General features: G+C 38.3%; 3 protein-coding genes, 1 long non-coding RNA gene and 1 other non-coding gene across 7 annotated transcripts; 3 read left to right on the top strand and 2 right to left on the bottom strand.

Moving 5' to 3' along the window:
- Positions 1 to 11,498: 11,498 nt before the first annotated feature.
- hcar1-3 (hydroxycarboxylic acid receptor 1-3) lies at positions 11,499 to 14,444 on the bottom strand. Its single transcript, XM_058386464.1, has 2 exons — positions 14,390 to 14,444; positions 11,499 to 13,876 (listed from the first exon to the last, which is right to left on the bottom strand). Exon 2 carries the CDS (start codon positions 13,775 to 13,777, stop codon positions 12,797 to 12,799), a length of 981 nt encoding a protein of 326 aa, XP_058242447.1. The 5' UTR covers positions 13,778 to 13,876; positions 14,390 to 14,444; the 3' UTR covers positions 11,499 to 12,796.
- Positions 14,445 to 18,634: 4,190 nt separating this feature from the next.
- LOC131350923 (transmembrane protein 229B-like) lies at positions 18,635 to 21,760 on the top strand. Its single transcript, XM_058385936.1, has 2 exons — positions 18,635 to 19,591; positions 21,270 to 21,760. Exons 1-2 carry the CDS (start codon positions 19,438 to 19,440, stop codon positions 21,758 to 21,760), a joined length of 645 nt encoding a protein of 214 aa, XP_058241919.1. The 5' UTR covers positions 18,635 to 19,437.
- Positions 19,790 to 36,612, bottom strand: haao (3-hydroxyanthranilate 3,4-dioxygenase). Of its 3 annotated transcripts, none has more exons than XM_058385933.1 (10): positions 36,434 to 36,612; positions 36,264 to 36,342; positions 34,826 to 34,909; positions 34,549 to 34,655; positions 33,307 to 33,396; positions 33,187 to 33,230; positions 30,452 to 30,597; positions 26,803 to 26,871; positions 26,630 to 26,712; positions 19,790 to 23,750 (listed from the first exon to the last, which is right to left on the bottom strand). In XM_058385933.1, the coding sequence occupies exons 1-10, from the start codon at positions 36,520 to 36,522 to the stop codon at positions 23,672 to 23,674; spliced, it is 870 nt and encodes a 289-aa protein (XP_058241916.1). In that variant the 5' UTR covers positions 36,523 to 36,612; the 3' UTR covers positions 19,790 to 23,671. The 3 variants fall into 3 exon arrangements, 2 of the variants coding, with proteins under 2 accessions (XP_058241916.1, XP_058241917.1); XM_058385934.1 differs by having other exon boundaries at positions 23,737 to 26,498; XR_009204318.1 differs by lacking the exons at positions 19,790 to 23,750; positions 26,630 to 26,712; positions 26,803 to 26,871; ... (4 more) ...; positions 36,264 to 36,342; positions 36,434 to 36,612 and adding an exon at positions 30,678 to 33,180 and having other exon boundaries at positions 30,463 to 30,597.
- A 1,558-nt stretch (positions 36,613 to 38,170) lies between these two features.
- Positions 38,171 to 38,264, top strand: trnai-uau (transfer RNA isoleucine (anticodon UAU)). The gene is made up of 2 exons: positions 38,171 to 38,208; positions 38,229 to 38,264. It is a non-coding gene; the product is annotated as a tRNA-Ile (tRNA).
- A 2,291-nt stretch (positions 38,265 to 40,555) lies between these two features.
- On the top strand, positions 40,556 to 46,084 carry LOC131347308 (uncharacterized). Its single transcript, XR_009203748.1, has 3 exons — positions 40,556 to 40,654; positions 41,442 to 41,527; positions 41,771 to 46,084. It is a non-coding gene; the product is annotated as an uncharacterized LOC131347308 (long non-coding RNA).
- Positions 46,085 to 72,089: the final 26,005 nt, after the last annotated feature.

Genomic DNA, 72,089 nt, shown 5'->3' with positions numbered 1-72,089 from the left:
ACCGACCTAGAAGTATATGAGAAGTAAATCTATTCATCTATTAGCAATATTGTCAAATGCAATATAACATACATGGTGGCTATTTGAATTCATTTGACTTGACTTGGTCTATGCAGCCAAGTGTAAACACACTCTACTGAATAAGGTTATAAAGGCAGAATGTCCAACTCAGATCTAACAAACAAAGACAAAATTAACACACAATGAGGAAATACAAATACAAATGATCTATAAAAACCACATACTTAAATTTGAAAATATTTTATAGACATTTTTTATCCCATCATTTGTCAGGGTAATGGTTTTACCTTCTGTCATTTATTTTAGCTGAAGATATATGCAAAAGATGAAGATCTCATTGAGAAATTAAGAAAGGATTGAGCATGTGGCTGGCAGATTTTTGCGCCACAGACTGAACACAGAGCCTCTCAATTTCCAATATGCCAATGCCAGTGCTAAATAAATCCTTTCCACATGAAGGACATTGAGCTCACTAATATGACAGATTCACAAAGATATCCCTTGGGAGATCCAGATATATTTAAACAGGTGAGAAAGTGAAAAAACAGCAAAAAGATTTTAAAAAGTTGTCAGACCAGTATGTGCCACTTGAATAGCTTTAATATACACTATATGGCCAAAAATATGTGGACACCTGAACATCAAATTATTATATTTATAAACATTTGAGCACTGGTGAGGTCAGACACTGGTGTTAGATGAGGATGGCTGACTTACAATTGATGTTCTAATTATTTTCAAAAGTGTTCAGTGGGGTGGAGAGGTCATGGCATTGTGCTGACCACTGGAGTTCCTCTACACCAAACCATGTTTTTTTTTTTTATGGACCTTGAATTTTTAACAGAATAAGGGCCTTCCTCAAACTGTATAAAGCTTGGAGCAAATGATTGTCTAAAATGTCTTTGTATGTTGTAGCATTAACAGTACACCTCAATGGAACTAAGAGAACAAGCCCGAACCCTGAAAACATCCCAGGTCATTATCCCTCTTCCACCAAAATGTTTTGTTGGCTCTGTGCATTCTGCTTGGTATCCACAAAGCTCAGATTCACCTGCCAGCTAGTGAAGCATGATTCATTAGTCCAGAGCAGACATTTTCACTGCTCTAGAGTCCAGTGGTGATATGCTTTATATAACAATGCATAGCATTGCACATATTACTTTAGGCTTGTGTGCAGCAGCTTGGACATGAAAATCACATAGTTGTTCGGTTGATGTTGCTTCCAGAGGCAGTTTGGAACTGCATAGCAATTGATGCAACAGAGGATATGTAATTTTTTACATGATACATGCCTTAGCACTTGGCAGCTCAACTCTGTGAGTTTGCATAGTTTTCCTGGTGACTGGGGCAAATCTAGCAGGGCTCTCACTTCATGAACTGCAAAATGTGGCATCCTATGACAGTGCCACATTTAAAGTCACTGAGCTCTTTGGTAAATGCATGGCTATATGCTTGATAGAATGTACCGGTTAGCAATGAGTGTGGCTGACACAACTGAACTCATGAACTTAGAAGGGGGTTGAACATAATTTTAGTCAGATAATGTACCTTGGCATAGATACTACAAGGTCTGTATACAGAGTTGATGACTTAAAGTCATCATTATATAAAGTAATAAATGAAAGTAACTATTTATGTGGGAGAACTTGCACATATCTTTGTTTAAGCAAGTTTTTTCTTTCTATTTAGATTATTACCTGCACGTAGTTCATGCATCTGGAATCTTTTAAACAAACAAATAAAGAAAGAAATAATAAACTGTGATATGATGATAGATAAATGAGAATTGTGTGACATTAATCAATGCAAATTTGGGTTAATTTCACAATAGGGCTTCCACCTTTATTATTTACAGCTTATGAAATAGCACTAGCTCACCTCCTATTATTTTGCTTTTTTTTTTTTAGATTACACTCTGACAGTTAATTATGGTGTCAGGAACTGGTAGAGAAGGCTGATGCAAATGCAGGTAATTTATTGGAAAATATAAAGCCAAAACAAAGAAAAAATGTGCTGGGGCTGATGGGTAGTGCAGTTCTGCAGCCTTTGGCACTACCATGATATGAAGCTACAAGATACTAAACAGAGATCAGGAGATTGTGCTGTGGGCATGATGGGAAATAATTATTATCTTCCTTTCATTTCTATTTCTAATGAATAAAATGCTAATGTTTCTAATCATTAAAAAAAACCCAGCCCAAATATGTATTTTTCAATATTATCTTTTAAAAAAATCATTCCTGAACATAAGTAATGCCCTCTGCATAGAGACATACTTTTAGCTAATTGTGCTATTTATATATATATATATTACAGTGAGGGAAAAAATTATTTGATCGCCTGCTGATTTTGTACGTTTGCCCACTGCCAAAGAAATGATCAGTCTGTAATTTTAATGGTAGGTTTATCTGAACAGTGAGAGACAGAATAACAAAAAAAAAATCCAGAAAAACACATTTCAAAAACGTTATACATTGATTTGCATTTTATTGAGTGAAATAAGCATTTGACCCCTTTGCAAAACGACTTAGTACTTGGTGGCAAACTCTTGTTGGAAATCACAGACGTCAGACATTTCTTTTAGTTGGCCACCAGGTTTGCACACATCTCACATCTCAAGGAATTTGGAATTTGCCCACTCCTCTTTGCAGATCCTCTCCAAGTCATTAAGGTTTTGTGGCTGACCCTTCAGCTCCCTCCACAGATTTTCTATGGGATTAAGGTCTGGAGACTGGCTAGGCCACTACAGGACCTTATTGTGCTTCTTTTTGGACCACTCCTTTGTTGCCTTGGCTGTGTGTTTTGGGTCATTGTCAGGCTGGAATATTAATCCACGACCCATTTTCAATGCCCTGGCTGAGGGAAGGAGGTTCTCACTCAAGATTTGACGGTACATGGCTCCATCGTCCCTTTGATGCAGTGTGGTTGTCCTGTCCCTTTAGCAGAAAAACACCCCCAAAGCATAATGCTTCCACCTCCATGTTTGACGGTGGGGATGGTCTTCTTGGAGTCATAGGCAGCATTCCTCCTCCTCCAAACATGGCGAGTTGAGTTGATGCCATAGAGCTGGATTTTGGTCTCATTTGACCACAACACTTTCACCCAGTTCTCCTCTGAATCATTCAGATGTTCACTGGCAAACTTCAGATGAGCCTGTACATGTGCTTTCTTTAGCAGGGGGACCTTGCGGGCGCTACTGGATTTCAGTTTTTCACAGAGTAGTGTGTTAACAATTGTTTTCTTAGTGACTATGGTCCCAGCTGCCTTGAGATCAATGACAAAATCCTCCAGTGTAATTCTGGGCTGATTCCTCGCCGTTCTCATGATCATTGAAACTCCATGAGGTGAGATCTTGCATGGAGCCCCAGACCGAGGAAGATTGACAGTCCTTTTGTGTTTCTTCCATTTGGGAATAATCATACCAACTGTTGTCACCTTCTCACCAAGCTGCCTGGCAATGGTCTTGTAGCTCATTCCAGCCTTGTGTAGGTCTACAATCTTGTCCCTGACATCCATGGGCAGCTCTTTGGTCTTGGCCATGATGGAGAGTTTGGAATCTGATTGATTGCTTCCTTCTGTGGACAGGTGTCTTTCACACAGTTAACGAGCTGAGATTAAGAGCACTCCCCGAGAGTGCTCCTACTGTAATCTCAGCTCCTTACCTGTATAAAAGACACCTGGGAGCCAGAAATCTTTCTGATTGATTGGGGATCAAATACTTATTTCACTCATTAACATGCAAATCAATGTAGAACTTTTTGTTGTTGAAGATTTTTTTGTTGTTATTCTGTCTCTCACTGTTCAAATGCACCTACCATTAAAATTACAGAATTACAGACTGATCATTTATTTGTCAGTGGGCAAACATACAGAATCAGCAGGGAATCAAATAATTTTTTCCCTCACTGTAATATATATATATATATGTATATATATATATATATATATATATATATATATATATATATAGCACAATTAGCTAAAAGTATGTATAAATATATATATATGTATATATATATATATACACTATATTGCCAAAAGTATTCGCTCACCCATCCAAATAATCAGAATCAGGTGTTCCAATCACTTCCATGGCCACAGGTGTATAAAATCAAGCACCTAGGCATGCAGACTGTTTTTACAAACATTTGTGAAAGAATGGGTCGCTCTCAGGAGCTCAGTGAATTCCAGCGTGGAACTGTGATAGGATGCCACCTGTGCAACAAATCCAGTCGTGAAATTTCCTCGCTCCTAAATATTCCACAGTCAACTGTCAGCTGTATTATAAGAACGTGGAAGTGTTTGGGAACGACAGCAACTCAGCCACGAAGTGGTAGGCCACGTAAACTGACGGAGCGGGGTCAACGGATGCTGAGGCGCATAGTGCGAAGAGGTCGTCAACTTTCTGCAGAGTCAATCGCTACAGACCTCCAAACTTCATGTGGCCTTCAGATTAGCTCAAGAACAGTGTGCAGAGAGCCTCATGGAATGGGTTTCCATGGCCGAGCAGCTGCATCCAAGCCATACATCACCAAGTGCAATGCAAAGCGTCGGATGCAGTGGTGTAAAGCACGCCGCCACTGGACTCTAGAGCAGTGGAGACGCGTTCTCTGGAGTGACGAATCGCGCTTCTCCATCTGGCAATCTGATGGACGAGTCTGGGTTTGGCGGTTGCCAGGAGAACGGTACTTGTCTGACTGCATTGTGCCAAGTGTAAAGTTTGGTGGGGGGGGATTATGGTGTGGGGTTGTTTTTCAGGAGCTGGGCTTGGCCCCTTAGTTCCAGTGAAAGGAACTCTGAATGCTTCAGCATACCAAGACATTTTGGACAATTCCATGCTCCCAACTTTGTGGGAACAGTTTGGAGCTGGCCCCTTCCTCTTCCAACATGACTGTGCACCAGTGCACAAAACAAGGTCCATAAAGACATGGATGACAGAGTCTGGTGTGGATGAACTTGACTGGCCTGCACAGAGTCCTGACCTCAACCCGATAGAACACCTTTGGGATGAATTAGAGCGGAGACTGAGAGCCAGGCCTTCTCGTCCAACATCAGTGTGTGACCTCACAAATGCGCTTCTGGAAGAATGGTCAAAAATTCCCATAAACACACTCCTAAACCTTGTGGACAGCCTTCCCAGAAGAGTTGAAGCTGTTATAGCTGCAAAGGATGGACCGACGTCATATTGAACCCTATGGATTAGGAATGGGATGTCACTTAAGTTCATATGCAAGTCAAGGCAGGTGAGCGAATACTTTTGGCAATATAGTGTATATATATATATAAATAAATGGCCTTCAGTCACCATTTTCTAAGTGTATTTACAGCCCAAATGAAAATGTTCTGCATAACATATGTTTCTTACATCAAACTTTCCAGCAAACCATGCATGCAGGAAAGCAGATCAGAATCACAAGTAACTGAGACATGAACCTTGGTTTTATTTTAAGACCACATGTGTAACTGTAACACAACTTCTGTTTAGTGTCTTTGTCTAGTTACATCTGAGGTCTGAATATACACTGTGCAAAACGTCAGTACTAAATCCTCATTATGCATGCTCAACTGAAATCTCAGTATGCCCCCAAGTCTCTAGAGCTGTATTTGAAAGAACAACAACATTCTTTTTTCCCTTCCATTGGTATTTTGATTATGATGGTAAAGACTGCTGTCTAAAATGTTACTCCAAAATCTCCAATAGCTGCTCAGTTGGGTTGAGAGCTAGTGACTGCAAAATGGTTTATATACAATATACAGAAATGTATGCAAAAAGTCTTTTTTTTTCTTAAATGGAGACGGGATTTAAGACTCTCCCCGAAACAACTGATCAGTTTCTGGGATCAGAATTTGCAGGGCTGTGACACTACAGGACTAGAGGCTGATGATCTACCAGAAACCTTTTGTCATGTCACCATGTTACTTACCATATGCTCAACTACTGCCTCCACCCACCGTTTTTTTTCCACCAGAGTAAGAAATTATGCTAATAGGGAGACAACACACCATTAATGAGTACTCCCACACTTAATGGACATAAAATTGACACTTTCATCAAGTGCTGTTGGATAGAGCAGCACTCTGGGCCATGCACTGTGCTGTTATAGTTGTAACTTTCTTGTCATTTAGGAGCAGTGGAGCCACGTGTATGCATGTGAACATGTATGTATTGTAAGCTTGAATATTTTATACAGATACAATCAAAAAGAGACAGAGTGTAATATTTTGAGATTGAAAACCCTACAAATACACTGCAGCAATACAGCAGATGAGCAGGCTGTCCAAAAGTGTGTGGGAGCTTTTGAAGTGCAATCATCCCCAAAGACGGTTCAGAGAATCCTCCTCGACTCTCACTGCTGTTTGTTCTTACAGCAATGACAGCATGATTGGAGCCCAATTGTCTACAGTCTGGGCTCATAGCTGCTAGTGTGAAATCAACCATTTGTGCGTATGTGTGAGAGAGTGAGACAGTTATGCAAAGTACACAGAGCAAATAAACGTCAATCTTCATGTTGAGATAAAAATCATTAAATATGTATGACAACATATGAGCTATTATGAAATTAAATTATATAAAAATAATTGTGCTAAATATTCCAACTATATTGAATAATAATAATAATAATGACAATGGAAATAATAGTTTAGAATATATGAAGATCATCGTCACAGTTTTATGCACTATATGACCAAAGGTATTTGGACACCTGTCCATCAGATTCGTACACTCATACACCTGATTTGGTCCCCTCTTTAGATTGTGTTTATAGGGATTTGTGCTCATTCAGCAAGAAGTGAGGTCATTCCAATTCAGCCTGAAAGTGGTCAGTGGGGCTGAAGTCAGGACACTCGATTTCTTCCACACTGTGTCTTTTGTGGAAATAGGCATTGGCAAGAGACACTTTTGATGGGGTACAGGCTGGCAGTATACAATCACACACACACACACACACACTAACATACCCATGCACACATAACGGGCATTTAAAAGATGCCAATCAGTCTACAGTGCATGTCTTTCAACTGGGGAAGGAAGCCGGAGCAGCTGGAGGAAACCCCTGAAGCACCAGGGGAACGTGCTTACTTTGTACACACAGTGCGGAGGCAAGAATCAAAACCCTCAACCCGAGAAGTACTAGGAAAACATGCAAACCACAAAGCCACTCTGCTATGTTGAGTTAACAGTTTTTGTAAAATTGACTTTTGGCCATATAGTGTAGTTCACATTCCTTTACAGTTTTTCAGTTTTATATGTAGGTAAATATACTAGTAATATATAAACATTATATAACGTAACATATAGACAGGCTGCAATACAAATTTTATCCTTGAAATGCATTCCTATATATTATTATAATATAAGATTTTAATATTACTGTATAGTTATTATTTTATAGCACTAGTTTCCTTGGGTCACAGCAAAAGCAATGCTAGTCCAGTTTTAGCCATTGTACTCCCCAAAAATAAATTTACATTATTAATGTTTTATTGTAAATTCAAATAAGACAAATATAATTCTGCCATAAACTCAGATGGTGTAGCCTGCAAAGTCACTTTGACTAGATACTGGATGCTCACTCTGCAGAAAAATGTGTAACATCAGTCAGCAAGTGTGAAAGTTGTGACAGGATGTTGGCTGAAAGCTTGCTAAGATAAAGATCATGTCCTATTTAAGATACAGTATCATATCATATACAGAGTGAAATAACGTGGTAGGTAGGTGCAAAATGAAGGCACATAGCTAAAATATGAATTTATTGTGAATGTATTTCTACTTTTACTATTTTAAAGTAGAAATTTATTCAATTGTGACCTGCTTGTTAGGCAGCTAACTCAAATATATAAGCTATGAAAAGGTTAAAACTGACTGTCTGTCTGTCTGACCATCTGTCTGTCTGTAGTCTGGCTTTAGAAAATAGGAACATTAAAAAACTCATCATATAATGAGCATGTGAAAGTCACAAAATAAAACTAATGTTTTTGACAAATCTTTATATTATTGGCTTTCACATACATCTTCAGTTACAAATTATTTAATTACCATCAATACTTTACTACTTATTACTAATTACTTATGGCAATAGTAGATAGACTGATAGATTGTTGTGTTCATAACACAATTTTATATCCCTCAAATCCTCAACACTAATATTATTCATCTGTGTTATGGTTTTATGTTAAACTGTATTTTGTATATGTACATTAAGAATTATTAATGAAGCCAGAGGTAAAAATCAGTGTAACATGGCAAGACTTAGACACGTAATGAGGATCCATGTGCAGAAGACCCTCAGGCAAACACAGCCCAAAAACAATCCAATAATGAGGTTTATTGTAGGTCAAAGCACAATATCATCAATAAATCAAGGCCAGAGGGTAATCCAAATAACAAATCCAAAAACACAGTAAGGTCAAAAGACATTAAAGCAAATATATAACAGAGCAAAACTTGCCCTCATGAGAGTTCTAATGTAACCTCTGTACAGTCAAGGAGTAAAAAAAATAAAACCAATTTCAATTACATGTTTTTATTTATCCGGTCCTAAATAACGATTCCTTGGTTCTCATCAATTTTTATAAAGAAACAAATAACCTGAAGCAACAACAACACACATACACATGCACACAACAAATTTCAATATGTAATTTTTTCCCCAAAAGTCAGTCCTTATCTTTTTCCCATGTGGTTCCTGATGTATGGTTTACTTCAAGGAAAAAATGGCTACCCACTGAATGTAGTGGGGGGGTTGTGTTTGTTTGTATGTTTTGTTGTCACATGAGGTTATTTTTTCTATATAGAAGTTATAGATAAGGATATTTAAATAAAAATGCATACTTTCTTTTTCCTATGATTGTATAAACTGTTCATGGACACTGCAATGTTCATGTTAATAATATGTGGTGCCATCCAGGTTCTGTGACTGTGAAAGAGCGTGACACCCTGTATCTCATCTCTGGTGACTTCAATAAAGCGTCCCTCATGAGGACATTTCCCACCTTCATGCAGTATGTTGATTGCCACACCAGAGGTGACAGGACCCTAGACTTGATGTATTCAAATGTCAAAGGGGCCTACAGCTCTTCAGCCCTCCCCCTTCTAGGAAGGTCAAACCATAACCTGATTATTATCTTCTGCCAGAATACACACCACTGGTTAAGCAGCAACCCACTAATGTAAGAAAGGTGAGGGAATGGTCTGATGAAGCCAACGCTGCCCTGCAGGAGTGCTTTGAGGCTACAAACTGGGAGGTACTCTGTGACCCACATGGTGAGGACATTGACAAACTGACAGACTGCACCACGGAATATATCAATTTCTGTGTCAACATCTGCATGCCCCTAAAAACCATCCACTGTTGCCCCAACAACAAACCCTGGGTCACCAAAGACATTAAAGCCACGCTCAATGATGAGCGCGCTTTTAAAAAAGGGGGCTTTTAGGTCTGGAGACAGGGAGGAAGTCAAAAGGGCTCAAAGACTGCTATCTGTCAAAATAAGTGAGGGAAACAAGATGTTTAGGAGGAAACTGGAAAAGAGTTTGCAGCATAATAACACGAGGGAGGTGTGGAGAGACATGAGGACAATCACTGGCTACAAGACCCCTCAAAGGCCGCGGGCCCAGGTGGAATCAGCCGAGAATACTGAAAGCCTGTGCCTTGCAACTTTGTGGAGTACTCCAAAACATCTTCAACCTAAGCCTGCATTTGGGGAGGGTCCCGGTTTTTGGAAAACATCATGCATAGTACAGGTACCAAAGGTAGCTTGGCCATGTATCTCTAATGATTACAGGCCAGAAGTGATTAATCCTTATTTCCCCTCGACCCCTTGTCAAACCCTTCCTTGATCCCCTACAGTTTGCCTACCAGCCTCAACTCGACAACAGTGGACAATGCCATTATCCAACTGCTTCACTGCACCTACATCCACCTAGAGAAACCGGGGAGCTCTGTTAATGCCATCTGGCCCACCCTACTGGGAGAGAAGTTGAAGAACATGAATGTGTACACTCATCTGGTTTCATGGATCATGGACTACCTCATCGGACATCCCCAATATGTCAGAATACAGAACTATGTGTCTGACACTGTGATCTGCAGCACTGGTGCTCCTCAAGGAACAGTTCTTTCTCCCTCCTCTTCACCCTGTATACATCAGATTTCAGATACAACTCAGAATCCTGCCACCTTCAGAAATTCTCTAATGTGATTGTTGGATGTATACAAGGAGGTAACACCTTGGATTATCAGACAGCAGTGGACAACTTTGTCACCTGGGGTGAGCTCAAACACCTACAGCTCAATGTTGGGAAAACAAAGGAACTGGTAGTAGACTTCAGAAAATCAAGGTCCCTAGATCTCTCCTTTGTCTGTCCAAGGTGAGAAAGTTGAGGAAATTGTTGAGGATTACAAATACCTGGGAGTCTATATAGACAATAAACTGGACTGGACACTAAACTCAACAGTGCTCTACAAGAAAGGTCAGAGCAGGTTATACTTTCTGTGGAGGCTCAGATCCTTCAATTTCTGCAACACCATACTGCAGATGTTCTATGAGTCTGTAGTGTCTAGTGTCATTTTCCATGCAGCAGTATGTTGGGGGAAGTAACATGAAGGGGGCAGAGAGAAATAAAATAAACAAACTAATCAGGAGGGCTGGCTCTGTACTTGGCATGGAGCTGGACCCAGTTAACATTGTTGTTGAGAGATTCATTCAATCCTCGACAACCCTTCTCATCCACTACATAGTGTGCTGGTTGATCAGAAGAGCACATTCAGCCAGAGACTGATCACTGCCAAGTGTTGTACTGAGCATTTTAGGAGATCTTTCATCCCTGTGGCAATCAAACTGTACAATTCCTCTCTTTAAGTGTTGGGACATTTTCATGTGCAATTTCTTGTGCAATAATCAATAATGGGTGCAATAGTAATTATCGCCTTTCATGAACATTACAATTTCACCATTATCTTTCATGTATAACTTTACCATTATCATTATCATTTTTCTTTTCAGTTTTCTACTTGTATATAATATTTCTTTCTTTCTTTCTTTCTTTCTTTCTTTCTTTCTTTCTTTCTTTCTTTCTTTCTTTCTTCCACTTTAATTAGAGCAACTGTAACATGAGAAGATTTTGCTAGTTTCCTGAATAATGTTTATCTGATTGAGTTCTTTCTAAACAAGTAGAGCATAACTAAATACAGGTAATTGAGTAACTGAGTTGTTTTAGTAGGCAAGATCTTGGGTTAATTGAAGGACTAAAGCAGACAGATGGGGAAAAAAACCCGAAAATGTGCTAATGGAGTTGCAGTGAAGATTCACACAGGCTAGATGAACTTTTGTGGCAGATTGCCTACTAAGATATCGATGAACTGCCACAGTCATCACAAAGCTGATTATAGCTGAGTGTTTGAAGTCAAGATTCAGAGAAAAGTTGTACACAAACACTTATGATGAAAACAAGGATGAATGAAAATAAAATAAAATTCTACAAAATTGCTTGTGTATTATTTAATGCTTTAGAATATTATGATTTTACTTACATATACGTAATTTTATTGCTACATATCTGTACTAGGCAATGACAATAAAGTTGTATCTATCTATATATCTATCTATCTCTTTGCATTTTTAATGGCTTATAGACCAAGACAATACATATACAAATAATAATAGAATCAAAGCTGATATTCTACATATTAAAATGCATACAACTGAGCTTATATGTTTCTAGTGGCCAGAATTCATTGCTTACCTTCCAAAAATATGCATTATTCTAATTAATAATGCTGCAGAAAATGTTGTACTTTCTTATGAGATCATGTCTTTCAGATATCAGAATACAAAATGTTTATCAGCACTGAAAAAAAATGTTTTAAGTACTAAATCATGTCTGTTTTTAATTTAAAGAAATAGATTCCTCTCCCAATTTTGATACAGCTCTAAATATATAATGTATATGAACATTAATTTATAATAAACTAAAACATATTGAGTGTAATATTAATACTACCTATTAATACCCCTTGTTTCTATCACGTTTATTTATTTATTTGTATTATTTATTTTTTATTTTTTTTGGAAAAGCTTCAAACAGTTCCCTTCAATACAGCTACACAGGTAAGAAACATTAATAATTTAATTTCAGCCTGTGATCAGTCTTTGAACAAGATCAAGCTTGTTCATAATTTTGTTATTCTTAGTGTCAATATTTTTCCCCCAGAGTGGACTGAGATACACTCTCTCAAATATTATTGTTCTTTACATGTAGAAAATAGATATATGTTATTATTAAACTCATACTAAGCTTTATTTATTTCTTGGTATAACTCTCCTCTAGAAATCTCATTCAACATCCAGGTTCAAATGTGTCTAATGAGATATTGTCATGTGCTTTGGGAATGTGCTTTCCTGTGTATTAGGTCTGAATATTCCTTGTATTTGTTAACATTAAACAATGAATTGTATAATAATAGAATCATATTGTATAATTGTATAATGTGTGTATCTTCAATTAGGTCATGCTATATCTAAGCTAGCCATATTAACCCTATTTTCCCATACTGCACACTAGAAATGCAAGACATTCCAGCTTTATCTTATCTGACATGTTACAAATGTTACACAAATTCCATTTACAGTTATATAGAATTCAGGAAGCATTAAAAAAGAAAGCATTTATACTTACATAAATCTATTGTACTAGTCTCATAACATCTAAATTGCTGTGCGCTTTTTAATACTTGGTTACAATTTGTGTTTTCTTTCAGAAACCATCACCTACTTAGCTATCGCTTCCCATCACTGTGCTAGGACGACGGCTTAGCTGTAATTGCACAAGTCCAACTCGATTGATTGAACTTTTTAGTGCGTTTCGGAACAAGGAGCTGGAGAAGCAGTAGATGATGGGATCCAGGGCACTGTTCATGTACGTGAACCCGATGGACAAGACAAACAATAGACTGGACATTTTGTAAGCTTCACAGTATAATTCCGACCTTGTTCTCAAATAGAGTGCAGTCAGTCCTGTGGCAACTCCAGGGAGGAAACAAAAGATGAAAACTCCAACAATCACTAGGACAGTGTGAATAGCCTGTCGCACCTTCTTTTCTTTGTCCAACTGCCGCTGTCGTAATATGCAGGAAATTCGAATGGAGCAAAAGAGTAGTAGCAATAGAGGGAGGAAAAACTCACCAATAAATATCGAATAGTGTAGCTTAAAAGCAGTTGTGACATTTTTGGGGTTAAAGCTCCGGCAGTAAGAACTATTCCCCTCGTTTATAAGCATGTCGCTAGTCAGCAGAGGAAGCCTCATTACGATTACAGTCACCCAGATGAAAGCAGCAATTCCTCCAGCTTGGCGTGAGCTAATGAAGTTGATTTTATTATGTGGATGGACTACTTTAAAATATCGATGCACAGCCACAGTACTCATGAAGGCGATGCTTGCTGACCGATTGACTGCTAGCATGAAGAGGTTGATCCGACACCAAGCATTACCGAATATCCAGTTTTCATTGCGCAGATAGGCATCAATTCGAAATGGCATGCTCACCAAGAGGAGAAAATCAGCCAGGAGTAAGTTAAAGAGATACAGGATATTGGGTCTCCATGAGCGAATGTAGCGACAGAAGATATATAGTGCCATCAAGTTTCCGGGCAGGCCAAACAGGAGCTCAATGATAAGTAAAGGAGAGAGAAAGAAGGGCACCAAATGTTCTTCCGTACTACAAGTAGTATTGGTATTGGACTGCATGGTATTCATAAGATTTCAAAAGCTGAGTTTCTTTACAGCCCCTATTTTTTCACGTGTCTGTAAGTGTGAATTGAGCTTCCTCTTTTGGAACACAGCTTAAGTACAGATCTGTCAAAACACAGAAACAGGAAATTACACAACATTTAAACTGTAAAAATATTAGACAACACAATATTTAGTCTTTTATGCCACCAATGTAATATCCCACAAATGTAATGCAAATTTTTTTTTCTTCTGTGATATCTTATTCATTATTTGTGTCTGTATTTATGCCTATAATTTTGCTGCAAAACCCAAAAATAATTGATTGTTTCAATTATTCAAATTTTACTTTCCGGGGACTATATTAAACATCAATATAATAGCTAGCAACCTACATTAATAATACACAACTAACTTGTATTTCAGCATCATCATACCAACACAAAATCCACTAAAAACAAATGCTTCCTTATGTTGTAATCTAAAAAAAAGATAAAAGATTCAAAAGATTACAGAATTGTTTTTTAGCCTATACACATACAATAAAAATGGAAATTTATATAGTCTGTGTAAAAACCTGTAATGATATGTATGTAAAGATCTCAGTGCATATCTCATAGAAAGGTATCTGTTACTCACCCGAGAAGAATGTTAGTCTTAGTCAGTGCCCTAAGGGTGAGTACAGGCAGGAAACTGCAACTGTGATCACTTATATGCAAGTTTACTCCCCTCTTACACTGTGATAACGTCACTGTAAATTTAGAGAAGTCATTTCAAATCTTGAGTGATTATAAAAACCCTAAATTAATAATTGCAGATAATTAGCCAAGTGCAATATACCTTTCTTTTCATTCATTTCTTTCTCTTCAGGTATTTTTTCACTTTAACTTTTGGGATGCATGCTTCAAAATAGCCTTGTGATGCAGTTAAGGCTAATAATATCTGTCAGTTTTAATTCATGTTTATTTCACTTGTATGTATTTAGCTGTGCTAGTCTGGGCTAAAAATGTAAAGAAGCTCAGGGATCATTACAGGCACATTAACCAAACAAACCTCTTTTTTTACTGTACCCTTTGTTGCCAAATTGGACATATGAGATTGACATGTTTATAGATTGTTTCTTGTAATTATTAACTTTACAAACTGTGAGAAGCAGGTAGGCTAACAACCATGAAGTTCTTCAAGGTTAGAGGGGACAGTAGATTTACTTCATTGTTTCCTGACATACAGAAAGTTACATTTACATTTCACAAGATCTAAACTCTGATATAAACCATGAAAAATTACCCTCTTGTAAAACGTTTCACTACATGAAACCTAAATAGCTAGAAATTCAGGCATAGTGTGGCTTCACAGGAAATAGATGTTGTGACATGGCATGCCCTCGAATGAATAAGGAAGTATTTCAACATACGGCAGAACAAATCACTAAAACATCCTGCCCTGCGAGCTAAAGTGCAAACATATCAAGAATCAAAACAGTCTGTATCAGTGTAAGGAAAAAATTAAAAACTGTAAACCTAAATATCACAACATTAAAGGTGCCATTAAGGGAGAAATCCCTATATGTCTTGTTATAAAGTAAAGCAGGGCTTCATGCTATTGTGCTATCATGCTAGTGGCTTTTGTTCTCCATTCCATTTTAGAACATCTGGAACACAAAAATACATATGCTAGGCTTCTCTTTGTTGATTTTAATTCAGCATTTAATACCATCCTGCCAAACAAGCTCCAAACTAAGCTTTGTAAGCTTGGACTAAGCACTGTATTGTGTAACTGGATTATGGACTTTCTAACGAATCGCATACAGTGTGTGCGAGTAGACAAATACACATCATCCTCAGTGCGTATTAACACCGGGGTCCGCCATAGATGTGTACTAAGTCCTCTACTTTATACACTCTACACACATGACTGCTGTGCCTCCTGTCCTTCTAACTACATCATAAAATTCACTGATGACATTACGGTGGTAGGTCTCATCACTAACAACAATGAGTCCTTATACAGAAGGGAGGTGGAACATCTGGCAGCATTGTGTGATACCCACAATCTGGCCCTCAATATTAGGAAGACCAAGGAGATGATTGTGGATTTTCATAGAGATAAAGGGACTATTCATTTACCACTTATTATTGGCAATGGGATTATAGACAGGGTCACCAGTTTTAAATTTCTCAGCCTAACTGTATCAGAGGATCTAACGTGGGGTAATAATATCACCTCTGCCATAGGAAAGGCCCAGCAGCGCTTCTTCTACTTGAGGAAACTGAAAAGAACCAACCTTTCTTGGCAGCTTTTGGTGAACTTTTACCGTTGTGCTATAGAGAGTGTGCTGACATATGGATTCTTGTTGTGGTTTTCCAGCTGCACTAAGGAGGAACAGCAGGCACTGCACCGGGTGGTGAAAGTGGCGGGGAAAATCATCGGGACTAGTCTCCCGGAGATTAGCACCATCTACACCACACGATGCCTTCATCGAGTGCACAACATCTTGCGTGATCAGCATCACCCTGCACGTCACCTGTTCCAGCTACTGCCCTCGGGTAGAAGGTACAGGTCCATACGCGCTAGAACCACCAGACTGTCCCACAGCCTTTTTCCAACGGCTGTGAGGCTGCTGAACGAGCAATCACCCCCCTCCCTGCCCCCACCTATCATTATATACCACACATCACTATGACAATAACTGTGAACTGGACTTTGCATTGCTGCAGTACACATGATAAACACAATTTCTTGGTTTGACCCTTCCCCCCATATTCTATTTTTTTGACATAACCATTAAGAGTACTGCACTGCTGCACTATGGTTGCACTTTATTATATGCCTAGAAAGATGATGCTTTAATATCTCGTTGTTATTTATACTCTGTTATTTATAACAATGACAATAAAGTGAACTGATTGATTGATTGATTGATTGATTGATTGATTGATTGATTGATTTTGGAGCAGAAGTTAAGCTTTGCCTATAGCCTTTGAGTGTCATAACCCCAGAATTGTGGAATGCCATCCCCATGTCTGATTGCTTAACTCTTACTATTTCATCTCCTATTAGTGGTATACCCTACTCTGTGTGTGTGTGTGTGTGTGTGTGTATGTGTGTGTTGATCTTGAGGCACTGCTTGGGTCATCTGAGAAATGAGGAAGAAGCACTCCTTTAAGATTTCTGCATTTCTACATGCCTTGTTGTGCTCAGCTAAAAGCACTCGCCTCTTCATCATATACACTTTCGATTTTGTTCATTATGAGTGCTTTTATTTTGTTCAATTTCAAATTCATATTCCAATTTTTATATGCCAAATACACAACCATACACAGTACAATATGTAGTGAAAAACTGTCTGTGTCATTAAAGTAGTTCCAATAAAAAATATAAATAGAACTACTATATATGTAAATTTGGATTGGTGGAAGAACAGTATAACTATTGTGAAAGTGCAGATGTGTGCAATATGTAATATGTCGGCAAAATATGATTGAGGGAGTGGGTGTTGTGCAGTGAAGTCCAGGAAAGTCAGATCTCTTGTTCTATGTGTTGTCCTGGTTGATGGTCTGTATGGCCTGTGGGAAGAAGTGCTTCCTCATTCCCTGATTGCAACATAGAGAAGAGACCATTAGCTTCTTAGCCTTGGTCCAGCACTAGATAGAATGTAGATAGAATGTAGCTCAAAGAGCTCAGTGTGGCTGTTATGCTCAGCTGATCACACCACCCTCTGGAGAGTTTGCCTATCCTGCTTGGTGCTGTTACCAAACCAGGCTGGGATGGTTCCTGTCAGGATGCTCTCGATGGTGCAGGTGTAAAAGTTCTCTAGGGCAGTTCAACATCCCTTAATTGTAAGTGGTATAGACACTGACTGGCCTTTCTCACCAAGTTGTTAATGTGACAGAACCACAACAGGTCCTGCATTCTGCATGGTGTGAAAACGGATTAATTTGGAATTTAACAGCAAACAAAAATGGGGCTGATCTGAGTTACACTAAAACACTAAATATTATACTGGTCTCTAGTCACTTGGTGAAATGTCTTCAAGTCAACCTTCTGTCATGGTGTCTGTTATTTTGTGTTTAAATATATTTGTATTGTGATCATACTACTACTACTACTACTACTAGAACTACTACTACTACTACCTTTACTACTACTACTACTACTACTACTACTACTACTACTACTACTACTACTAATAATAATAATAATAATAATAATCGTTTTAATTATTAATGTTGTTGTTGATGTAGATGAAAAAGGGAAAGGGTTTAAATATGACATCACTACCTCCTCAGCCAACAGGAAACAGTACCCAGAACACTAATCTTCCTCCCCACAGTGGATCCTTTGTTTTATACTGTTATACTCATATTAGAGGATATAATTTAGCATTTTCAGATCATAACATATCATTCTCCAGCAACCTGCCCATTCAAATGTATTTGGGACCAGTCACTTACATCATCCAATCAATATGAATAAAATTTTTCTACGCATCAGCAAGCCTCTATCTGTCTGTGTTTTAACCTCTTACTATATATCTACTAATAAACTCATGTTAAGCTTCGTCTTTATATATTAAAAGATATGGTTATAAATAGTTATATATTAGAAAATATACACAGGAAATTCCATTCCATTGTGTGAGCATGGGTGTGAATGTGTGAGTGTTTATTTATGTATGTAAAAGTATTCTGGACTCTGATCACCAGTGACTCAAGTTATTTAACACTTTTATTATAGTGCACAGAAAAACAAACAGAGGAGGTTAATTAATGGTGCTATGAAAGGTTCCCTTATTGAAAGCCGCTGCAAAATGCAACATAATAAGAAAACCTGTCTGTACTCACAGAGAAAATCTGTATGCTTTTAAGAAAAAGCTCTCATGGACTTATGTATCATTTATCTTTATTTTTATGTTTCTTTTTGGAACTCCATGCAATTTTTGTTTGCAATTTTTGTTTGTGTAATTTCATGTGATATCTCTTAGCTTTTTTCGAGAAGCAGAACTTCGCAACCACAGCTCTTTGGTGGTACTCTAATAAGGAACTTGACCAACTAAAGATATGCGCACACACACAAATATGTGGAAATATTGAAAAGCTTGTAATCAACCATTTTGCAGAAACAAGTGTACAACCTGAACTTATTTATAGTCATCTATATCCTTTAATGCTAGCCTGATTTATCACATTTAGATGAGCCCATAAAGGTTGCTTAAGTACACCAGAGGTAGTAAATCTAAGAGTTAATCATTACATGATACACAAAGTAAGCAACTGTTATCTACAAAGTCCATAAAAACATTTATTATAGTTAAAGTATGAGTACATCACTGCACACCAGTAGAATATTTTCAGCGGATAAAACATCAGTGTGTTAACTGAAACATAACCATTTGTTGTGTTGGTTATTATCGGTTGACTTAACTATAAAAATATATTTCTATACAATGGCCTCTAGTGTATATACACACACTCAGCATACAAGCATAAATCTTCTCTGAGTATCAAAAATTTGAAAGAATGACCAAACTTCCAATATATATGCTATATTCATCATGTTTTATTATGCTTATTTACTGTTATTATCTCATGCACACAATGGAAGATGGGACCTAGGCAGCACGTTTTTTGTCTCTCCTTTTGTCTCTAGGTTTAAAAACCTGTCTTAAAAACTAATCTGAGGCAGGGATGTCTCTACCATGCTCTGGTTTAATGTTTAGCTTGGGCGAAATAAAGCCCATAGATGAACAGGAAAATGTGGAAAGCTGTGGCACACTGATGAGCAGTACTGACACAGAGATGGAATCCAAAACCCTGTATCCAAGGAAAGGGCACTCAAAAAGTAAGTAGTAGTAAGTATTAAATGTTCTATACGCATATATATATATATATATATATATATATATATATATATATATATATATATATATATATATATATACATATATTTTCCTATGGAAATTAAACGGCTGTGTTTTTGGCATTTAACTCTTATATGCATGCATGATCATTCATGGGATAATATGTGGTAGCACTGAATATAGATATATTCATATTTCATTTAAAATATAAAAATAATTTTAGTTTTCATTCAGACATTTAGCATACAAGTCGCTATATTTGATGTTACTACCCTGATGCTACTAAAGATACACCAAGACATGCTAAAAGTAGTTAGGAAAATCTTTTCAAATTGGCAGCTATAGAAGTCCAAGTCTGTACATGTCTCACTGGTCAAGAGAAGGATGATGCATCTGATTGTCTAGTTACTGTGAAGGAAAAGGCAAATACATACACAATTAAAACAATGATGTAACATGGCAGTTAATAGGCTTAATAAAAGTGTTTAATAATTAGCTTTAATTAAAACATGCACAATACAGCAGTTCTTTCTTTTATTTTTAATGTTCTTTCCTCACTCAAGCCAATAGATTTTGAGATTATAAATAAGCAGTGATGTCAGTAACCCCGCAGATGAAAATGTAATTCATGTCACTTTAAAGTGGTCAAAAGCCTCGCACGCTCTTCCTGTGGAAGAATACTGACACATAATAAACTCATCGTGTTGAATTTGTGTCAAGTGGCAATTGTTGAAGTGAACTGTGTAACCGGGTAGAGTAATTAGTAAAATAACTGAAAATGTTTGGGTTAAGAATATTATAATGGGATGATATTCTCTTCAATACGTGTCAAAAACCATCGTTATCTAAACATGTATAAATATATCCTTATAACGTTGGCCTGTCATTTTTATTAAGTTATAGGACCTGGTGCTACATAAACATACAACATAAAGTTTAAACACACACACACACAAAAACAGCAACACAGAGCTATTACAGAAGTTTGTCTTAGCCACATAAAGTGCAAAGTGTGCAACTAGGTGCAAACAGTGCAGAAACAATAAGTACAAAAAGACAACACAATGTGCAATGAAATATAAAATGAAATAATATGAAATGAAATAATGTACAACATTTGAACTGTAGGAAAAAACAGGTAACTAATAAGATATATGATTATAACATAATATAATACATTTAAACAAGCCACATTTCAAGGGAGTGTGTTGATTAGATTTTAGAGGGGTTTTTTTCATCTTGACACATGGATATTTGTCACTCAGTGGAACTACAGAAGTCAAGAAACAAAACTTCAAAATAGTCTAAAACATTTACTGGAATGTGGTTTTACTAGTGTGAAGGCTGATGCTGTCTTCACAGAAAATTTATTATGTCGTTTATGGGAGTTATATGCCCAAAAGGTAACCCCATTATTAGATGAACATGAAGACCTTTGTTTTTTTACCAACTTCTGAAATATGCAAAGGCAAAAGCACTGCTGACTATAACTGTGAATCACCAATAGGAATGGAAATGATTAAAACAGAAACGTCATTACTAAGCAATGTTATATATTTGTCCACTAGTTAATAGAGAACAAATTTTAATCAGTAAAGAATGTTTCTGAAAGTAAATCGATTTGTACTAACAATGCACCTCTGTTTCTTCCTGGAACAGATCCTGGTGTTGATGTGGGAGCCTCTGATTATCCTATTGAGCAAGCCTCTCTGATGCTCTCACCCCTCTCTCCTCTCGCTCGCCTCTATGTCTATGCCCTGCATGGATGTGTGTGTGAGGTGGCATTTACTGCTATCTGGAATTGGTATTACACTCATGACCAAAGGCTTCCTGGCAACACCAGCTTGTGGTCGCTCCTTATCTATAGCTTGGCTATGTTCTTCATGGAGAGCTTGAGTGCATGGCTTCAGCAGAGACACTTCCACTTACTGGTCCGACTGACTGTTTACATCTTGTTCATATACCTGTGGGAGTTCAGCTGTGGGGTCTTGCTCAGGCTGTTGGAAGCATGTCCATGGGACTACTCACATTTCAAATATAATCTCATGGGACTCGTGACCTTGGAGTATGCTATACCTTGGGCGGTGGCTGCCCTCCTAGCAGAGAAACATGTCATTAGGTATACACTGAAGATACGATTGAATGGCTAATTAATGCTAAAATTATTAGTTTGGTTAATAAATCTTTTTTTTTGTATAAGGAACATTTATTACTGTTAGAACTACAATAAAATATGTCAGATTCAAATTTAATTGGTCCCATGCAAAGTAAGACATGCAGTGAAATTTTTATGAATACCCATAATTTACTTCCATACAGAGAGGAGGAAAAAATATATAGAATAAGGACCAGTGGCTGAAACAGCATGACTGTATTTTGAATGAAGTGCAGATGTGTAAGCAATATATGTTGAATCAGAGTGAGGCAGTGAGAGCTGTTACAGAAAAGTTCCTCATTTTCTCCGTGTCGGCCTTCAGTGAGAGGAAACACCTGACTTACCACTTCAGAGTGAAGAGATCATTGTTCATGTGGCTTAAATTTCCAATAATGTTTTGAAATTTAGCTTTGAAAGATTATTGTGCATTTGTGGTTTTTGCTGAGATAAGTGAATTCTTCGGTAAATGAGGGCACAGGATGAGGTTTCAAGCTGGTCCCACTTACAGGAAATAATAAAGACATGTAATCAAGTTAAGACATGATTTTCAAATGATAGTAAGCCATAAGTGATAGCTTCATACACTGGAAGCCTGGCTTGCCCTATAAAGTGTATATTATTCATCACTCTTGGTGGCATGCAATATTTTAGTGACCCAAATTATCAGATATCATATTGCCTTATTGTGCTGTCCTTAGAGACTCTGTGCTTCTGAGGACTTCTAAGGCAGGTTCAAGTAAAAAGTGTTTAATAGGAGAAAAGATTAACACTTATTGGACAGCAAGTTTTAACACATTGTAATGCTCTGACCCAGATAACTTGTTATTTCCTTGAAGGCAAATAGTCTGTAATCCACACGTTTAATGGCAGGTGCACAGACAACATACTTCTCTGATACATGAGAATTTAACTCTTTCTTGCATCACAAATAATAAAAATAAAGAACAGGCAGAGCAAACTTATCATCTACCATGGCTTTCATTACACCATCACAAAGTTCTCCTACGTCATCATAACTTAGCGTGTATTACGAGTAGTCAATCTCTTGAAGGGCACATTGCACAATAATGTGATTCATGTTAATGTATAGGTTTGGCCATTATAACATCAGTTAAAGAGTCTTTACTGGAAGCTTTGCATCACTTCTTCATCACTGACAGTTCTCCATATAATGAATGAGAGAAGTGACAGAACCTTATAACCTAATGGCAGTCACTTAAACAGTAATGAACATGACTGACATTGAAACATATGGGCATCAGTCATAATTGCTTGGAGTTGCGGTAGTGGTTAGTTAAAAATCCTAATCCAAATGTCTTACATACTAGTTTGTCTTGTTATTTTATTTTTGCAAATTTATTTGCTATTAAAAAGTAATTTGCTAATTAATAGTAAGTGTAAATGTCTGTTTTTTGCTTTTTGTCTGCATTATTTCTAAAAATTTGTTGTTTCTACGTCTGTAAGACACAGGTCTTGAGTGAAAATTAAGGAAGAAAGCAGACCAATGGCAAAATGTAAAAGTTAGGGAGCAAAAACACAGTTTTTCTTTTTTGTTAAATAAACTGAGTCTTCAGTTGTACTTTTTCAAATATACCTTCAATTGTAAATTTGTTATGGAGAAGTTAAAAAAACACAAAAAAACAAAAACAAAAACAAAAAAAAACAGTATGAGTTAAACCAGTTATTTGTCTTAAATCATGTCATTCAACAACTATAATAAAGTTGGGTGAGTTGGAGTGGTTAAGATCATGAGTATAAAATATGAACACCAAGCATAAGCAGCTTCCAAGTACATTTTAGGGGTTAGGGGTTAAGTGTTCAAGGAAGAGGTGAGTCTTTAAACATTTTATGAAGATTTCTGCTGTCCAGTTTGAGGATGGAAGTTCATTCCCCCAATGAGGGACAGTCAGATTGAATTGCTTCTGTAGCCTGCACAGAAACCTGATCTCAACCTCACTGAACACCTTTGGGATGAACAGGAACACCTGAACACATGAATTAGGACATTGATGGACATTAATCTTTTAGGATCTTGTGGGTAAAAGGACACAACCATGGTCCGAAATCTAATAGAAAGCCTTCTTGGAAGATTAGAGGTTATTATAACAGCAAATGTGGATTAATTCCGTATTATTAACCATTTCTGGAATGGGAAGTTGGTCATGTGTCCACATACTTCTGACCATCATTGTACTGATGCTGTATCATCAAATTATCTATACCATTATAGATTTGAGAATTCAACAGTGATATTTCCATGAAAATATTTATAATAAACTAACAGGCACTTTAATATTTAAATAGGATGGTGTAGTTTTATTCATTTATTATTTATATTTTGTATTTATTTTTTATTTTAACATAATATGTTTCAGACACATTTGTATTTCAGGCAAATGTCATCTTTTTTCCTGCAAAACACTGGTTTAAAATGATTTGATAAAACCTCTCTAGAGAGAATAACAAGAGTCTAATGCCTCTTATGTTCGGAGAATGCTTATAAAGGGATCTTAGACACTCTTCCATGCAGAACATTTCAAGATCCTTCAAATTGTTATTGTTTTGTATGCAAATTGCCACAGGTTCCCAACAGGATTCAGACCTGAAATACTAGCTGCAAAGCAACCTGGAGTTATAGATGATCCACCATATTATTTTACACTAGGGTATCATATGCATTTCCTTGTCTGTAGTTCCCTCATTTGCCAATTATTCTTTTGTGAATGTTTGACTTTTGAGTTTGACTTGAACCAATCATAAAATGATAAACAATTCTAGCTGTAGTTACACTGATGTTTGGTGAAGTTAAGGAGCTGTAATTTGTGGGCTGCTCTCAGGAAGGGCATTTATCCTGCAAACCATCAAGCTTGTTTGTGAGGAAGTGGTTACAGTTAAGCACAAGGCAACCCCAAGAATCAGTTAAACTGAAATTTGTATACGTGATATTTGGTTTTTCTTTTACTTCCCTCACCAGCTTTGTCACTCTGTGGGGGATAGTATAGTATAGTATATATATATATATATATATATATATATATATATATATATATATATATATATGTGTGTGTATATATATTATACTCTGATCAGCCATAACATTAAAAGCACTGAAAGCTGTAACACTGATTATCTCCTTATCATGGCAGCTGTTAGTGGGTGGGATATATTAGGCAGCAAGGGAACATTTTGTCCTCAAAGTTGATGTGTTAGAAGCAGGGAAAATGGGCAAGCGTAAGGATTTTAGCGAGTTTGACAAGGGCCAAATTGTGATGGCTAGACAACTGGATCAGAGCATCTCCAAAACTCTCAGCTCTTCTGGGGTGTTCCCGGTCTGCAGTGGTCAGTATCTATCAAAAGTGGTCCAAGGAAGGAACAGTGGTGAACCGGTGACAGGGTCATGGGCAGCCAAGACTCACTGATGCACGTGGGGAGAGAAGGCTGGGCCGTGTGATCCGATACAACAGACAAGCTACTGTTGCTCAGATTGCTGAAAAAGTTAATGCTGGTTCTGATAGAAAGGTGTCAGAAAACACAATGTATCGCAGTTGCGTATGAGGCTGCATAGCTGCAGAGCAGTCAGGGTGCCCATGATGACCCCTGTGCACTGCTGAAAGCACCAATAATGGGCATGTGAGCATCAGAAATGGACCACAGAACAATGGAAGAAGGTGGCCTGGTCTGGATTGCCAGGTGCGTGTGTGTCACTTACCTGGGGAACACATGACACCAGGATGCACAATGGGAAGAAGGCAAGCCAGCGCAGGCAGTGTCATACTTTGGGCAATGTTCTCTTGGAAAACTTTGGATCCTGCCATCAATGTGGATGTTACTTTGACACGTACCGCCTACCTAAGCATTGTTGCAGACCATGTACACCCTTTCATGGAAACGGTATTCCCTGATGGCTGAGGCCTCTTTCAGCAGGATAATGCGCCATGGCACAAAGCAAAAATGGTTCAGGAATGGTTTGATGAGCACAACAACAAGTTTGAGGTTGACTCCAAATACCACAGCACACCTTCAGGGATCTAGTGGAGTCCATGCCTCGATGGGTCAGGGCTGTTTTGGCAGCAAAATGGGGACCAACACAATATTAAGCAGGTGGTCATAATGTTATGCTTGTCTCCCCTATGTCTCCCCGTGCTTGGTGGGTTTCCTCCGGGTGCTCCGGTTTCCTCCCACAGTCCAAAGACATGCTACTAGGCTGATTGGAGTCTCTAAATTGCCTGTAGTGTGTGTGATTGCGTGAGTGAATGAGAGTGTGCCCTGCGATGGGTTGGCACTCCGTCCAGGGTGTATCCTGCCTTGACGCCCAGTGACGCCTGAGATAGGCACAGGCTCCACTTGACCCGAGGATAAATCAGATAAGTGGTACAGACAATGAAATGAAATGAAAAAACATACTGATAAAGCATAACATTATATATATATATATATATATATATATATATATATATATATATATATATAAATATATTTGACCGTTTCTCTGCATTGTTCTGCATTGTTTATCTGATTGTCTTTTATTAATTTACAATTTATTTTTCTTGAAATTTAATTGTACATTCCTCTAATGTATAAACTGCTAAGCAGCAATGCTTTTATAGTGTAATGTAATGTTAAGGCAGATCACAGACAAACATTTTTCTGCCACTACTTAGAAAGGTCTCTTCCTCTCTGGATTTTGAACAATGTACAAGGCAACACAATTGCTGGCCCTCTGCCAGTGATACCTAAGGAGAACACATGAATACACACACACACACACACACTTGTGTAACAAAACAACCAGTAATGACTGAAACTATGCAATAATTTCCCAAACAAGTGCTATTTCTAACTGCATTTTACAAGTACTACTTACTCTGTTGATTCAAGTACCAAAAGACAGTCGCCCACAGAGAGATTATAGTCTTGGCCATTCATTGTGACATTTGAGGATCCCTCCTAAATTGAATGACAGTAAAAAAAAAAAGACCACTTGAACAATGACCAAGTACATACAACAAATTAAAGAATTAAATTTGAGAAACATACTAGCTGCCAGATCCATCCATCAGTAGGCCTTTTGGATGTCTCTGATTCTCCAGGACCATACAGCATAACCTGAAACATAATCAAATAATCATGGATGAAATAATGATCAGTATTCCTTCATTGATTCTGTCTACTAGACTCTTGATAAAATATCTTTTTAAGTAAATTACTTTGAACTGACAAATCACTTATTTTTAATACCTGAATAACTTTGATCAGTGTAAAAAGAAAAGAGAGAGAGCACCATCTAAACATGCAAATGATGAATATTTTAAAAGCCCACATAAAAAATGGAGTAACTTGTAGATGTATTCCAAAATGCAAATAAATGAAATCATATTTTTATAACAGGAACAGTTAACAAGTTTAGCATCAAACAAATTAGGCATTATGAAAACTGCAGGCCATGTGCCAATCCTGTTTCCTAGAATAACCCAGACAGTCACTGCCACATGTGTCAATACCCACAAATCAGCTCAGTCAGCCAACAGCTTGCACATAGATCTTGTGAATGTTCACTAACATTTGATTTCCCTTGAATGGAAAAGTTAAACTGATTATTTGATCCTCAGATGTATGTCGATTGTGAGTGCCTGTAATAGGGATTCAAGTGTAAACACATTGCATTTCCACAGGCTCCATTTGTGTGGAATTAATGTTCACATGTCCACAGGGACAAACAGGAACCGTGTAAGTATCCTTTATTTAACCTGGATAAAACTCATTGAAACAAAATGTCTTTTACAAACAACCTGACCAATAAGGCAGCAAAGAAGACAGCAAAAAACAAAATAAAAAAAATAAAAAACATTGAAAAAATAGTATTGAAGAAGCAACTTCCAATATGGCTATACTCAAAAGTTATTTCTAAATGCCATAAATTAAACTACTGAAGGGAGCACAGTAAGTTTTAAGTGTTTTTATAAGTTGCATCCAAAAGAATTTTTTCCAGCTCAGTCTTAATAGCAACTCCTCTGAGCAAAGATTATAATGTCTGGTTTAATTTTCCACATATAGATTTATAAATAAAACAGTACCAGAGTGAGTGCCATGATAAGTCTAGAGGTGGGAGTTCTTATCATGGCACTTTAGCATAAAAAGAACAGTGATGGATTTTATTTTGTTTTATAATCACAACCAGTAATAGAACATAAAGTGCAGTGAAAAGGGTGTCTATTTTTTTAATATTGGACTGGGGCATGCATACGCTACCAGTCAAAAGTTTGGACACACCTTCTAATTCAATGTTTTTTGTTTAGTGACTTACAGGGGTTGGACAATGAAACTGAAACGCCTGGTTTTAGACCACAATAATTCATTAGTATGGTGTAGGGCCTCCTTTTGCGGCCAATACAGCATCAGTTCGTCTTGGGAATGACAGATACAAGTCCTGCACAGTGGCCAGAGGCATTTTGAGCCATTCTTCTTGCAGAATAGTGGCCAGGTCACTACGTGATGCTGGTGGAGGAAAACTTTTCCTGACTCGCTCCTTCAAAACACCCCAAAGTGGCTCAATAATATTTAGATCTGGTGACGGTGCAGGCCATGGGAGATGTTCAACTTCACTTTCATGTTCATCAAACCACTCTGTCAGTCTTGCTGTGTGTATTGGTGCATTATCATCCTGATACACGGCACCGCCTTCAGGATACAATGTTTGAACCATTGGGTGCACATGGTCCTCCAGAATGGTAGTCCTTGGCAGTGACGCGCCCATCTAGCACAAGTATTGGGCCTAGGGAATGCCATGATATTGCAGCCCAAACCATCACTGATCCACCCCCATGCTTCACTCTGGGCATGCAACAGTCTGGGTGGTATGCTTCTTTGGGGCTTCTCCACACCGTAACTCTCCCGGATGTGGGAAAGACAGTGAAGGTGGACTCATCAGAGAACAATACATGTTTCACATTGTCCACAGCCCAAGATTTTCGCTGCTGGCACCATTGAAACCGACGTTTGGCAATGGCATGAGTGACCAAAGGTTTGGCTATATCAGCCCGGCCATGTACATTGACCCTGTGGAGCTCCTGATGGACAGTTTTGGTGGAAACAGGAGAGTTGAGGTGCACATTTAATTCTGCAGTGAGTTGGGCAGCTGTGGTTTTATGTTTTTTGGATACAATCCGGGTTAGCACCCGGACATCCCTTTCAGACAGCTTCCTCTTGCATCCACAGTTACTCCTGTTGGATGTGGTTCATCCTTCTTGGTGGTATGCTGACATTACCCTGGATACCGTGGCTCTTGATACATCACAAAGACTTGCTGTCTTAGTCACAGCGAGACGTGCACCAACAATTTGTCCTCTTTTGAACTCTGATATGTCACCCATAATGCTGTGTGCATTGCAATATTTTAAGCAAAACTGTGCTATTACTCTGCTAATTAAACCTTCACACTCTGCTCTTACTGGTGGAATGTGCAATCAATGAAGATTGGCCACCAGGCTTGTCAAATTTAGCCATGAAACCTCCAACACTAAATTGGCCAGTGTTTCAGTTTCATTGTCCAACCCCTGTATTTTCTACATTCTAGAACAATACTGGAGATTTCAAAACTATGAAATAACACACATGGACTTAAGTAATCCATATGTAATGACAACAAAAAAACAGTTGTTATTTTAAGACATGAAGGTCAGGTGTTCTGGAATAGTTCTTGCAAGAACAGTATTGTCAAGTGCATTTGCAAAACCCATCAAGCACCATGATGAAACTGACTCACATGAAGCCCATCCCAGTAAAGCAAGACCAAAACTTACCTCTGCTGCAGAGAAGTTCATTTAGAGTTACCAGCCTCAGAAATCACCAATTAACAGCACCTCAGATTAGAGCCATTATGAAGGCTTTACAGAGCATCAGTAGCAGACATATCTCAATATCAACTGTTCAAAGGACATTATTGTGTATTTCGGCCGCCTTCAGCATTGTTTTACAATGTAGAAAGAAATAAACATCAGGAAATACCATGGAATTAGAAGGTGTGTCCAAACTTTTGACTGGTAGTGTATATATATATATAAAATATTTCACCAGAGGTCAAGTATAGGTAAGAATGTTGTTGACACCAAATACTTTTTAGCACTGCTAGGAAAACAAACTTTCTAAAATAATTTTTATTTTATTTTAAATTAAATTTAAAAACAATATGGTCATGTGGCTTGAATGAAAACGACAATTCCCAGGTACTTGGTACTTGTGTTCAATGTTTGTGCCTTTAACACTTGCGATTTAAATTAAGGATTGATGACCACACTTTTGTATTAGTAAAAAGCATTCATTTGTTTTTTTTCCCCCCACATTTAAAACCAAACTAAGTTTATGTAACTGTAGCTGAAACAGGTCAAAAGTGGACTGTAAATATTATAATGTCTGTGAGGCAGAAGATGCAGAAGAGTAAAGAACTGGATTATCAACAAATATTATTTATATGTAGAAAGAATAAAATTTGACCTAAAACAGACCCTTGAAGAACTCCCTTGAAAACTGGTAACCCAGATGACATTGAGCTCTGTATCTATATCCAACCAAATGCTTGATTGGATAACCCAATACCAATATGGCCAATATGACCAACTGTGTCAAAATCTTCAGAAAGATCAGGGAAAAGTGCTAAATTTGTACTAGATCACACAGGTTTCCTTCTTACCTCAGTCTCAAACTGAGATCCAAACATGTTCAGTGGTTGTCCGCTGACCAGTGCAGGCTTCTGCTTCTCCACCCAGTCTTTGAAGCAGAATGGGGTCATCACATTCATTGTGTTGAGAGGGAAAGGTGCTGGCTTGACTGGATCATCTACAAATATTCATGTTAGTAAATTTTGTTGTCAAAATTGTCAAAATTGTTACACTATATTGCCAAAAGTATTCGCTCACCTGCCTTGACTCGCATATGAACTTAAGTGACATCCCATTCCTAATCCATAGGGTTCAATATGACATCGGTCCACCCTTTACAGCTATAACAGCTTCAACTCTTCTGGGAAGGCTGTCCACAAGGTTTAGGAGTATGTTTATGGGAATTTTTGACCATTCTTCCAGAAGCGCATTTGTGAGGTCACACACTGATGTTGGACGAGAAGGCCTGGCTCTCAGTCTCCGCTCTAATTCATCCCAAAGGTGTTCTATCGGGTTGAGGTCAGGACTCTGTGCAGGCCAGTCAAGTTCCTCCACACCAGACTCTGTCATATATGTCTTTATGGACCTTGCTTTGTGCACTGGTGCACAGTCATGTTGGAAGAGGAAGGGGCCAGCTCCAAACTGTTCCCACAAAGTTGGGAGCATGGAATTGTCCAAAATGTCTTGGTATGCTGAAGCATTCAGAGTTCCTTTCACTGGAACTAAGGGGCCAAGCCCAGCTCCTGAAAAACAACCCCACACCATAATCCCCCCTCCACCAAACTTTACACTTGGCACAATGCAGTCAGACAAGTACCATTCTCCTGGCAACCGCCAAACCCAGACTCGTCCATCAGATTGCCAGATGGAGAAGTACGATTCGTCACTCCAGAGAACGCGTCTCCACTGCTCTAGAGTCCAGTGGCGGCGTGCTTTACACCACTGCATCTGACGCTTTGCATTGCACTTGGTGATGTATGGCTTGGATGCAGCTGCTCGGCCATGGAAACCCATTCCATGAAGCTCTCTGAGCACTGTTCTTGAGCTAATCTGAAGGCCACATGAAGTTTGGAGGTCTGTAACGATCGACTCTGCAGAAAGTTGGCGACCTCTTCGCACTATGCGCCTCAGCATCCGCTGACCCCGCTCCGTCAGTTTACGTGGCCTACCACTTCGTGGCTGAGTTGCTGTCGTTCCCAAACACTTCCACGTTCTTATAATACAGCTGACAGTTGACTGTGGAATATTTAGGAGCGAGGAAATTTCACGACTGGATTTGTTGCACAGGTGGCATCCTATCACAGTTCCACGCTGGAATTCACTGAGCTCCTGAGAGCGACCCATTCTTTCACAAATGTTTGTAAAAACAGTCTGCATGCCTAGGTGCTTGATTTTATACACCTGTGGCCATGGAAGTGATTAGAACAACTGATTCTGATTATTTGGATGGGTGAGCGAATACTTTTGGCAATATAGTGTATATTTGCCCTAAACTATAATTACACCTTATATGTCGCAACAATGGAAAGATTACAAAATAGAGCTATGTCAGTGCAAAGATTTTTGGGAAGAGGAAACATTTCTTTAGCTATGAAGTTTCAGAACAGTTGCTTATATATTACTTGAAAGGAAAGAGTTCGAAACAACAGCATTCCTTCCTAGAACTGGCTGCCTACCCAGACCGAGCAAACAGAAGAGAAGAGCTTTAGATAGAGAGGTGACCAAAAGATTGCTGTGGCTGGACTTCAGAGGTCCTTTGCTAATATTAGAAAACCTGAAAAGGTCAATCATTTCTATAGCACTTCACTATTTGGGCATTTATGGTAATGTGGCCAGACAGAAGACATGCCTTAGTGAAAGATTCATGCTAACTAAATTATAGTTAGCTAAATTAAATGCTCCTAAGATCTCTCAGATCATGTGAAAGAACATTTTATCACCTGATGAAATCAGAGTGCACTTTTTAGCCAGAAGGTCAAGTGTAACCACTTACTGCTCATCATCTGACCAATTTCATCACACAGTGTTGACTGCATCATGCTGTGGGGACTGGGAGACAAGATAAATTGTAAGATGAAGCGATACAAAAGCATTGCTCAACCTGCTCAAGAGCGCTCATGGTTTCAGGCTGAAGGTTTGCTATTCAGCAATGACCCAAAACACTCAACCATGACAACATAGGAGTTTATTGGGACAAGAGTGGCCTAGCCAGAACCTAGACATGAACATTTCTGGAGAAACCTGAAAATAAAGTATAGTGACACTCCCTATCAAAACTGATAGAGAAGAAAATCTCCAAGAATCCTTCATACCTAAGAGGGCTTACAGCTGTGTTCACCGCCAGTGTAATTTAACAGATTACTGATTGAATCTTCAGAATATTTGAGAAATTGTGAAGTGAATTATTTTTAAAAAATTAATAAAACATTGGGGGAAAAGGTTTTAATAATTCTTTTTAATGAGGAAAAAGTGAAAGGATCTGAATATGATCTGAATGCATTGCTCATTCTATAGGCCTCATATTGAAAAGATTGCAAAATATTGCGTTATAGGAGTGTGTTTCGGCTTCCCCATCATGCCGCAACAAGAAAAGTAAAAAGTAAACCAACAAAATAAATGTTGATGATCAGAATATCAGAAATGACACATTTATATAGACTCCACAGTATCCATAACAATAAAGAGAAGTGTTCATATAAAACATACTTTCAAGTACCAATGATTGGTTTCCGTCTAACCACTGATGCAGAGGACAAAAAGCAGTTACCTGGGTCAGGTTTTCCTGTCTTGTGCTGCTTCGATGCCATAAACCTGTCAGCAAAAACAAAGTTTGTCTGTATAGTATGTGCACTCAGAGAGCATTTTTAGACTCATAACAATGACTTACTCCTGAATAACTGGAACTAGCTGAGTGCCCAGGTTCTCACAGTAAAACCAGCGCTCAAACAGGATGTCAGTGGTGTTATCCACATAGTACCTGGAATAAAAAACAACTGCTGGAGAATAAATGTGAATATATATACATCTGCTTAAATTCTGTGGTATTTCTGGCTGTGTTTGGAAAGTAAGTATACATACAGAATTAAAGGGCTACACACTCTGGACAATGGCACAGTTAAGAACATTTGGGAAATTACTTGTTCTTTGTCAAAAATCATAGTTAAGAGATTTGGATTATGGTATTGTTTCATTTACATGGTTAAACCTTAGTCAAACTTATAGTCACTTATAGTTACTTATAGTCAATCCTTTTTATTAATTCATCCATTATCAGAATCTAAGAATACCACTTGGATATGGCGATGGATTTGAAACTAGGTCCTACAGTCGGGTTTGCATTTAGGTCTCCTTCATCAAACTATAATGAATTCAGATCTTTTACTGATGCTCATACTTTCAAAAGCTCCTGGTTACACAATTGCACTTGACTATATGCAGCTGTAGTAGGGAAATTACACTCTCTGCTGTTCTTTTTACTTTTGAGTCTGGTTCCTTCCTAATATAGTCTCAGGAGGTTTTTTAGTCCCACCTTTGCATCTGGCTCATTCATTAGAATAAATAAAGACAATTTTTAAGCTTTGTAGGTTTTATTCTGAATTTTTATTTTCCTGTAAAGCTGCTTTGTGAAAATATCCATTGTTAGCCACAATACTAATAAAACAATACATTACAAACCAGCTTGATTGGTTACCTTTTTGAGAAATCTGTGTACTCTCAGTGTTTTTTGTAAAAATGTATTGTCACCACTTTTTTAATGTAATTTTACCATTGCATGTTTAACAAGTATGTCTTGACACAGAGGACCATCCAACCACTTCCTGTAGCACTTATCCTAAACAGCGTTACAGGAAACCTGGAGCCTATCCCAGACTGGGGGCACAACAATTGAGAAATACCAATCAGCCTTCAACACGTCTGTGGACTGGGGGAGAAAACCACCGTATCTGGAGGAAACCCCCGAAGCACAGGGAGAACATGCAAACTACACACACAAAAATTAAACCCCCAACCCTGAAGGTGTGAAGCAATCATGCAAACCACTAAGCCACTGTGCCCACTGCATGAGGGCCTACTGATTATATTAAAGCAGCACATGTGACATAGTTTTAATAGTATCTGGCTATGTTACCGGAGACAGTCTGTCTCAGAGTGCAGTCGTCTCCTCTCCACCACTAGTCCCACTGTATTGGCCTGCCTCTGAGGAGAGTGAGGGACTCGTGCTGGCAGCAAAAACATCTGGCAAAAAAATAGGACCATAACATACATCACATTTAGACGGTTAACTGCATCCAAATGATAATACTGACAAGAGTATAAAACAGACAAATCAGTATCAGAGTCACAGCAAGAAGAAGCAAAATGAAGCTGACAGTTTAGTCAGCACCAAGCCATGATTCGATTCCTACCTCTCCTTCACGGATGTGGACATCTTTGTGTTTGCCATTCTCAATAACTTTTAAGACCATGTCTCCCCGGATCTGGTAAAACAACTGAGACAAGACATGACAGCTGGTTCATACCATCTGTGCTGTATCATTTCAGCTATTACATTTAAAGGGAATTATTATCAATAATACAAATTTACCTGAAACAAATATTCACCAGAAAATTATATTGAACTCTATTTTCTATATTATAGTGTAGTGTTTATCATTTTATTGCACCACTTCCCAATTAAGTGCCACCATATTTAGGCATGCGCTGACCTCTACTGACCACACCAGTGCTCAGCATATCAAATAATATCATTTTTTTTTTAACACAACTGGTTTAACTCATTGGTTCATTTCCCTTTCTTTATTTTAATTTTTTTTTTAATTTTTATTTATTTTTAATGAACTGGGATTTTTGCAAGGATGTGGCTCAGAGGACTGGATTTCATTCCAAGAATTCAGGAATGCAAAGTTAACATTCTTTAACCAATTTTGAAACAAAACTACAATCTAATTTAATTTCCTTTTTCATTTATTTTCTTACTGCTACATTATACACAGTATGTGAAGTGTAAGCATAGTCAAACAGTAAAAATTGCAAGTGGTTAATACTTGCAAAAAGACAAAAGGACTTTGTCCTTATTGTGTAACGTAACTGTTGTTTAGAGGGTCAAGTCCAAATCCTCTAAATGTCATGCAAACTTTGTGACTCATGAAAGTTAACATACAACATGTAACTCATGACAGTTACAGCTACATTTGTTCCAGTGGCATTAGTCACTTCTAATTCAGAAAGCTTTAGATTTAGACATTGTGGGTCAGTTTTTTAATGTATTTGAAGGCCATCACACTAAAATAAAAATAAAAAATCATGAATTAAATGTGCAAAAATTTAAGGAAAGAAAACTAGAAACTAGACCCTAAGATTAACTCTAAGTATAAGTATTGTTGTAGTTATTAATGAGTGAGTTGAATTAACACGTTACAAATTGGCTTAAGGTTTATTATTTATTTATTTTGTAATAATTGAATAATTAATTGTCATGTGAGTGAGTGAGCTGAGCAAAAGAAAGAGATTGCATCTGAAAAGCTACTCAAGATCTTTTGATTTTGTACATGGTTCTCCTTGAGCATGTACAGGGAGAAAGTTTAATACAGTGCAAGAGCATGCAAGAGCTTTTCTAACAGTAATGATAGTGCTTATAGTATAATTATAGGGCAATCTCCTACAGGGGCAGTCTAAACTCAAATCAAATATTGAAGTGACATCAAAGAGAGAAAATCAATGTCTTTCTTCAAATGGAGAAAAAAAAAATCAATGGATGTCTTCAAATGAAGCAAAAATCTAATAATTAGTATGAGAGCCTTAATTTGCCCTTATGACAATTTTCATTGCAAAGTCATACTTCACCTCTTCACCTTCTTCTATGTGGTAATCCTTCCGTATGTTTGGACCACCAACAAACATGATATTTAGTTGATAGAAGAACCTGAATATAACATATTTTACTTCTTGAGTTCAGTGTAGATCATGTTAGCATAAGAATTTTAAACAGCTTAACTATTATCTAATCTACTTACATTAATTTGTTGCAGACTGGTGGTAAGAAAGAAGCCTCATTCTCCTTAATCCACTCGTCTATGTTGATATGAAGAGACTCGTTTGTCATTTTGCTTATTTGGTTTAGGCTATAGAGTTATGGCAGCAGCAGTTTTAAGGACTTATATCATGCTCTGTATTTACTCTTCACCCATTAACATTGTACCTGTTGGCAGGGATAAAGGGGGCGGAGGGAGGAGCACAGACCACGTGGGTAGGAGTGAAGTTATGCTTCAGTGAAATCCTTATTTACAGTTCACTGGTTATCTAATAGTACATACATAAACCATGAACCCAGACCTTTGGAAGTTGTGGAAATCATTCAAACCACAGGGTTGATAAACTCCCTTCTTGAAAAAATGTTAGTGAATTTGATGAAAGAAAAGGTAATGGGGGGAAAAATCTATTAGTTCTTGGGAGGAAAGTTTGATTATGGATTTTCATTTCCTTGAACTGTTTTTGTTATCCCTTATATTATTATTTGAAACTGAGGTTTGCCTTTCCTTTTGTTACTTCCGTCTATCTTATTTCTTGTTTTTTTTTTTTTTTTTTGACAAACAGGTTTAAAGAAAACGATGTGATGTACATACACTGTTTTGCATGAAACTGCAGAGGAAGTTGATATTCTTGTGGTGTGTTCTACGGGGCAATGAAAAATATAGAATTTATGAGACTAGAGAAGAAGCTCTATGCTATGAAAATAATTCAAGCTAGTATTAGTAGTCTTTACACTGAGTATTAAACATTTACAGCAATTGTAGTAAGTTAACAGTTAAATGTTAATTCTCCTTGGCTCAGTTTATCAACCACTGCAGGTGATGACTTTGTAGTCCTTCACTATTGGCGCAGCTGATGGCTGACTTTGGCTTGTTATGTATAAGTAAGTATAAAAGGCATAACTCCAAAAACATTAAATGGTCTATGATATTGTCCTTTGTTAAAGTAATCAGACTCGTAATCAGACAACTTTTTTCCCACATTTTTTCAGAAAATTTTTATTTTTATTTTTTTTTACAAGCTAAAAGCTGATCCTGTGAGAATCTCGCACCACCGTTTCACCATGTCCAGTATTTTGATTACACCGGAAGTAACGCCGGCTATTTGGCCACCCATTGGCCCCGTTGGCCTTCCATAACATCCACAAGTGAAATAAAAATAAAAGCAAAAGTAAAAAAAAAAATGAAAGCTTCCTTATTAGTGTTCATTTCGCACAAGAGAAAACTATTCTTCTAAACTATGCTTACTAAAGTCATAAAGTATCTTCGACCGAGGTATTATATAGATATATATATATATATATTTACAGTTTATGGCCCGTATATTTCTGCGGTATTGTCAAGCCTATTTGTGTAGATTAAAAAGAATCTTCTTAGTCATTTAGTTTATGCTCTTAGTATGTTGGTTTGTTTATTTGCTTATCTGATAAATAAAGCGTTTGTCTTTTCTTGTGGTCATCGATGGGCAGTTACTGAGGTCAAAGTGATTTTTTTCGTCATGCAAGCTCGATTTAAACGCCGTTTAAAGTGTGAAGAAGACGGCTTCGCTGTGAATCTCGCGGCTAGCTAGCCGACCTAGTTAATAAAACAGCTGATTTTAGCATTGTGCAGCACCGGATCGTTTATATAAAGCCGACGTTACAAATTTATTTCGCGTGTGAAAAGAGTACGGCTGCAGGTTCGCGAGTGTTATAAGGCTTACAGGAACAGTAGGTGGATGGAGCTCCAGTGGCGCAATCGGTTAGCGCGCGGTACTTATACAGCAGTACAATGCAGAGCAATGCCGAGGTTGTGAGTTCGAGCCTCACCTGGAGCAGATCTTTTGGAACTTGACTCACGAATTGTTTTTCTTCTTTCTGTTTGCTGGATCATAACTGAAGCGTTTATGGCTTCAAATTATGTATTACTTCACAAGTAACCAAAATGCAGCTGTAAAATGCATATATAAGTACTGCGACTAAATACAATGGCCAAATACTGCCGGATAAAAGCAAGCTTTTTGGATTGCATATTTCCAGGATTAAGGGCCTCTGAAGCGGAGTTCTTCAACTGTACAACATAGATTAAAAAAATATGTAATAAGCAGTATATATTTTTTATACTGTATTTATTTTCCCCTCACGTTTATTCATCTAATTACAAAAAAAATGTGCACCTCATAAAACTGTATTTTTCCTCAGTATACAAACATTTATTTTAACAGTATACAATTATAATGTGTGGCTGTTGTCAGAAACCTATAACTGACACTGACACAACAGAGGGCGCTATAACATCAACTATAAGGCATTTCCTTCCCCTTCAGTGTTCAGAGCCACGTGGTGGCAGTGTTGTCCAAGGTTTTCCAGTGGACCACAATCTAAAAATATAAATAAATAAATAAATAAATACACCTTCTGCTAATCTGGAAGCACATGGCTAGGTTTCTGATCTGTACCGATACGTGTTGTTTGTTAAATTACATATAGAGAGTGATACACTCTATAGTGAATTTTCTGGATTTTCCCTCATTTACGTGCTTGGCTTTATTTCTCTAAACATAAAAAAACACATAATAGTCAAATTTATATTGCCAAGATTATGCTGTCATTTATTTTTCTCTCCCTATAGTAGTACTGTGGAATAAAAAAAATGATGTTCCATGTCTTGTATTTCTTCTCCCAGAAACCATTATGGAAAACATACCAGATATTTTAATGTTACTTCTGTATTTCTAAGCTTTGGAATGGGTCAGATGGATATACAATAGCTGGAACAGAGGGTTAAGCATGTCTGCTAGTGTGAAATGTAGATAAAGTGAGCGTCCTTGATGAGTAAGAGGCCTGTGAGTTGATATCATGATGAATCAGCCTGAGTACAGACAATTGGCTATAACAACATTTCCTCCACCATTGCTGATTAAATGACTAACACTGGAATGAATGGCCCAGGAGTTTGCTGATGATGTAAACAATATGACTTTTTTTTTTTCAGAAGCAATGGATACAGGCCAGGATACAATTAACATGAGATCAGTGGAACAACAGGAGAAGTGGAAAACAGTTTGCATAAGTGTTAGGATGTGATCATAACTCTTAATTAGCATTTGTGTGAAGATCATCAGAAATGTAGATTGCTTCAAATGCATTAGAATCAGGTTTTTTTTTTCAGTGCTTCAGTGTTTTAATGCCTACTAATGGAGCCATTTCAGTGCATCAAGGTCATCGTGCTTTGTGCCTGCATATTACCCACAGTTCTCCATGCAGGCCGACAGACAGATGGATTAATAATTACACACATATTGTATACACTTTACTGATCCTGTGAGGGAAACTTTCATTACAGCAGCCAAACAAAGCACAGCAGAACAACATGCAAGTAATAACTAATTATTTTCAAATCCCAGTATTGCTTACAGTAGACATTTTTGAGGACTAAGTGGTAAAATTAGAACATACATTCATTCATCTTTAGTAACTGTTTTCTTATACATTCTTCTAGTCAGGGTTGTGGTTGATCCAGAGCCTATCCCAGTTACACTGGGTGTAGGGTGTGGAATACACTGTGGACACTGGTCAATTACAGGCTACCATGCAAACACATATTCACACACTCCTTCTCACATTGGGGGGAATTTAACCTTTAGATCCAGCCAAAAGCATGTTTTTGAGATGAGGGAGGAAATTGGAGAAACAGGAGGAAACTCATATGGCCACCAAAAACCAAGCTCAAGATCGAACCAGGACCCTGGAGCTTTGAGGTGGCAACATAAGTAAAATACAACATATCAGATATTCTTCACAGTTCTCAAAACCTGTAATGTGAATTCATTTGTTATCCATCTATCCATCCATCATCCATCCATCCATCCATCTATCCATCCATTTTCTGTAGCCACTGTCACACCATGATCACATTCTCTTTCAATATAATTCACTAGTTTATTTGTGCTCACATACAGACTGACAGTAAATAGGTCGACTGTTACCCCTGTCCTTTTAGTTCATAGACTTAAATACAGTACACTTAAAGCACACTCCTTGTGAAATCAGTGCTCTGCCCATACAGGCCCTCTGTCAATGGCAAGTCAGCAGCATCCATCATCACAGTGTTCTGTCTGCACTTGTGGTGTGTCAAGAGACCATATGCCTAGTTGGCTTTGGAACACGGACAAGACCGAACACACAATGCATCACTACAATGCAGTTCCTTTAGCCAGACATTCCGGTAATGTTTCTCATGCAATGATTTTTTTTTTCTTTCTTTTATTTTAAAGGTTTTCTGAGTTCTTCTTCTTTGTGTTATATGTATTAGATTATTCTTTTAAGGTCAGTACCAGTACAACAATAACTGTGAAAGTCATTCTGGAGGATGCAATGTGAATTTTCCTCTGTGAGTGATAGGACCTGCTGCCTAATCACTCTTTCAATCTGCCCTACATTAGTTGCCATGCCACCAAGAGGAAAATAAATCACTTATTGTCAAGCTGTATTTAGTGCTTGTTTATGATATAATCATGACAGTGTGAAAGGTAAGAAAGAAAGAAAGAAAGAAAGAAAGAAAGAAAGAAAGATTTTATTACTGCCTTTGTAAGCAGTTATGTTAAAACACTTCAAATAACTGAATACTATCCTTTTAATTTTAAATGTACCATTTTTTGTATTTTTGTATGATTTCTTTTATAATCTTAAACTTAGCACTGGAAGGAAATATAGGCTGCTGAATTTTGTGAATCCACACAGCCAAATCTCTGAAAATATAATATAGGTGAGTATTTTGTTACAGATGTCAGATGTAACCTGACAACCTGCACTCTTAGTCTCCTTTGTAAATCTCATTTCTGGCCAGCTAATGACAGAGCGCTGAGTCTTGGCTTATAATTCTCATGTGTCTCTGCCTAGCTGTCTTGGCTGCGTTGTGAGTTGCAACAGTTTATTGTCTCCGTGGCCCTCAGGCTAGTGTTCCTTATGCTAGAAGATATGATTATTATCATTGTGACTGTTTTTTTCCCCAGTGCTCCAGGCAGATTGATTATGAAACATCCCAAAAGGACATGATGTCATCGCACTTGGCAATGAGGGCCAACAGACCTGAGGAGAAGTACTGTCAAAAGTTGCCTTTTAATGAATGATTAATAATTATTCAAATCCTGCTCCTTTTCTTGAGGCTGTAGTGTGACAATATCTGCAGGAGGCAATACCAGAGTTTAAAAATAGTTGGGTCTATAGCTACGCATTCACCTTTTTTGTTGTCGTTGTCATTTTATACATCATGCATCTAATGTACTTTTGGGCTGTCCTACATTACTACATTGTGTGTTTCTCTCTTCTCTCTCTTATGCAGTATGCTTGACTTACTGGAATCAATTGAAACCACTGGGAGGAAAAGTTCCAAGCTTGTACTAACTGGCAGAGGGAAAGTGTGGGAAGAGTAAGTGAATTATATAGGGGAGGCTGGATTTCCGAAGCTTTCTGGGTTTCTACATTCAACACAGAAATCTCTTTAGCCTAATTAATTATTACTCTAACTCACTGCTCCTGTGCCAATCCTTTGGCAGGTCTGCTTAAATCAACAGCGGACACACCCACGCTTACTGGATCATTATTTTTAGAGTATTCTGTGCCTTGTAAATCTGAAAGTGCCATTGTAATAGCTCAGGATTGAAAACTTGTTATTTATGGTGTATTCTGCCATTTCTGTATATGCATATGTCTCTATTTATCAAAAAGTTTTCATTCAGAATGATAAATAATTGCGTATATTCCCAGGCATTTTCCTGTGATGCTTCAGTATGCGAGTTAGCTTGCTGAAACTCTGGATTTATAGTGCAAATAACTGCAGACGAGAAGCTCATTTCCTTCCCAGAGAATTATTCATTCAGTCATTCATCCTGAGCATCTCAGCACGGGTGGTTCTTTTAAAAAGTGCCTCCCTTAAGTTCCCGTGTAAGACTTCCTGGAATGTTTTTCCCCCTGCAGCTTTTCAGAGCCTTTTATCAGCATAAACCCTGCTTTGCATTTCTTTCTTTCTTTTTTTATCTGACAGGCCATAGACACATTATGCACAGTCCTTTCTTTTCTATTTTGGCTTTAGCAATTGAACAGGACACCGCAATACCACATCCTCTGGACTCATTGCCCACATCCAGATACCATGAATAATGGATTCTCAGTGAAAGTAGCCCGTTTGATTTATGTGTGTTCAAAGAGCCAGATAGTGGGAAAGTGGTCAGATGGTGGTCCAATATCTCCCTTGTGAAGGACCTTTCTTTGCCAAGATGCCTAAGCTCATCTCAGCTAAGCTATTCTGGAGTGATGGGCTGAACAATATAGCCAGAAGATATAAACATACAAAATAAAAGTACACAATAACTGTAGTGTGTCTGTAGTGTTTAAGGAACATGTAATTTACGTTTCCAGGAAAAAAGATGATATCTGTTTTCACAGGTGCAGTTGCATTCTGGAAAGCTACAGTATATTTATATTTACCTCTGCATTCACTTTTTCTTTCATATTAGTGCAAGATTAGTACAATTAACCGGTTTCATTTTTCACATTCATTAACTTGTGGCTCTTTACCTACAGGGTTGTCAGGGTAGAGCATGCGGTTGCCTCATCATACAAGGTGGTTTGGATCTTTCAGTATTATTTTCTGTGGCTAGATTAATGGTTAACCTGGCCACAAAATTGCAAACTTAAGCCAACTAATACAAATAATTGAATGAATATGGTTAAGGTTAGGGCTTGAGAATGAGTTACTATTAATGGCTATATGGGCAACTTGTTTGTAATCAGTCCAACTAAATCAGTCTTGCTTATTTGAAATCAGATTGCAAGGTGAGGACTTCTGCTGCCTTGGAAGGAGCCAATGATCTCACGCTGTTCCAAGAAACACTGTTTGACAGAACTTCATTCAACTGAATACCGTAGTGAAAAAGCATGAGAATGTCCAGAGGCAAATGTACAGTCAACCCATCATGATCATGAGCAAGACCTGATAAATAAGCTTTGGATTTCCCAGTAAAAATGCTTGCTTTTCCCCAAATGAATTTTATATTAATTGTTTCGTTCATTTAAAATGACTGACACCCCTAGAGAACATTCAGATATACACTATATTGCCAAAAGTATTCGCTCACCTGCCTTGACTCGCATATGAACTTAAGTGACATCCCATTCCTAATCCATAGGGTTCAATATGACGTCGGTCCACCCTTTGCAGCTATAACAGCTTCAACTCTTCTGGGAAGGCTGTCCACAAGGTTTAGGAGTGTGTTTATGGGAATTTTTGACCATTCTTCCAGAAGCGCATTTGTGAGGTCACACACTGATGTTGGACGAGAAGGACTGGCTCTCAGTCTCCGCTCTAATTCATCCCAAAGGTGTTCTATCGGGTTGAGGTCAGGACTCTGTACAGGCCAGTCAAGTTCATCCACACCAGACTCTGTCATCCATGTCTTTATGGACCTTGCTTTGTGCCCTGGTGCACAGTCATGTTGGAAGAGGAAGGGGCCAGCTCCAAACTGTTCCCACAAAGTTGGGAGCATGGAATTGTCCAAAATGTCTTGGTATGCTGAAGCATTCAGAGTTCCTTTCACTGGAACTAAGGGGCCAAGCCCAGCTCCTGAAAAACAACCCCACACCATAATCCCCCCTCCACCAAACTTTACATTTGGCACAATGCAGTCAGACAAGTACCGTTCTCCTGGCAACTGCCAAACCCAGACTCGTCCATCAGATTGCCAGATGGAGAAGCACGATTCGTCACTCCAGAGAACGCGTCTCCACTGCTCTAGAGTCCAGTGGCGGCGTGCTTTACACCACTGCATCTGACGCTTTGCATTGCACTTGGTGATGTATGGCTTGGATGCAGCTGTTCAGCCATGGAAACCCATTCCATGAAGCTCTCTGCACACTGTTCTTGAGCTAATCTGAAGGCCACATGAAGTTTGGAGGTCTGTAGCGATCGACTCTGCAGAAAGTTGGCGACCTCTTCGCACTATGTGCCTCAGCATCCGCTGACCCCGCTCCGGCAGTTTACGTGGCCTACCACTTCGTGGCTGAGTTGCTGTCGTTCCCAAACACTTCCACGTTCTTATAATACAGCTGACAGTTGACTGTGGAATATTTAGGAGCGAGGAAATTTCACGACTGGATTTGTTGCACAGGTGGCATCCTATCACAGTTCCACGCTGGAATTCACTGAGCTCCTGAGAGCGACCCATTGGTGCTTGATTTTATAAACCTGTGGCCATGGAAGTGATTGGAACACCTGATTCTGATTATTTGGATGGGTGAGCGAATACTTTTGGCAATATAGTGTATAAAGGTAATTGTAGGCCTTTATATTTTGGTAATAGCTCTGGGTACCACATATATGACAACATATATGAGGTTGAAAATTCTCCTGTAATTCATCCTAATTTTTTGCAAAAGGCAGGTTGTTGTTGTCTTTCATCGTATAATCCTTCATAAGAACATGTTGTTCAGCAGAAGAGGACACATGAGCATATTGCTCACTAGGACAGTGAAAGATGCAAAATCATTTAGATACAGAGCTTGAACTTCATTGTGTCACTGGAATTACAACTGGAATTATATTGTGGTCATATAAATGAAAGACATCTTTTGATCTTTTAGACATTCAACATGTACAGCAGTGAATAAGGACTGAGAAAAAGAAAAAGCATCCATTTGTTCATTAACAATTTGAGGATATTTGCAATTATTATTATTAGTATCATCTCTTGTGATGACCCTTGCAACGTACAACGACATTTTGGCCCCAAACTTGGTTGTACCTGTCAGCAGGTTAGCTAAACTAGAAGATAATTACCCCACAATTCAACAGAGGTTGTAAAAACACAACCAATGTTATGCCATGGCAACCTTCTTCTTCGAATTAAAACTTTATTAAATTTAGAAGTTAAACAAGTTATATAAGTTGTGAACAACAATCTGAATAATTCATTCTAGAGTTAGGTTCCTTAGGCGTGTCCTTAGAGTCCTTAATCCTTACACTCCCTCTACAATTTATCACCAGATTTTTACAATTGTTTTAGTAAAAATATTTTAGTGAGTTTCCACCAGTCAAGCATAATCTATTTACCATGTTGCATTATTAATGGTGTTTTAAAGGAAAAATAAAAAGCATGAATGGCCCATTCAGTCTTTTCATTTATGCCTTTACTTAGTGGGGTAATGAGCCAACTGCATGTGATTTTGACAGTGGCTAAAGTTGGCCCCCTCTAGACCGTTTAGTCTGTGCCCAGGCTCTAATCCCTCCAAAGCAAGGCGGCTGACATCATTCCTTCCAGACACTGGGGCTTGTTATTGCTGCCATTCCAGGACTTCGTGCTGTAACTGAGCAAACATTTCATGGGACTTCACAGGGGCTGTCATTCCGGCAACAGAGAGTTGTAGCAGTTCAACACACTAGCACACTTCAGACTGGGGGGCCTACAGACTTTCGTTAATTACATAGCACAGAGATCAGCTGCATTAGCACCCCTACTGAAACTAGCATTTATAGACTTAGTAGCTTATGAACTATAAATCTGCTCATTGTAGGGAACCTGTTGAATTACCAACAACCACAAAATATGTCTGAAGTGTTTATGCTATTTATATGACTTAAACATACAGAAACAGTAAGTAAATATTTGTTCAGGTGCTGCTGGTCCTATTCTTGCAATTAAAGAGACAGTTTGCCACAAAATTGCACCTTCTAATGTCTCTAATATTAACTGATTAAGATGCACTTTGCATGTCCATGTATAGAAACTCCGAGTGAAGTGTTTTGCTGGAATGATCTGAGAGAAAGGATGGCTGTAAATCAGTGTAACATGTGAACATTGCTCAGTAATGCAGGAAAGATGTGATCCAGTCTCTTAAAATCTGGTCCTATGTTGTCTCTTTCCCTGTGTTCCAGGTCCTCATGGCCAAAATGAACAGAATGCTTTATTCAATGTCTCTCTCCCTTCTAGCAGATTCTGTAATTCAAGTATACCTTGAGCTCACATTAATTATAGTACAGCTCCTTGAGGGACACCTTTGTAACCCTAGAGCTTACACTTACTCATTGACATTGCATAGCCATAGCTCTGATTTAGTGTTTCTCAGGGAACCCCTCTAGGACACATGCATTTTCTCCAAAACAAACATATCCCTCAGCCCATTGTGCTCGCATTTTGGTGAAAGGCCGACTCTTAGTTCGTTGCCAGTGAGTGGTTTGGATAGCATTTTATCCTGGTTAATCCCAGTAAGCGAGACTAGTCTATACCAACATGCACATCTAAAGAAGAACCCCTCATGACACATGGTTCAACACAAACAAAAATCGAGTCCTGCACGCTATCCTGAATTCTTCTTATGATTATTATTATTAAAATATACCAGAATTTTCAGTTTACAAAAAGGTCATACTATAACTCTTCATGGGAATAAAACCTGAAAGGGACCAGAGAATTTATTATCATCCAAGTGATGTAAGATCAAAATGAAATGAATAACTACAATGATGAGTAGGTTCACACAGTAGGTGTTGTGTTAATGTGGTTGTGAGGCATATTTTGGGCTATGAGTTGAAACATTAGTTGATGGCTGAATTACAGAAACTGAGAACTGGCTAAGATTCATATTTCCATTGTCTTCTCCCCATGGTGTTTATTTATCTCTTTATCTCTCGTCTGTTTCAATATCTTTATGATCACGTCATAACAGCTGTACTTCCAGGATTCTTATGCTAATAACAAGTTCCTGGTTAAACTGACATGGACATGAGTCACTCTTCCCCACAGCGCATAGAGAACATTTGCAGTGGAAGTGAATAGATTCTGTTCCCAGATGTAGCCTGTCTTTGTGTGAAATAAAGAAGCATCAAAAGCCCAAAGCCTTTTGTCAGTTTTGATTCATGCTAGCAAGGCATAAATTTGATTTTCATTTCCTCAAATGTGTACATCTAAAAAAACTTACTTGCAATAAAACTGTTGCATTGTGTGCTTGAGTATGTTTGAGTTTAGCAGTTTTTTCTTTTTTATATTTTGTTTAAAACACAGTTTAAGTATTTGTGCTTAAAAAAAATAAAGAAAGAAACACTATTTAGGTATGGAGGATCAGAATAATTTTAAAATATTTGAGAATACGATCCAAAGCTTACAGAAATGTAGTTCGATCCTAAAGGCAACCAAAATGAAAAACATTTTGAAGATGGTTACAGTTTATTCAAATCACTGATGAGGATGAAGGAAAGACGAAAGACGAAGATAATCAAAAGTCTTAAATTTTACCGTAAATGTTTAGACAAATTGGGCCTCTTTTTGAGTTCTGTATGTGTATTTGCTTTGGAAGTCCTTCCCCCAACATGTTAACATTCAAAACTTTCAGCTGCACTCATAGCTTTAATGGGACAGTGTAAACAGAAATTTACACACATTTCTCCATACATCAAATGAAGTTGATTAGCTAAGACATGTTTAGTGTCTTGAGTTTGCCTCTTTAGTTTGGCACTTGATCTGTGAGGTAAATGCAGCTGACAAGTAAGACAAGCTCATAGCCTCCAGTTTACCTTCAGTTTAACTACATGCATTATGCATCAAGTATTACAGCCATTTTACACACACACACACATCTTGGGATAATTTATAGTGGGTGGAGGGAGGAAACCAATATGAATATGGGGAAAACATTCAGAACTATAGACAGTAACCAATAACATGTTCACACTCCAGACCTTGGAGCTGTGAGGCATCAACAACCTGCTTTGGCAGCAGACTACAGCTAATATCTTTTCAATATGTATAACAGCAACAAACACAATGATAATAATAATAATAATAATAATAATAATAATAATAATAATAACCATCATCAGGTACTTATATTATCATTATTATCATGTCATTCTTCTTCTTCTTCTTCATATTATTATTATTATTATTATTATTATTATTATTATTATTATTATTATTATTACTTTTGTTAAATTATTAAGGGTTTCCAGCATCCAGTTCTACTGTTTTATATTGAATATCTTATCAGGTTGAGTATCTTGTTTTGAATATCTTGTCCGATAGAAAACATTAGACAGCAACGATGACTTGGCTGATTAACTTAGCCATAGTGGGCAGTAGTGAGCAGCATGCATGTTGTACAGTGGCCTGTACAGAACACAGACAGCCACTACAAGTCTGAATTCTTTACTTGGCGGAAATGTTGAGTAATAGGCCAAATTTTAATGTAAGATTATTTTTGCACGCTCACGCAGGCTGAATGAACAAGTACAGCTAGGTGTACATGGCCTACAGGCATGATACATAAAGGGCACGATGGACCCAGCCCATGCCAGTGATACGTCACCCTCTGCATGACAGTACACCATCTTTTCCTTTAAGTCGTCACCTCTCTGTATATGTGTGAAGATGCACAGAGGAGTGATGAGACTGTCAGCCTGGATCTGATTACTGTTAGAAATGTCTGGGAGCGTTTTGTGGTGGAATCATGTGGTGGAATCTTTTTTAATCATGCATTCCAGTGTCAAAACAAAGCTCAACCGTTTTAGGTGCTTGTGCAGGCTGATCTCTGAGAGAGAGAGAGAGAGAGAGAGAGAGAGAAAGAGAGAGCAAGCATTGCCTAGGGGAAATGTACAGTGTCTAGACTGGTTAGAGGCTGGGCTCTTTTAGGCTGTTGTTATAAGTTTCTGCATTTAAAATAACGCTCTGAAGGCCTCCCCCAGTTAAAAAAAAAACAGTACATGTCTATTTTGTGTTGCAATAAGTCAGATATATGTCTAAGAAATGTGATCTGGATTGAAACAACATATACATAATTCAATAAAAATCTCCCAGTACTGTGAATTTTTTGTTTACAGAAGTGGAGCAGATTTGGGGTGCTCTGTGACTCCACCAGCATGCCACCAGGAAATTGTCCTGACTTTTAAGAGCAACCAGCTGTGTGCTTGCTCCAAACCCTGCTTCCTCCCTCCTGTTTAACACTGGAAAATTTCATTCCTCTTGAACCAGCTCTTTTCTTATCGTCTCTACCAATCTGCCTTGGCCCCAGCTCCAGCCAGACTCAACACCTAGCTCCCGTTCGCACCCATCTCACAGACTAACTCAACCCCCACACCTGCTTAGGCTTTTGATCCCTCTGCTCTTTCATTTCAGGCCCGGCCTCTGCCACGAGTCAGTGAGCAGGCGCGCGGCAGTTCCCATACTAGAAAGCGATAAGGCAACATCAGGGTGGGTAAGCATGGGCTACATGCGGGAGTTCACTGCTCTTTTGTTCTTTAACAGAATATCTCCCTCATACCATGCAATTTACTGTGGAAAGGAAATAACATTAGGTGGCTGCCCATTTGTTTGTTTCCTACAGTTTGCATGGAAAAATCCTTCAGGAGCTCAGAGGAAGTTGCTGTTGTTTTGTGGAGCTGCTGCTTTTACGAGAATGAATGAGGGAGGAAGGGGGGCTCTCCATATCCTGCCAGACCTAAGGCTAGGGCTGAACAAAAGGGGTGGTGGTCTTTTATTGAGAGAAGGTGATGACATAGTACCTGTTTTTGAAGATCCCTATAACTGATTCAAAGCCCTGTCTGCACTGAAGGGTGATATAATATATTCGTTAATGAATGGCCAAGCACCTCAGGAAATTCCCCTCAATGAGCAAGTCTCAGATTAACCCCATAACCCCTATCCTGAACACACACTACGTCACATAAAATTCCTTTACTAACTAAACAATTAATATGAATTACTACCATTAAATACATAATTTTTGCTTAAGGAACTGTTACTCCTTGCTGTTCAGCAAACAAATGACTACAGTTAGATTAATAGCTGAAGATTTCTAATTAGAGTCTTAGATTACTACATTAATTACATTAACACAAAATCCTCCATTACTTCAGCAATGACTGCACATTATACTTCACATGTAGTGTGTACCTGTAAAATGAATTAAATGGCAATTCATTTTTTAACGGTGAATTTCATGCATAAGGTCGATCAGCTTTACTGCTTGTTCAGTTTTATCACTAAATTTCAAATTGTTGTTACGGTCCTTTTATTCAGTTTTATCCAATTAATGCTATATGAGGTTATCTATTGTTTCCATGATATGAAACCATGTTTTAATGACCGATTCAGGTCATAACACATGTGTATGCTCACAAATCAGATCATAACAAATAGAAACACAACCTATGGATATTATAAATGATTTATAGTGGCTACCTGGTTTTTCAAAACTTATCTGTGATGTAGCAGAGGCTTAACAGGTCTGGGCATCAGCAAACCTTCAGTATTTAACATTATCTGATGGAGGTGTAATCTGATCTCTGGTGGGGCTGGCGAGGGATGAGGCAGAGATTAGGGCTGATGCAGGGTGGAGGGTAGATTGTGGACATGAGAGCACAAGCTGAGAAGAGCAGAGTACTTGGTGCTCTATAACTGGTACTTTCCCAACAGTCCAGCTCTTCAGAGAACTCTATGAAACAGAGGTGGAGCATTTTTTCAACACCGTAGGGAATTAAATCCCTCAGTTCTCAATTCTGTTCCAATTCTTATTTAGTTTAGAAAGATGGTTTTTGCTCCATTAAGATTAATTATCTACTAAAAATGATCATTTATGCTATGGCAATTTGTTTTAGTTATAACCACAAGAGGTGACATTTCTATAGGTTACATATTGGTCTATGTCATTAGCTTAAAAATTCATTTATGTCAGCAAAAATCGAGACGTTGTGTAGGTTATGTATCTTAGATTTGATCTTCTTTCTGAAATCTAGAATTTTCTATGAGTGTTGATGATGCAGCTTCTCTTTTCTTTCCTTGTAATCTCAAAAGAATTTGAGAAAAAAACATACAAACAAACAAACAAATTATAGCTAGTTTTTCTGAGTTGAATTGTTTCCAATGTTTTCATTATAGTTTACATTATAGTTTATTTTCTAGTTGTTGACTAATTGAGTATGTACTTATTGTTTATATTATTTTTAATACATTTGTTTGTTTGTATTTTATTTAATCATCCACCAAAGATCATAGGTAAGTGGTTTGATGTATTTTTTAGTGGGCATGTATTTTTATTTTATGGGATCTTGGATAGTCTAGACAACAATGGAAAAATGTCTAGCTAGTTTCCAGGGTTCCCTTACACCTCCTGTACTCCTGTAAGGCTTATCATGGACTGGGCAGCCACAATACTTGGGGAGTTGTGTTTTCAAGTAGAGCATCTACAATGACTTCAAACAGCTGCCAAGGCGAAAGAAAGCAAGAGACAGGAAACAGGCTCGGTAAGAGATTGGCAAGTTCACCAAGTCACTTTCCTCTCAAGGGAAACTTTATTAATAAAATGAAATAAATGGATTAGATCTCAATACATATTTATGGCAATAATAATGGGTTAAGGAACTAAACAAATGAACAAAGTCAACTCTTTCCAGGGTGTAGTGAAATCTATGGTAAAAATAATAATAATTAAATAATGTTTAAAATTAAATGAATAAATAAATGAAAAATCTGACTGCAGTGTGAACATGCATTTTCTCAATTTCTTTGCTGGTAATATTGTGATTAAACACTACACTAATAAAAAAGCATTAGATATTCTGAAAGAATTTTCCTTGGACTTTTTTCTGACACACATAATTTAGATATGATACATAACATACTATAATATATCCTTTTCTTCTCTGCTCTCTAATGGAAGACCTGTCATGCATGGCATGTGTTGATTTAAGAGCGTACACATCTGCACGAAGCCTGTTATTGCAGGCCTATTATTTAACAATATTACACACCAACCTTTGCTGTATGTTTCCGTATAGACTAATAAAAGGTAAACAGATCCAGATTTTACCATTAATATGCCCAAAATTGAAAAATAAATGCTAAACAGTGTTGGATCCTCCAGTGAGACACTAATGTCAAAGTCAAAATGTGCAACGTGACAGTCTCCTGCACTGTAAAAACAGTCCGTTCAGAACGAGGTGAAAATTCATGAGGTGAGATTTTACCCCATCTGTACTGTGATTAATAGTGGATGAACAACACTCTCCAGGGCAGTGCTCAGGGGCCAGGGGTTTCCTGCTGATGCTGGAGCCTCTTATTTATCGCTTAGACTATAGAACAAGAGCCTGTACATGAAATAGACACTGGCTCCTCTCCTAAGCTTAACCTCAGTGCACACAGCTAACTGCAAAACTCTTAGAGGAGTTGATGTTACGGTACAGAGGTTCAGAGGACATGAGTGTTTGTTATTATCAAGGCTCTTGTACAAAGCAGTTCAAAAATTAGAGTGAACCATAGACATACATTAAACACAAAATGCAAAAACAAGAACAAATGTGCGTTCTTGTTTTTCCCACAAGTGTGACCTTGTAAAAAGAATGTGAGGTCTCGGAAAAAAAAAAAAAAGAAATTTAAGTGCAGCTGTGAAATAAAGTGAAATGAAACCTGTCCCGTGTGATGGACCTGATACACATGGGGTAGATGATGTGCTGAAGGGCTGTATAAACCAGAGCTCACTGACTCATACACCGCTGCTCAGATGACTAGATTTATATGAGGTATGATCTTGGCTCGCATGAAAAGCCACAACAAATACAAGACCATACTTGTAAGAGAGAGTCAAGCAGGCTGTAGCATGTGTGTGTGTGTGTGTGTTTGCGGGGGTGGTAGTGGGGGATGGGTGTGCTGTAGGCTTAGCCTATTTATCTCTATGCCTAACATGTCCCAATTGCGATAGGAATACACGGCAATGTTGAAAATCCCACAAAACCCACAGCTTTTATTTGAAAAATAAAACAGGTTCATTATTATTCTTTTAGCCTGTAGAATTTAGAATTAGGGTTACACTAGTGTCAGCATTCAAGTCAGGAAGTTGTACCTACCACTCACAGTGATATTTGTGTTCCCATTACTGGTCTCAGTGATGGGAAAAGAAGTGGCCATGGCGAGCCAAAACGCTACCTATGTTATTTCTTGATTATTTACACTGTCCTGCTCCAGCAGAGCATGTTCTGAATGAAGGTTACCTTAAAAGGACTCCCATAGCGGTGTCTCTTTACTCTTCAGCAACAGTGCAACAGTGGCTGTGATTAATGGGAGTTCTCCAGGCCTCAGTGGAGGTCAGAGGAACAGGGTGTGGTGAAGGAGGTTTCCAGGCATGTGCTGTTTTGGTTTGGACTTTTGACCTTTTTCTAATTATGAATGAATCCAAGCACATCAGCATTAGTACATGGAAGTTCTTATGCATATACATATGTTGCAGGGGTATGTTTGAGTATATATATTTGACATTATTTATAACTGTACTGTGTATATGCATTGTTTACAATTTAGATTATATGTGAATATTATGAGGCTTTTGCATACCCATGATCAGATGGATCTAGTCTCCCAGGGAAGCGTACTTTTTTGCTGAGGTTTACAGGCTTAGCTGAGCACCGCAATGACATCAGAGAACAAACTGTACTAACAACAACGTGTGTTGCTAAGCAGGGAGGCTAGCTCACAAGTCCAGCGCTAGGGCAAATGCGGTCAGTCCCAAGACAGTCTACATCTCAGAGCAACACCCTCCATCTGAGAATCATCTCATCATTCTTTTGTTAGTTTTTTTTCTCAGACAAATTAAGGACTTTTGGCTAGTTTTTCTCAGCCAGTACGGAAGTCGTAAAGTCAACATAGCACAACTTTACAGCTCACTTTAACAAGCAGTGACTGAATGTGAATTCAAGAAAATGCATTATGACTCCAAAACATTGCCTACCTAGAAACGCAATTTATCATCAAATTATAGGAATTATCCAGTGATACACTGATGTTTATTGAAGCATATTGTTATAAAACATGACCCACTATAGCTCTGACACTTTTTCTTTTTGTTTTGTTTTGTTTTGGTTTTGGTTTAGAAAGAAGGAAGAGCATGAATACTATATGGATCTGAATAATCTTGATTCATGCAAACAACCTGAGAAATGTACAGTGAAACCAACAACGAATACAAGACTGCACTTTCTATGAGCGAAAAACTGCCAGAAACCTTATCCTCCGATGCACGCACACACACACACACACACACACACACAATAAAAAAAAACATACACCTTATCCTAGTCCATATAATGCTCAGAATTATGTAATTACGAGTCCAGGTCTTTTTTCTGTGCACACAGCAAATCCAGTTACTACGGCTGTGCTCCAGGGCATCTGGCATCCATTTCGGATAATAACAGGCAGATAAGGCAGATGACAAATGGATGGCCATGCCTGACTGAAAACCTCAGCAGCCCCTGGAGGGAGCCAGACCTGTACCACGCAGGCCTGCCGATGACCCACAACTCAGGTCTTGTGTTAAAGAAGCCTCTCATGTTTGATCACTTTCTCCTGTAACAGTTCACAAATGACATTGTACAGCATTATTTTGCTTCCTGATTTGTTTAGAAAAAGTCAAATAAAATAATTTGTTTTTCACAAGCTTTGTATTAATAGTGAGTTAAAAGAGTTGCTCATGTTTTTAAGGCAGCAGGTAAACTTTCATTTCTATGTTTAACCATCTTGAAACGTCTTACAGTGTAGGTAGGTTTAGATATGGGAACGAGCCAGAAGCAAAACATTAGAAGGAATCAGCATTATTATTAATGTGATTTGGATTTACACACACACACACACACACACACACGCACACACACAAAAAGATACCATAAGAAGTCATATCTTTCCCAAATGGAGGCACAGATCCTAAGCAGCTTACATTTACTGTAAATGAGGTTTGTGTTTCGATGATGAGGTATTCCTAAAACCATGCAAAGGATGTACAGAGTAGACTGCTACTACCAGTAATGCACTAAAAGAGCCTTTCGGGAATTTATAGAGAATAGGGTTCATTCAAAATTGGGGAACATGACTGTTTTTTGTTTTTTCACACCATTCTCGCTTGTTAGTTTTTTTTTCTATACTTTAAGTCAAATGTCCCCTCAGGGTTTACAAAGAAAAGCTGGAAAACAATGACATAAGCTCAGTTCCCATAGCCAGCAAAGCTCTTTTGACAAAAATCAGCCCACTTCCTCATTCAAAGCAGTCTCTGCTTCTGCTCACCTTTCCTTTTAAGCCTTAATGTGCTTGACACACTCGGATCCACATCTTATCCGATGGGAAATCATGTAAACGGAAAGTGCTAGGCATACATCCATTTTGTTCAGTGTTCAACAAAAACTTACAGCATCAACAAACTAGAATGAGAACGAAGAGTTGTAGCCAGAGGCTGTACAAAGGGTTAATAGGCAACTTCAAGAAAAGACGTGTGCTGCTGGTGTGGAATAACGTCGGCAGAGGGAGGGGACATACCTGCTGTAGATAACAGAGGGATTATGAAGCAATATAGCTGACATGCATGAGCTGTGTTCCAGCAGGTTTTCATTTTGCCTTTAGCTTATCGTTCAGCTCACTCATTGTTTTGGCTCCCAGCTTTGTCTTACATTTCTTCCCAGACAGATTTGTTTCATCGTTGCATGAAAATCATGCCATATTATATCAAGAGCAAGTCTTGTGTTCAACACCTCAGCGTCTAAAAAAGACTAGTTCTTGGCATTTGCCAGTTCTGCTCAGTGTTGGGTTTGTGTTTGTATTAGATACTGTAACCTCTAAAGATGACAGTGTCTTGGATTCAAAAAGCCTGTTGTTGAAGCTTTTTTTATTAATAATTTTTTATTTTTTTTATTATGTAATAATGGATTATCACAGAATTCCGACAGATTACAGTATTCTAAGTTGTTCTACATAGTGTGTGCATTAATTAATTAATTAATTAATTAATTAAAGTCAGACAAAATGACACTCCCTCGTTGTATGAAGAGTAAAATCATCTCACCGCATCTGTAGCTTCTAGAGCCTTGCATGATAGGGGAGAATACATATACATATTTTATTGTATACAGGTACACGCACATGCCCATAAAGACAGCAATTATAATCAGACAGGAATTCTGCAAGGGATCAAATGCAACAGAGCAAAACAAATGAGGGGGGAAGAGGAAAGAAAGAGAGATTATCAAAATTAGGATGGTTTCAAGTGGCGTTTAGTTCTTAAGTAAATAAAGCAAACGTGTAACATAATATATAGGCATGTGTGTAGGATATTGATACTGATTTATCAGTGATAATCCATTTAATGAAGTTTTTTTTGTCCAAATTAAAGTAAATGAAGTTGGCTTTGTCTTTGGAACATTTGGTGCTGCCAAAAAATTTCAAATTGTGAACATGTGTATTTACTGTTCATGAAAAGAAAACTGCTGATATCATGTGTCATGTATATGTAATAGATGTGTAATAAAATATGTAACATATCTCACTCACAATATGGTTCCTTCCAACTGAATAATGTAATGATCATATTATCCCCATCCATTTCTATCTCTTTAAGAATCTCTGTTTATTTGTCATTCTCTCCATCTTTTTTTTTTTTGTGTGTGTGTGTGTGTGTGTGTGTGTGTGTGATGTGAGGACCTCATGAATCCTTGAGAATTTAGAGGACATTTGCCTCAACCTCAATATTTATTTATTTGTTTCTTTGTTTGTCTATTTATTCACTGATTTATTTAGGATTTCCTGTTTATCACTTATAGTTAGGTTTTGGTAAGGTGTACCACTATTTAACTGCAGTAAGAAGGAAGTCAATGGAAGGTCTATTTTCAAACTCTAGGTCTAATGTGTGTGTGATTATATAACCATGTATCTGTTGCTGAACTGTAATATGTGAATTTCTGCAGTGTCGGCTGCAGAGGCTGGTTGTTCACATGGACAGCTGCTTCCATTCATACACTACCTGCGTGTGTTTTCTATGCAACCTTCCAGAGAGAGAATTATGTGAATGGCACATATATGATGTGTGGGGTAAACATGGTGAGATAAATGAACACTTGCACACACAGGAAACATCCACACAAACCCAGACTATAAACATACACACTCACACACACACACACACACATTTTTATGTCTCTCTCTCTCCCTCTCTCTCTCTCTCTCTCTCTCTCTCTCTCTCTCATTCAGCAGCCCACACATGGTTTCACTCTTATCAGACAAGGCAATACAGGGGTTTCTTAAAAACATTTTGAGGAATATTTAAAAAGCATCTATGAGTGCACTGAAATAGCTCTGTAAAGTGCAGGAATGTACTGTTTACTGTATACATGTGTGTTTTTTTCACATCCCAGGAAAAACAGGTCTTCTTTGACAGAACACTAGGACAGGACTACAGTAGCACCATATGGAATGATATTTCAATCAATGCATGCTACTCAGAGAAGATGATATTTATTCCCCTAAACATTTGCTAAAAAGAGTTCAATTCATATTTTTATTTACAAATTGCTTGAATGTTGCACCTTTAAAAGAGGGTTAAATATGAGCATGAATATATGTGTGTGTGTGTGTGTGTGTATGTGTGTGTGTGCATATTTTTCCCCTCTTGAAAGGGAGTGGTACTGTAGAGTTGAGTAGGGGGAGGTTGGGCATAAATGAAATCCAGCTGCACCTCCAGAACAACTCCAAATGGGACCCAGACACTGCTTGTGGCCTTCAGTTTATATATTCACATCATTCTTTCTCTCAGCATTCCCCCTCCCCTGCAATTCATACAGCTGAACATTGGAACTATGCCAGAAGAATACAAGTCTCCAATCTTCAAGTCTTGGAAAAAATCACATAATTTAAGTGCTGTATTCGGAAAACTTATTAGATAGCATTACCTGTAGCCCTGCTTCCTATGTCTGCTGCACCCCTGCAGGAGACCACTGACCCCATATTTTCATCAGCACCTCTATAAAAAGCCTTAAGAAATCCCTCTTGCAGGTCTTCACCATGCCGAGAGGTTGGGAAGAGGTCGATACTGAAAAGGAAGAGAAGCATATGTACAAATACAGCAAGGTATACCTTATTAATAATGAATAAGAACAGCAAACTATTTCTATAAATGTGCCATAGACCAGGTTCTGGTAGTACAGTAGCTGGCCCTACTAATCTATCCATCTTCTCACATTTTGTCCTGCTTTTGCTCCAATTTCTCTCAGACCAATTATAAGGGGTTGCTTTAAGGCCAGACTTCTGCATCTGTGAATCTGCAAACATTGCAGGTGACATACAGATGTTGGCCTGGGTATTTCCCAACAAACTTGTTCACAACATAAATAGATGCATTAGAGGAAATTGTACAGTGTGAATTCAAATATGACTTGATTTGCCTCGCACCTCTGGGGTTGGGGGTTCCATTTACGCCTCCACCCTGTGTGTGGAGTTTTCATGTTCGCCCTGTGCTTTCGGGGATTTTTTCTGTGTACTTTAGTTTCCTCCCCAGCCATGCGTTGTAGGCTGATTGTCATCTCTAAATTGTCTGTAGTATATAAATAGGTGTGTGATTGTGTATGACCATACCCTGTGACCAGAATGCCCCTGCATTGTGCCCCAAGTCCCATGGAATAGGCTCTAGGTTCAGCCCTGTGTAGGCTAAGCAGTATAGAAGATTTATGGATGGATGAAACGATAGATAGATGGATGTGCTTGGCTGCACTGTACTCACTCCAATTTTTTCTCTGTTTCACCCTAAGAGTTCATTAGTACTGTTTTTAAAAACGGGTTGTGTATCAGACCTAACCTATTCTTCAGTGTTAGGCGTGATACAGTTGGGTATATATGGTCGCCCTACTCCAATGCTTGCTCTCTTGCTCAACCAGTCAATATGGTTATCTGATGGATGCAAAATGAGGTATGCATTTTGGCTCCTGGGTGAGTTATGCTTACCTATAAACCCCTTCTTTTAGTCTCAAATACATTTACATGCATCTTTGCTGAAGTATAAATCAGCCTTTACACAGCCCCTCACAGTCATGACCACAGACCTGGCCTTTGTGCCAGTGAATGTTCAGCTCACTAATAAACCAAGCTTGCTTATACTGCTGGGACTCTTAAAGAGCTTGAGTGCAGCCAAGCACTTTACTCCAGTCCAGCTGTTTCTGCGTATGGGATTATGTGTTATGAGTTGGTGTGTTGTTTGTCAGTATTTCAATCATTTAAGTGACAATTGTATGATTAAACCTTTTTCTCCATGTCTCGGTCTCTGTTTGTGGTGCATTCCCATATGCCTCCTTTTTTGTAGAAAGAGTAATTTGGGATTCATGCTCTTTTACTTAATTGCAACCATTTGCATTTATTGCACTGTTTTTACGCAGTTTGTGTTTCCCAGCAGTCACTTAAGTAACCAGAATAAAGGTCATTGAACAAAGCCACTTTTTAGACTGCCTGAGTACAGAATAAATATTATTTCTAATTATTTTTCATCTGAATGCCCACAACATCAAGACATGTCAATAATTTCCTGGAATTTAAAAATTGGTGCCGAAAGTAATGTTATGGCATCAATCATTCTTTCATATAATGTTTCCTTTTCACTTACCAAAATATCAATAGACAGATCACTAACAGATGTCATTAACAGACAAAATGATATCCCTGTCATTATGTTACAGCACTTACTTTAGCTTATGGCTCATACAGTCATTGATAAATGACAGCTTTTAATTTGGATGAGCTGTAATTGCTGTTGCCCACTAGGCTAGACTAAACAGCAGCCTGTTTAAGTACTGAAGGCCAACTGGTGAGAAGTTGGTTCTCACAGTCTGTTTATGGGCAAGATCCTGAGTGCACAGCTGCCTGCTGGGTAAGCCCCTGATCCCCTTAGCTAATCCTCCAATAATGACTCCACTATCACACAACAACACCACGGAGGTCCTTCAGCCAGTATAGCCCTCCACTTTCACCCCCCGAAGTTTCCTGAAACATCCTATAGTCGTGGCCATGGAGAGACAAAGGCTTAGTGCTGCCTCAGTGAAGGTCAGCTATGGAAGTGAATGATTGCATACTGGCATGGGCTTTAGTGCAACCTCTTGCTGTTTTACACTTAGTCAAGGCCAAAATTGTGAACCAGAATTTTTGAAAAACTATTCCATTAAAACACTTCAAATTTGGATACAGCTTTTATATGCAAAATGGATTACATCTAACCTTTTGAAATGTAATGGTAGCAATTTTCTTTCTATGCCTGCTTGCAACACAGGTAAACAGTTTAGAGCTTTTTTACAGTGTAGCTGTGCTTCTTGTATTCAGAGCAAGGCGGACAACATAATCAAACCCTTATTTAGTCATTTAGAAACATCAGTTCTAGGACTAACACTGGTTATCTCTGAAATCATGTTTGTGGCTTTGATGTTAACATAAAACCTCAAATATAATCTGTGGGTCCTTGTTTTAATATCTTAAGTTTCAATAACTTGACCAAAAAGAAAAACAGGAACTAAGAGAAAAGATGAGGGTCTTTGCTGCTTACATTTTCTCACAAACTTCAAGGAGTTCTGATTTCCTTACATCTACCACAAGTCAACTGCAAGGAGTTTAAACATGTCCTTGGTGGAGTAAAACATCTGATCTCTAATTGCTTCTGAGCCAAGAACATCCCCTATTCAGACATACAAACATACTCACCCGCCAAAGCTTTTTACCACATCTCTCCACTGATTGGGTACTTGGTCAGCCCAGCACATGTCATTGTTCATCAAACCCAGCAGTGGAAAGAGTGAGAAGCTGCAGATGTTAGTTTCAGTATGAGAGAGACATTTTAGTGTTGGCCTTTTTTCAATCCGCAAACCCAGCAATCTCAGCTCAATCAAAGCCATCTTACAGTGGAAATGCGCATGCACATACCTCGGCCTTCCTATCACTTCCCATTTGAGTGTGCTGACCTCTAGGATTAAGGACTAAACCACTAACTTGTTTCCCACCTAAAGCCTAGACAGTGTGTGGGGAAGTTGAGGACAAGGACCAAGACAGCCACTGCCAGAGGGATACAGGAATCGAGTCGAGACAAAGAAGATTTTATAGGAATTAGATGATAACATGTCTTTAATTACACCCATCACTAATGTAGTTAAGACTTTGTCATGCTGTCATGTATCATTGCTTAACCCCTGATGTCATTATAAACACCCTGAAGGATGCACTGGGAACACAGGCGTGCTAATCGTGCAGGAATCCGGATGTGGCCCGGGTTAAGTGCCCCAGCTGTTGTGTGCGAAGGTATGCTGGACATGAATTCTCAGCCAAGACTCCTAGGGAGCAGCAGGGTCTCTGCTTCGCTCTTCCTCTCTTGTGAGCTTTTGTTTTAGACTTTGTGTCTTTGTTATAAACACTGGAGACATTTTTTTCTTTTAGACTATTTGTGAAAATTATCTTGGTATCTATCTCTGCTCTGAAATGACATCAGATAGATGGAACTTGCTACCAGGAAGTTCAAGTTCTTATTACATTTTATTTATTATGTTTAGTGTAAAGGTCATAACGGACAAATTCAGTGTCACATAACATGCTGCAGTTTATGGCCTACACTATCTGTAGTCTAGTTTACTCACTTCACAGAACAAAAACAGAGCTTTTTTTTTCTTTACTGTAATTATTGAGTTATCCGAGACAGCAAAGCAACACATTCCAAAACCAGATATCTGTCAGTTATTCAACATTCGATTCCCATCAAACCAGGAAACAGATCAGGTTTCAGCGGAGAAAAACACTCCTTTCAAATTTGTTTTTGTTCTTTATCTGATCAGATTTTGTTGTGCAGATACGGCCATGTGATTTTTTTAGTGAAATGCCCATGAAAGTATCTGACTGAGATCCAAACTGGAATAGAAAAGGTCATTTTTGAAGTGTTTGTGGTTTAGTTAAACATTAGATACCCATCAGACATGGGAATAATATTCTGATTTTGCTGTTTAAACTGAGCAAACAAAGTCTGACCCTACCTCCTCTATGTGGATTCAGGGAACTGTTATTACACTGATGTTCAGTGAGCTTAGCCAACCTTAACTTAAAAGAGAGTTTAAAGAGTCAAAAGAGTTTAACTTTTGTTTTTGAAACAAGACAAGCCACATATACCTATGACATGAGCCATCACTAGAGAGTCATAAGTATAAGCCTTATAGTAACATAGCATTGTTGTTCCTGTCTGGGTGTACAGGTAGCCAGTTACACTTCACCATCCCAGTTAATGAAAGCCTGTGCAACTAAAGCACATCTGAGGCAATCAAGTAAAATAAACGATCATGTGAATTCCACATCCAAGTGGTCTTATATAACAGTGAGATTGCTACACAGATGAATTACTTTTGGATGCATGTTGATTCCCAAGTCATGTGTTTATTTTCACTGCTCTCAGAAAAACGCAATACTGGAAACCAATCCAAGCAGACAACAGCTGGGAGGAGTGAAAGAAAACTAGTTTTATTGAAGAGTAGAAACATATTAAATTTACTTCCATTTATCAAGTTTAACATTTGTGTCAATTCTTTCTGTTTTGTCTAGTGCAGCTACATTCAGTCTCTCTGGTTCACATGGACTTCACATGGAGCGAGAAAGGCCATTTTTCCCAATTTACAAGGCACTACAAGAACAACTTGTGGTGTTTCTGTTCAATGTAACATTACAGCTCTTTTTTGAGCAGATCCAAAGTCAATAACCTCAGTCCAATTACATTTTGAATAATGATTTCGCTATATAGAACGCACATCTTAAATCAATCACTGTGGCTAGAAAGTCCCTGCAGTGGCTCTGAAAGTTAAGAGTAGCATGCTTAATCTCCCATCACACCTGCAGGCATGTGACTAACAAGCCTCACCCACTGCCTTCTACTGTGTTGTTTTTGGCCAACACTGAGTACCTTCAAGTTCCAACAAGACCTACATGACAAAACATTTTGTGTAAAGTTAGTCCTCTGTACCAAGCAGGCAGGGAAGTAGACATGCTTGCCTGACGCATAATATTATCGGCACTGTATTGATGTCTGAGGTAGACGTAGACTAAATTTATGTTCACTAACCCATACCTAGGTGAATGTGTGTTGTTTTTCCCTCCTATTATAGGTCAGGAAGCATGGCGACTTCCCCCTAAGCCTCTGGACCACTTTCATCTACTGTACTGCAAAAACATTGACTTTGGCACGGTGTTTAGTGTTCAGAATAGGCAGGATCTTTTTCTAAACTCAGTAGGGAAACAGACTAAACCCCCTCTGTCTCTCTGGGCATATTTATGACTCAGCAAGGCAAAGGAGTAGTGCCATTTCTGGTAATCATACAAAAAGGTTTTGATGTTTAGGGCCATTGAAGATCACAAAACACATAATAGTTATGCTTCCAGTGTCAGAACTCAGTAACACACAGGCCTGATAGAACATTCAGGTTTAGACCTTCCACTAAGGCAGAATTGTGCTGTTGTTCTTCCTCTGGAGTTTGAATTGGAAGTTCAGAGGTTTTAAAAAATGCACACATGGCAGTTCTTTCCTTATAATTTCACAAATGTACACATATAAAATCAAATCTTTAGTTTATTCAAGTTCAGAGTAAATACTATAATGCAAACACTGAATCTATGGCATACTGACAGCTCATGTTTGGTTTTCAGCTACCTGGTTTATTCATTCCTTCAACCTCAATGGGGCTTAAAGTGGACTTATAAGTAACAGCAATTAAGGTCTGGACATACTGACACAACAAACCTTTCTAGAGTAAAGTTGAACATAATGTAAAAAATATTATTAAATAATATATATATATATATATATATATATATATATATATATATATATATATATATATATATATATATATATATATATATATATATATAAGAGAAGTAGTTTTCATGATAAGGTACAATTAATAATAATAGGTGACTGAAATGATTCTCTCCCTCATTTATCCCTGACTCCTGCAAAGGAGGAAACACAATATACAGTGACCTCTAAAAATATCAAACTGATTCAGCCCACACTCATAGCCAGACTGATAATGGCAATGGCACAGGTCATGTTGTGGGACCTTCCTTTCTACTATGACCATGGCAACATCCTGAGAGTTCCCAACCTGAGCTCAGATAGGATGTTATACTCTGGGAGATAAACCTGTCTGCTTCCCTTCACCTGGTCAGTATCCCCTGGACCTTTTCCTATTCTGCATCCCTCCTGCCTTGGGTTTTCCTGTGGTCAGTTCCAGCCACACTGCTACAGGAAGGGGAAGTGATGTCCATCGTGTAGCTCCACTTTGACCTGCCCCAGTGCTGTTTCTGGGTTCACGTCTCTGTCACCCTGCCACAAACATATGTTTCCTGTTGTTGCAGAGTCACTCAGAGAGTCAGATCCCTCCTTTTTCCTGACGGTTGTGTGGCCTTTGTTAGCCAGCGCTTTGGGAACAGTTTATATTTAGGTGTGTTTGATACAGGCTATGAGGGCCGAGATTGGACTGATGCTATCAAGCGTCGCAAAGCAAGACTGTGGTACCAAAGTCACCAGGACCGTGCATACAGGCTGCTGGAGCATTTAGAGGAAAAGTTTAGACATGATAATGGATGATGAGCAAGAGGCTAGTCAGCTGTGTGTGTGTGTGTGTGTAGGAAGCTAGCAACTTAAAGTTGTGCACATTTTATGTGTTATTTGTGTGTCATGAAAGCTCATGTTGAACTCACTAACCACATCAAAGTGGAAAATTTAATGCAGGAAATCTTCCTCTGTTGTTATTCAATAGACTGGGTCTATTTTTTGTAACTGACAAGTCCATTAAGGCATAATCCAAGAATTTATATCAAAACCAGCATCAGGCTGTTTCCAACCCTCGTATCATCTGCTCTAGGGGCTCATGTCTTTGGGTGGAACTTCAATGGTGGTGTTACTTTCGGGTTTTAATTGGAACAACATGCATAACCGCACACAGTATTTTGAGAGCGTTTGTAGGTCCTGTGGCCTGGCTTTGCGTGAATGTTTTCCATCAGGGATTTCGCTAATTTATGGTGTGGTGAAAAAAAAACTAGAGGCTCAGCGTTTTGTTGTCCCCCTCCCTCATTCCTACTACCCCGTTCTACCCCACTCCTCCCCCTATCCTGACACAGCACTTTGCCGCCTGTGCTCCACAGCCGCTCTCTGACATCACAGCACACATCTCGGTAAACATTCCCCGGCATGATGAGTCTCAGATGCCTGGGTTAATGGCTTCCATATGGGGTCTGTGTCTCTCACTCCCACTCTGGGATGTGGAGGAGGAGAGGGGAGGAAGAAGGGATGAGGGCCAAGAGAATGAAAGAAGCTTGGCAGACTGTCGACTTGAAGGAAATGCTTTCTCCTATTTCTCACTCACTCTCCCAGGCTTACCCTCCTCCATGGAACTGTTGTCTGATGTGAGAGGATCTGCCTGTTTTTGTCCTCTATCATCAGCATAGTTATCTGGTACTCTCTCTCTCTCTCTCTCTCTCTCTCTCTCTCTCTTTTTTTCTCCCTCTCTCTCTCTCTGGAAGTAGAGACATGAGTGTTTTCTAGTCCAGCTTGGCTGCCTTCAGTCTAGTGGCAACAGGTTTGACTTGGCAATTCTCCAGCCTCCAGCTGCCTGTTGCTACAGCCTGGGAACATCCTGTCTGCCTCGCAGCAGTACAGTAGCAATACTCACTTAACGTAAAGATATAAATACACTACACGTAAAAAAAAAACTTTCGACACACTTGTTTGTTTCTAAGGCAAATGCAACAAAAGGTAATGTTCATTTATGCATGTAGTTTGTGTTCAAAAGTGAAATGTCTGCCAAACCGAGTCATTTTCATTTAGATCTTTGGCAAAAAGCATCTAGAAAATTGGCTTAATTGGGAACTTTGAGGACAAATTCTTAGGTTAAGTGTTCTCATGAAGCTAGTTGAAAAGAGATAAATGAATGCAGACCTTCATCAGGAAGACTTCTAGTAGTTATTCAGCCTAAAACCCGGAGCACAAATAAGAGCAGAGGAAGGTTACATATGTGAATTACTGAATCCAATAATTCTATCTGAAATTAGTCCAATAATTCATGTGTTAATTCAGTGTGTTCATTATTATTCTAAAGAAGTAGAAAAGAATAAAACTATTTTGTGAGAAGGTGTATCCAAATGTTTCCTGCTAGTGTATATCCCAATGGTATAAAAAATATTCTGCAAAAATATACCCAATTGTACAATAGCTATCTTGCATGCACTGAGACAAATTCAGGATACATGCTGTGGCTAAATTTGGTCCCTCAAAGCTCAGCTCCAACTCCGTCAGGCAACTGCAACCTTTGTTTTCCCCCCTCTTCATGTTCCCCATTAATCTTTGTTAATGTTCACTTAATCCTGTGTCCTATTTTCCTGATTACTGCTCAGGGGGCCATAACTATACTCTCTTTTGAGTGTGTGCAATAACAGATTTACTGCTGGACTTTTTCTAGCCTTTACCTCCTGTCACTGTACCCTTTTTGATCACTGAATTTTTCAACAATAGTTGCCGCTCCTGATCAAAGACCCTCCATCAATTAATCCGCAGGCTTGTCCACTGAATTAGAACTCCTTTCTGAGTACCATTACTAAACCATGCTCAAGACGAAAGAACAGGAAAAAAAGAGAGTGACCCTCTGATGACCCAAGGATTGTAGGAAAGCCCGTCCCACAATCACGAAGGATTAGCTTATGTTTTTCCCTCCTGACTACAAGAGAGCTTTGTCTGAGTGGCCAAAATATGAACAAGTAGAGTGTGAGAAAGAGAAATGAGGACTAGTAAAACATAAATATTCCCCTTTTTGTGAAACACTAAAAAAGTCCTCTGCATTACAGCTTTTGTGTTCCTTTTCTCTCAATCCTCTCTGTTTGGATGAAGGCCAATTTATGCAGGATGCTGGAAAATGTTCAGCATGTGCCAACATGTTTACCTTGATTAGCTACTTAATCAAGTAAAGGCAGAATCTGGGTGTGTACACACCTGCTTGGAGTGCTAGGTGAGGTAAAACAGGATCAAGCCAAACCTGCTGAATACATCATTTATTTCTAAAACAGGAGCTGCTCTTTTTGTATGGCATCATCCAGCTTTTCTCATTAGTACACACACCTGCAGTCAAAGCACAGTCTATTATTTGGTGCTTCTTTCATCCTTGGAAACAGTTGATATTAAGTGATATTAAGGTAATGTTAACTGTTAATAGCCTGAAGCACCTCAATAAAACATAATAAATGATTTTCCATATAAATATGCCACACTGTAAATTGGCAATGTCAACCAACTACTGTCATGAAGGGCAAAAGGTCAATATACTGTATGGCTTAACATTGTATATAGCCACATACCACGGCTCAAGTAAAGAAATACAGCTCAAATGTTTTTGAAAACCAAACTTGAACAGCTTTAATGCTAATAATAAGTATTATTTTAGAAGCCAAATCAGCCAAATCTATTTGCATTACAATGATACACTGTTAAGACTCTTATGGCTGAAGGTTAAACTGACATGAGTGTAACAACATCAAGTGGCTGAGCGACTCATCACGTGGCTGATCTGATTAAGACTGACCACAAACGGCAGAAAGGATCTGTAGAAGCAAAATAGTATCTGTAAAGAATACTGAAATAAAAATGGTTTACAAATGGGTCGTATGTTTGGATTGTGTATATAATATTGCTGGAAATAATTCCATTAATAGTTAATTACTTCATAGTGCTCCCTAAATAACTGGTTTGCTAAATAAGAAAATTAAGGAGCTACACTTTAATAGTTCTACCACATGCATTAAAAACCACAAACGCTGTCAGCCAAAACACAACAAGCTGAGAAATAATCTTTGCAATAAGGAAATAAGGGCATACACACAGTCTAAAAAGCCACAGAATGGGTTAAAATAAAATGTTGAATGTAAATAGAGTGCTGAGATAAATTAAGCCCTGGATGTCTTTAAATCTACCCAACACTGCCCACAAAACTACTAATGCTCCCAGAAAAGAAGTCAGTATTTTCTGGTTTGCTATTTTCACTTGACTTCATGCAAAGTCTATGGACAGCAGCTTATATTAGTGAATTAGCTCTGTGGGTTTCTTACCCCTGTTTATCTCATTAATTTGATGACTTTATTCATCCATGATGCTGACAGTGGTGAGTGAGCAGGGTCTTGGGCCTTGGAACAGAAATGCAATCTAAATGCCAGCCTTTTGACTTCTTCAGAGAGCAGAGGAAAATCTCGGCCATCTCTAATACGACACTTACTTACCTGAGCCAAACACAACTTTTGTCTATTCACTGGTGTTAGATAACTACAGTGGAAATTCCTAGTTGGATGACTGTTTGGAGTTCCCATTATCAGTTTTGTTCCAGGCAACATCAATGGGAAAATGCTGGGCACACTCACACACACACACACACACACAAAGAGAGAGAGAGAGAGAGAGAGAGAGAGAGAGAGAGAGTTATGGTTTGCTCCAGTTCAAAGATAGACATAAACATGCCTGAGGAAAACTTAGATTGTTGTAAGGATGAGTTGTTAATAAAACTGGAATATTTGGTTAGTTGGTCTTTGATCATATAATGACTGGATGAATGGTATTTAAGTAACAACTTGGATCCTTTGTACTATGTAAATATTGCATACACTCTCTGAACACTTCATTAGAAACACTTCCACAAGATGTTGGAAACATTCCGTTGAGATTCTGGTCCATGTTGACATGCCTGCATGGCGCAATTTCTGCAGATTTTTCTGGTGCTCTTTCATGCTGTGAATCTCCTGTTCTATAACATCACAAAAGTGTTCTCCTGGATTTAGATTTGGTGATTAGGAAGATGACTGAAGAACACTGAACCCATTGTCATGTTCATGAAACCAACTGGTTTTTTTTGTGTGTGTGGTTTTTTTTTTTTTTAATTTATTTATTGCACCATTCTGACAAATAAAATCAGTGAAATTGTATTTAACCCCATTCTGATGGTTGATGTGAACATGAGGTGAAGCTGCTGGCTGTGTATCTGCATAATTGTGTGCATTGCACTGATGCCACATGATTGGCTGATTAGATAATTGCATGGATGATTAGGTGAAAAGGTGTTTCTAACAAAATGTTTAGTGAGTGTAAATTACCTTTAATAAACAGTCGGACAGGAAACTCTAATTAAAAACTGGAAGTATAACAAAACCTGCGTACCAGAGCAGGGTGGCATGATCTCTGTGGGACATTTGTACAGTCATAACTAATTCATAGAATTACTCTCTTCAGAGGTGAAATATTGAACATGATTCCCACATCTGCTGAGAGTAAGCAGTTAGCTGTCCCAGTGGGAGAACCATTGTGTTTGGACAGAAGGAGAGGCCTGACTGATGCTGCAGAGAAAATACAGCCATATGCGAGGGTCAGTTGCTGTTCTCTATGTAAAACCTTTTACGCTAGACAGCAAAGAGATTTGGACATAGTAAACCAACCAAAAATGCATACAGATAAATAAAAAAAAAAAAAAAAAAACTTGTGACAACCTTCATTGAGAACATGTGTTGTCAAATGGAAAATAGATTAAATGTGATAAAAATACTTTAATGTTTATGGCAGAACAAATATAGCATGATTCACTTCTCATGTGTACTGTAATACAGTCGTTTCCATGACTGCCTTCTTCTGAGCAAAAACAAAACATGAGCTTTAATGGGGCCTGTTTGAAAAGCCGACCCATTAAAAAACAATTCCAGCATTTACAATCACAGCGCCAGCCGCATGTGAATTGCGCCACAAATCAATTACTGTCAGGCCAAGTTACTTTGCCATCGAAGGTCTTGTCACAGATGTACCAAAGAAGCCAAGACTTGATTCTGTTTCTGCAATTTCGCAAGACACACAGTAATCTGAGTACCATGGATAGAAAGATGTATAGAAACATTGGCCTTACATTTGACATTGAGAGGGTGAACAGTGGCCTGGCATGCGAGGAATCCATGAGAAAGTGGAAGCCACTGGAGGAAAGAATAGTACTCTGATTGAAACCCTGACAGCGGTCAAACTTGTAACTAAAGTGAATGTGTGAGTGTGTTTTTCCATACAGCCTTGCATCTGGGAAAAATGTAATGTATGTGTGGCATTTGTATTTGTGTATCACTTGTGCTACTTGTGAAGCTGGGGTAAAAGGGTAGGATACTGTTCAAAGAAATCTAAGCATGGAGATGGGTAATCGGTTGTGTATGCTAAGTTCCATAGCTCAACCATGTCCCCTCCCCACTTTTCATTCAAACTGTTGGAGCAGAACAGGCAAAGCCAATCAACCTCAAAATTTCCATTCACAGAGGGAAAAACAAAACAAATAGATTAAGGGGAAAGAAAAGACAAATGAGCACAACAGTAACATTTGCAAGTGCACAGGCCGAATCAGCTCTGCCGTTTGTGTTTTCCTTGGCAAGCCTTGAAGTGCCTAATCTGGAGGTAGAAAAAAGGACTGAACAGCCGAGGCAATGATGTGGTACGCTTGCCAGTCGTTTATGGTTGAACCCTAAGAGATGTTTCAGATGGTTGTAATTTTCATATTAGTGTAATGGGGAGCTGTATCAGAGGTTTTGAGACACATGATTGCATGGCTAGTGTGCTGGTGCTGCAAGCTGGGATTGTTTGTGTATTTGTCTATTTTTTGTTTATGTATTTGTGCATATGTGCGTAACAGTTGGTCTATTGTGAGTTTTGTGACTTATGTTTTCAGCATCCAACTGTCTGATGTTTCATAATCCTTAAACAATTAACAGCAATAGTTCATAACTAATAGTCCATGCCTTATTTTTATAACCAGGCACATTATGGGTTCTTAGAACTCGAGCTTGATTCGCCAGATGTTCTGGGAAGAACACTGGACAGCATTCAGCATTCTGAAAGAAAGAAAGAAAGAAAGAAAGAAAGAAAGAAAGAAAGAAAGAAAGAAAAAGAAAGAAAGAAAGAAAGAAAGAAAGAAAGAAAGAAAGAAAGAAAGAAAGAAAGAAAGAAAGAAAGAAAGAAGGATGTGTTTTTTACTTTAATATACATACTAGTAAACACTGCAGGAGTAATGTGTGTGTGTGTGTGTATGTGTGTGCTTGTTTTATAGGCAATACTCTTGCAATGTTTACTACTATGTACATTGCAGTTATACTGTATGAAACGTAAATAGTATAATACTTAAATAACTGAAATTAGGACATCTGGCACTGTAATGATGCAGGGCTATAAATTGCACTGTAATTGCAGTACTAAAACCTGGAATTCTAATGGCAATACTGTGCAGTGTTTAGCTCAATCACACTCAGCAGTCAGCCATTGAGAATGTGCAGTTTGCCGGATGTCTATGACAAAAAAAAAATCATTGACCTTAAATTTATAAGTGACAACAATAAAAAAGACAAAAAGAAAAATCTGGACATGATGTCTATAAGCAAAATCTAAAGTATATGCAAGTGCAATATAACGGGGTTTTTTTTTTTCTTTTTTAAAATTTTTCCTCTATTTTCTCCCAATAGGCAGGGTCATTTGCCAATTTTCAATTCGACACTTAATATTCATGGATGTACTTCCTTCAAGATATTTGAAGCCTGCCATCATTCCAAAGTGCTGCTCAGGTTGCATCATAAGACGGCTAAGCACACTCAGAGGAAAGCTACCTCTACAAAAAAGGATGTCTTGCACTGATAGACAGATATGCCATCCTATCAACCCAGAGAAGTGGACTTCCATCCATGGACCACTGTGTAATCTGTGGGATTTGGCCTTTAAGATCTCCTGACAATAGGGCTCATGCCTTTCTGTTGGGAGCCAAGTGC

This window comes from Hemibagrus wyckioides, linkage group LG03 (genome assembly GCF_019097595.1).
Source record: "Hemibagrus wyckioides isolate EC202008001 linkage group LG03, SWU_Hwy_1.0, whole genome shotgun sequence".
NCBI lineage: Eukaryota > Metazoa > Chordata > Actinopteri > Siluriformes > Bagridae > Hemibagrus > Hemibagrus wyckioides.
This window is presented reverse-complemented; position numbering and strand designations above follow the sequence as displayed.

Excerpts from the sequence above, each read along its gene's own strand:
- hcar1-3 (XM_058386464.1), bottom strand. The coding sequence starts at position 13,777 with ATGAATACCATGCAGTCCAATACCAATACTACTTGTAGTACGGAAGAA.
- LOC131350923 (XM_058385936.1), top strand. The coding sequence starts at position 19,438 with ATGTCTCTACCATGCTCTGGTTTAATGTTTAGCTTGGGCGAAATAAAG. Across the intron at positions 19,592-21,269 it reads AAGGAAAGGGCACTCAAAAA|ATCCTGGTGTTGATGTGGGA; the intron begins GTAAGTAGTAGT and ends TTCCTGGAACAG.
- haao (XM_058385933.1), bottom strand. The coding sequence starts at position 36,522 with ATGACAAACGAGTCTCTTCATATCAACATAGACGAGTGGATTAAGGAG. Across the intron at positions 33,231-33,306 it reads CTAGTTCCAGTTATTCAGGA|GTTTATGGCATCGAAGCAGC; the intron begins GTAAGTCATTGT and ends TTTTGCTGACAG. Across the intron at positions 30,598-33,186 it reads GACAGGAAAACCTGACCCAG|ATGATCCAGTCAAGCCAGCA; the intron begins GTAACTGCTTTT and ends GAATATTTGTAG.